This window comes from Hyla sarda, chromosome 6 (genome assembly GCF_029499605.1).
Source record: "Hyla sarda isolate aHylSar1 chromosome 6, aHylSar1.hap1, whole genome shotgun sequence".
Classification (NCBI taxonomy): domain Eukaryota; kingdom Metazoa; phylum Chordata; class Amphibia; order Anura; family Hylidae; genus Hyla; species Hyla sarda.
The window spans coordinates 137,135,357-137,196,304 of record NC_079194.1 but is presented as its reverse complement, the minus strand read 5'-3'; the positions used below and the strand labels follow the sequence as shown (position 1 = coordinate 137,196,304).

Here is a 60,948-nt window from a genome sequence, read left to right as displayed (position 1 = left end):
CATTCGTCGATCGGACACCGAGGAGGCAGGTAAGGGCCCTCCCGGTGTCCTGTAAGCTGTTTGGGACGCCACAATTTCACCGCATTTCACAATTTCCTGAATAGCCTGACTGACTTGCTGGGATAGTTTCACTTTCACTTTAGAAGCGGCGGTCAGCTTTGACCGCCGCTTCTAAAGGGTTAATACCGCACATTGCCGTGATCGGCGATGTGTGGTATTAGCCGCGGGTCCCTGCCATTGATGAGCGCCGGGACCGACGCGATGTGATGCTTCATATTGCGGGAGCCGGCGCAGGACGTAAATATACGTCCTGTGTCGTTAAGGGGTTAAAGGGGTACTCCCGTGGAAAACTTTTTTTTTTTAATCAACTGGTGCCAGAAAGTTAAACAGATTTGCAAATCACTTCTATAAAAAAATAACTTAATCCTTCCAGTACTTTTTAGGGGCTGCATACTAAAGAGAAATCCAAAAAAGAAATGCATTTTCTGTAATGTCATGACCACAGTGCTCTCTGCTGACCCCATAGCAAACATATGCTGCTCTGGACAAATCTTTTTAACTTTCTGGCACCAGTTGATTTAAAAAAAAAAAGTTTTCCACGGGAGTACCCCTTTAAGGTGAAAATGGTCTTGGTCCTTAAGGGGTTAATAACTTTTTTTTTTTTTTTTTGCAATGCTATAGCCCCCATAGGGGACTATAACATGCATTACACTGATTGCCAGCACTGATCAATGCTATTCCATAGCATTGCTCTGATCAGTGTTATCGGCGGTCCATTGCTCAAGCCTGGATCTCAAGCTTGGAGCAATCAATCACCGATCGAACATCGAGGAGGAAGGTAGGGACCCTCCTCGTGTGTCCTTAGGCACTGTATATTGCTGATAGAAAGAACTGACAGAACTTTCAATGTATTGTATTTAAGGCTTATGCAAATACATCCTGAAGAAGTTGCAAAATGTCAGGAACCAATGGAAAGGTAATGGCTCTCAAAAAGCACAGTTTAAGAACCATGGGGGACATTTATCAAAACTTGTGCAATGGAAAAGTTGCCCAGTTGCCCATAGCAACCAATCAGCTCGCTTCTTTCATTTTTAACAAGGCCTCTGCAAAATGAAAGAAGCATTCTGATTTTTAATTTACACAGGTTTGATAAATCTCCCCCCATATGTTTTAATTGTAGTGGATTCCCCTGGAAGCAATGGTATTAAAAGACCTGAAAATTCTAGGGATCTCAATTCATCAGCTACACCATCAGAGAGTCTGCTCAGATCTGGATGCTAGATCCCCTCTTCACTTATAAGGTCTGGCCTGAGAGGTAGGCTGAGATTTTTTAACCTGAAGAGTTTTAACAATTGAGGAAGCCATGCCTTCAGGATTTCAGAAGCTTTTTCTTGCTTGTTTTTCTGGAGAACTCTGGGCAGAAGAGTAACTGAAAGAAAGCGATACCAAAAGAACACCTACCATGGGATATACAGGCCATCTAGGAGTTGCGGTTGGTCTGCCCTGTTAAGAGAGTTGAAGGTGTCAAGACAAGCATTGTTCTTTGTGGCGAACACATTTATCCAAGGTTTCCCCCCTGCTGACAATCCACTCCGCTTCTCTGCTGAGGGACCATTTACAGCTTTTTGGATGAGATCCGTCGTTGTCTTGGAGATCCCCAGTATATATACTGCCAACATATCCAACTTATGATTTGTAAGCATTCCTTCGCTAACAGGTTGTGCTGTGTTCCTCCTTCATTTGCTTGTTGACACAGTATGCTGCCACCATGTTGTCTGTTTACATTTTCTGCCACTATGTTTTCATGATCTGGAGCATTCTAATTTTCTCTTGACTAATGTGGGAACCCCAGCCAGGACAATCTAGAAGGAGATCTTTCAAAGGATCTGTGAATAAAGGAGTTTTCTCATCTCTATAATCAGTTTTTAATTTGTAGGGCATGTTACGTTATACACTTTTGTAAATATATATACATTTCAAACTTATCCTTTTTTATGTTACAGCTGCTTTTCTCTGTCTCTTGTTTACGGTTTTTGCCTAACTACAGACCACTTTCCCTTGCTCTGAAGCAGTGGACCACTGCTCCTAGTCACACAATCTCAGTGCACAGAGCGGTTATCTGCCAGGAAATCCTCCCCAACGTCCCACTGCAGTGAGCAAACCTATGATGCATCACCATCTCGCCAATTGCGGATTAAGTGAGTGTAGAAACAGGGCAACAAGATATTGCGCTGCACAGGATTTTGCGCCTAGCATTGAAGAGCAAGCCACAGTCTCACAAGATCTAACATCAGAAGAAATGGCGGTAACTCAAGAACATGGGGTACAGAAAAGCCTGTGCAGACATATCAGAAGGTACATACACATACCTACAAAGCTTATGGACACAGCCATTACAGATGCATGTGGGGGAACAGCGATAAGTTAGCCACATGCATTTGAGCATGCAGAATAACATAGTCAAGTAAAGTATTGCACGTCCAATAGAAATAAAATAAAAAAACATAGTGATGCAGATTTATCAATTTGCTTGAAACCAAAATTGGCTGGTTTTGCCAACAACAACCAATCACAGCAGTTTTGCTGTCAAGCTGATTGGTAAATTTGGGCCAGTGTCTTAATGTTCTTGGTAGATTTTATAGTTGCAGGATAGGCTGGTTAATACATTATTGCTACTGATTCTGCTCTGTACAATAAGGCCGGAGTATAAACTTAACCCCCATGTGTGCTGCTTGAGGATGTGCAGAAAACATGTTTTATTGATTAAACCATTCCCCCAACCCATGACATGTACTTCAAGATGGCACAGGAGCTGAACCTACTGCATACATGCCAAATACAATAATGGGATGCTGATTGGTTGTCAGGACAGATCAAGGCCACTTCCATGGCTGCCATGTCAGATCTACTGTTACAGGCTGTACTTGTAGATTGCCACATATCTTTGCTGTACATTTAGGTTTAGATTTATCAAGCTGTCTTATATGTACTAAGTGCAGAATAATAGAGGAAAACCTGCATTTTTAACATAATACAATGTAATAAAATGTGAAAAAAAAGTGAAGGTGTCTGAAAATTTTCCAAACCAAAACATAGAATGTGTCGGCAGATACGAACCATTTGGCCCATCTAGTCTGCTCAATAATCTGAAGTCTGCCCAATACATTGTATGTGGGGACTTCAAGAATCAATTACTAGTTTCCCATAGAGTTTTGGTCTCAAGATACAATACTTATAACAATTATCTTGGAAACAGTTAGAGTTAGAGTACCTTTCATCAAAAAAAACAAAAAACTTTTTATATATTATAGAAAAATACATAATGAATAACTTTCCAATACATAATGAATAAATTTCCAAATATTTTTCTTTCTATTTATTTTTACCATTTGAAAAAGTGACCACTAGGGGTCCCCCTACCAGTCCCGGCCGCAAGCCTTTGTATAGATTTCGGACTCATGCCGGCCTGGCATGAGTACGAAATCCCAGACTGCAGCCGGGACACAGACGAGCTGCGCGCAGTTCCCTGCCTGTCAATCAGACAGGCAGGAGCGAGCACTGTGCTCGGAGCAAAGCAGGGTGCGCTCCTGACTGGGTGCGATCCTGTATTTCAGCAGCGGCACGGCAGCTCTGAGCTCCAATCTTCCTCCTCTGTGCACATGCAGTAGTAAACAGAGGAGGAGACTCAGGGCTGCCTGCCGGCCGTGCTGTGTTCGCATCATAAAGAAAGTGCAGAAGTAAGCCCAGGCAGGCTTCACATGATGTCGCGCCTGCTGGGCCACACCCCCTTTCTCCCTCACAGAAAGACAGCTAAATGAGCAGGAAAGAAAAGCAGAAATAAGGTAGAAAGGGTTTTTCAGTGAAAATGAACACAGGGCTAGTGTCAGTGAGAGTCAGGGACAGATGGGGAGGGGGATTAGGGACAGTTTAGATGATGATAGGTACTCTAAGTATCGGGCGGACAAAGGACATCAGTTGCGAGTACTGAAGAAAGTGTGATGGACCTAACCAATATTGTGCGGTCAATTCAGGTAGAGTGAAATAGCGAGGTTCAGTCGGGTGGAAGAGATGGTGAACCATGAACCCCCCTGCCTCCCCCCAACCCTGGTACAGAGGATTTTGTTGCCCCAAAGGGAATTTCGGGTGGGACCATAACGGCATATCCTTGCTGACAAGAAACGGCAGACACATAGCCTCCCTACAAGCCTTCCATGAAGCAATGTGTCTTCAAAAGTAAACTACCCTTAATCTGTCTCGGTAGAGCTGAGAATCTATTGTGAAGTAAGGCCTGCAGAGAAACAGTTTAACTTTAAGTAGCACTGTACATCATTACATTGATGTTAGTTGCAACAAATATAAGGTTCAAACTTCTCAATAAAAGTTTTGCATATGTGACTTTTTGGAGTAAATTTCTGGAGTAAATTACAGTAAATCCAGCGAGCCACATAGACCATGTCCCTCCTACTAGGCCCTGGCCACTTTGTGTGGTACAAAAGTAAAAAAAAGTCACAAATGTCTTTGTGCATACTGGTGCAACTTCTTTTAGGCAAGAAAGTTGCATACATAATTTGGTAAATCCCCCTATGAGGTAATTTTTTGCTTATGTACAAAGTTTAGTATAAATTCCATTGGTCATTCTCTGCCCATGTGTTTTATTATGTGTACACTGTTTCTGCTGATACCCAGCTTTACCAGGTTTCTGCATTGCACATCTGCCTAGCCATGTAGTGATACATTAATGGCTTTGGTTCGTATGTATAACTAAGATTGTCCATTTATAAATTTAAAAAAGGTGGTGGGAAGCTGTAATTGATGTTGTTAAGGTTGTCACCCAACATTCACAGAAGCAGAATATTTTAACCACTAGTGAGATGAATCGTGCATGGTGTCCACAGCTTCTATGTGAATCTAATGGTGTTTATTCCAGGAGGGGGGTAAGGGACGTTCCACCTAAGCTATTTATATCCTCCCAAACATTCCACTTATCCCTATAATAGGCAGGGCTCCCAGGCCTGCCTGGCATCGCACTCTATCTGCACTCCCCTCCAGCTGCATCCCTGGACCCTCATTGTGATACGACACCTACCCACCGATTCCTTATTCAGACTCCATCTTTCCAAAGTTAGTCACCAACCTAATGGCTAATATTTCGGTCTGTGCCCCTGCACCCTCCTTCACTCCTGGGGATGCTCAGGGTAATGTGTGCCTGCTGCCGGTGGACTCCATCAGTGACCTGCACAGCATACCCCTGGACACAGAGATCCCAGAAGAGGAGAAAGGTAAGTGACCCACAAACAACTGGCTTTGTACAATAGAATTCTATAATATATCTGTACATATCCAGCAGTTGCAGAACTACAATTCCCAGAAGACCAACACCAAACAGCCACATGCAGAGGAGTAGCCTCCCCACAGAGTTTACACAGGACATTATTTAAAATAGAATCCCAGACGCAGTGGGATGTTACTTTAGAGATAACACAGAATTATAAATTCCACTTAGGGTGCGTTCACACCACGTTTTTGCAATACAGTTCTGTATACATTTTCAATGTGAAAACCCTATGCATTGTCTCTCTTGTACAGTTTTGTCAGTTTTTCAGACCGTATAAGGTTTTTAACCATATACGGGTTAAAATTTGTACACACATTTTGATACAGTTTAGTCCGGTTTTTAGGAATCCGTTTTTCATCAAAAACCTTATACAGGAATTGTATTGCAGAAACGTGGTGTGAATGCCCCCTTAGCCCTGACCTAACTGGTTTCACAGCAGAAGGTTTGTTACTATTGTATCCAGTGTAGACAATCCTCTGTTAGCTAAATGGCTCAGATTTCAGGCACATTGTCAAAAAGACAAAAGAGATATTTGTGCTGCTGCTGTGTTTATTTCAGAGAAATGGCTGCAATGTTATACTGTAACAAATCCTCAGTTGGGATCTTTTTAGATTTTTTAAGCCACACTGTAATATAGAGGCAAATGGAGTTCATACAGATCAATACTAGCTCTGGCATTATGTATAATGCAGCTAATTGATACAGTCATGGCCAGAAATGTTGGCACCCCTGAAATTTTTCAAGAAAATGAAGTATTTCTCACAGAAAAAGATTGCAGTAACACATGTTTTGCTATATACATGTTTATTCCCTTTGTGTGTATTGGAACTAAACCAAAGGGAGAGAAAACAGCAAATTGGACGTAATGTCACACCAAACTCCAAAAATGGGCTGGACAAAATTATTGGCATCCTTAACTGTTGCACACCCTTTGGAAAAAACAACTCAAATCGGTGGCTTCCTATAACCATCAATAAGCTTCTTACACCTCTCAGCCAGAATGTTGGACCACTCTTCCTTTTCAAACTGCTCCAGGTCTCTCTCATTGGAAGGGTGCCTTTTCCCAACAGCAATTTTAAGATCTCTACACAGGTGTTCAATGGGATTTAGATCTGGACTCATTGCTGGCCACTTCAGAACTCTCCAGCACTTTGTTGCCATCCATTTCTGCTGGAAGACCCAAGATCTCGGACGCAAATCTAGCTTTCTAACACTGGGCTGTACAGTGCGACCCAAAATCCGTTGGTAATCCTCAGATTTCATGATGCCTTGCACACATTTAAGGCACCCAGTGCCAGAGGCAGCAAAACAACCCCACAACATCATTGAACCTCCCCCATATTTCACTGTAGGTACTGTGTTCTTTTCTTTGTAGGCCTCATTCCGTTTTCGGTAAACAGTAGAATAATGTGCTTTACCAAAAAGCTCTATCTTGGTCTCACCTGTCCACAAGACATTTTCCCAGAAGGATTTTGGTTACTCAAGTTCATTTTGGCAAAATGTAGTCTTGCTTTTTTAGGTCTCTGTGTCAGCAGTGGGGTCCTCCTGGGTCTCCTGCCATAGCGTTTAATTTCATTTAAATGTCAATGGATAGTTTGCGCTGACACTGATGCTCCCTGAGCCTGCAGGACAGCTTGAATATCTTTGGAACTTGTTTGGGGCTGCTTATCCACCATCCGCACTATCCTGTGTTGACACCTTTCATCAGTTTTTCCTCTTCCGTCCACGCACAGGGAGATTAGCTACAGGGCCATGGGTTGCAAACTTCTTGATAATGTTGCGCACTCTGGACAAAGGCAAATCTAGATCTCTGGACTTGTAACCTTGAGATTGTTTATATTTTTCCACAATTTTTGTTCTCAAGTGATTTTTATATTGCCCACACCTGTTACTTGCCCCAGTGAGTTAAAAGGAGCATCTCATACCCCCCAACTTTGCAAGAATGGCTAGCAAAGGTAGCCAGTATTTGTAGATTAGAAGATCTAGCTGGAGTATCCGCTCATACGACAAATACTTCAAAACGTGGTACCCTTGGATTCACTTCAAGGAGACAATACAGGCAAATATTGACACAGCAGGAGCTGGTAACACCTCAGTATCCCAGTGCAATCAGTAGACCCATGACATAGTCCATTGACCTACCCTTCACCCCCCCCCCCCTTTCCCTCCCCCCCTTTTCTCTCATCTCCTACTCGTTCTCCTATACCTTTCACTTTACCTCTCTTCTTTTTCTTTCCTACTCGCTAATTGTTTACCTTAGCAATTTAGATACAAATGACTTTCAATAGTTTGTTGATTTAATTCGATAAGTGAAAGATACACAGAACGTCTTTTTATTGCTGCCCTTTGACGCAGTCTGAGGTAACGCTAGACAGATTACTTCTAATTCATATTAAGAAATGTATACCTATATGACAGCACCTTTAGTTGCCTTAGATTGTGAACAGGAGCACATTGTATCTTCGAAGGTATTGACTTTTTCAATTCATGCTCAAGCAATGTTGATTTGCAGCTTTGTCAATTTATGCTTCACAACTTTGTCTTATATTGGTTGAAAAAACTAAATAAAGATTTGAAGAAAAAAAAAGAAAAAAGGAGCATCTCATGCTTGAAACAATCTTATTTTTCCACAATTTTGGAAGGGTGCCAATAATTTTGTCCAGACCATTTTTGGAGTTTGGTGTGATATTATGTCCAATTTGCTTTTTTTCTCCCTTTTTTGGTTTAGTTCCAATATACACAAAGGGAATAAATATGTATATAGCAAAACGTGTTAATACAATAATTTTCTGTGAGAAATACTTCATTTTCTTGAAAAATTTCAGGGGTGCCAACATTTACGGCAATGACTGTATCAATTAAACACTGCACCACTTTTATCTAAACTATCCAACTGAAATTTGGTTGCACATTGCACAGAATTAATGATTTGCTATCCTGTGATTGTTTTTCATGGGTAACAAGGCTGGTTTTAATATATGGAAGAAAAGGTTGTAGCAGGAGTCTGTAAAACTAAGGCTGTAGATATGGAATATTCTGGATTACCTTTTTGCTATATTTAAGGGGTACTCTTGTGGAAAAAACATTTTTTTTTTTTTTTAAATCAACTGCTGCCAGAAAGTTAAACCAATTTGTAAATTACTTCTATTTAAATATCTTAATCCTTCCAGTACTTCTCAGCTGCTGAATGCTCCAGAGGAAGTTCTTTTCTTTTTTAATGTATTTTCTGTCAAACCACAGGAACTGTCCATGACATGGACAGAGGTGTCAGCAGAGAGCACTGTGGTCAGACAGAAAAGAAATAAAAAAAAGAAAAGAATTTCCTGTGGAGCATACAGCAGCTGATAAATACTGGAAGGATTTTTAAATAGAAGTAATTTACAAATCTTGTATGAATACAAGGGATGTCAGCTCACCCGATCCGATAAAACTTCGACATGGACGTCTCAAATCACAAACGATAAAACCTCCTGGATAAGCAACATGACGCATTTCAGGTCATGTGACCCTTCATCTGACGCATCTGATGCAGGGCCACATGACCTGAAACGCGTCATGTTGCTTACCCAGGTTTTATCGTTTGTGATTTGAGACGTCCATGTCGAAGTTTTATCTTGGAATACACTAAAAGGTGAAGTTTGTCATACCGCTGGCTTCTGCACTTTTCTTCTTTATTTACAAATCTGTTTAACTTTTTGGCACCAGTTGATAAAAAAAAAATATATATATAAAATGGTTTCTACCGGAGTACCCCTTTAAGCCCACGAGTCAATTGAATTTTGGGGTCTTATCTGAAATGAGGCCAGGTCCAAATGGTGGATGGGGGACACGTTTTAATGAAAAAGTGCGCTAAGAGCTTTACATATCCATTTATAGCTAATATAGCAGTAGTGCGCGTTGGAATGTATTAATCAAGGTGCGGACTACCTTTCCTTTTTTTGCATGATTTTAACATGTAGGGCCCAGTGTATAACATTGCAGGACAAATAGGTACTTGTAGGTTGTTCCCCTAACAATGTTCACTAAGGGGTGCCAGCAACTGGAGTTGATTCCATTGTAGTTTTGTCACAAAAATACATAAATATGGAGAAATCCAAATTTGGTCTGTCTCTCTACCTCTAGCCTTAAGAGATACACTCTGTGAGAAGTCAATGTCCGCTCTTCCTGATAAACCAGAGGCATTGAGCGCTGCCCATCCTGTCGGCCGCAACAGATGTGGATCGCCCTGTACAAACGTTATCCTCGCCTTCCTCATTGTCATCTCCCTTGTCAACATAAGCCTCTTGCTCTATATTCTGCATCTGTACAGTAAGTAGTATGGACAGTTTGATTATATCTCACTTACAGCCACAGTGGTAATGCTGGTTTTCAGCTGCAGGACCTCACATCTACTGCTGGTTTTGTGCCTGTATAGTGCATACCATGGAGTGTGAGAGACGACGTGTTCACCACTGTGTAGTCATCTGATGCAAACAAAATAAGTGTAAGGCAGCAGATCTGCATGATCGGATGTTAGATAAGCCTGGGGATGTGTGTCTTTCAACACAGGAATGAGGAATTTAAAATGGCATCCATAAGAAATATGATGGCAGCTCTGGATGTGACTGGAGACATGTCGGCCCAAAATGATCAATCTGAGATAAAAATGTGTCTGCCTTTTATCTGACAGATAGCAACCAATCACAGCTCCGCTTTCATTTCTCAAATTGTTTTGATAAAATCAAAGCAGATTGGTTGCTATTAGAGATGAGTGAACTTACAGTAAATTTGATTCGTCACGAACTTCTCAGCTCGGCAGTTGCTGCTTTTCCTGCATAAATTAGTTCAGCCTTCAGGTGCTCACGTGGGCTGGAAAAGGTGGATACGGTCCTAGGAGACTCTTTCCTAGGACTGTATCCACCTTTTCCAGCCCACCGGAGCACCGGAAAGCTGAACTAATTTATGCAGGAAAAGTCAGCAACCGCCAAGCTGAGAAGTTCGTTACAAATAGAATTTACTGTAAGTTCGCTCATCTCTAGTTGCTATCTGTCTGAAACAAAATTAGACACATTTTTGTCTTATATAGATAACCAAAGTGCACGTACGTGCACTCACCGCTGGGCAGAGACGGTCGGGTCTAGAAGTCCGGTGCGGGGTCACGGCATAGGCGCTGGTGTGTGGCGCTCGGAGGCTACGCCGGCAGTTTCGCACGTAAGTGCGTGCTTCTTCCGGCCTCTAGAGGCCGGAAGAAGCACGCACTTACGTGCGAAACTGCCGACGTAGCCTCCGAGCACCACACACCAGCGCCTATGCCGTGACCCCGCACCGGACTTCTAGACCCGACCGTCTCTGCCCAGCGGTGAGTGCACGTACTTGCTCTTTGTTTTTCTATATTGGATGCTTTATACTTGTGTATGTGCACCCCGCAGGAGACACTGTTACAGGTCGCCGAGGATCGCTTCATTGTTTGTAGAAGGCGATATTGCTCCCTGAGTGCTCTCCCTGATTCCTTGCTTCATTTTGACATTTTTGTCTTAGTTTGATAAATCTCGGCCAATAGGGGAGATTCATCAAAACTTGTGCAGAGGAAAATCGACCAGTTACCCATAGCAACCAATCAGATGGCTTCTTCCATTTTTGAAACGGCTTCTGAAAAATAAAAGAAGCAATCTGATTGGTTGCTATGGGCAATTGGTCAGCTTTTCCTCAGCACTGATCTTGATCATTCTCCCCCATTGCCACTAAACAATAAATATATATGTAAATATTTGAAGAAATCTTCTCTATCTTCTTTGTTGTCTGCAGGAAATCAGGACACTTTGCTGCGCACATTCACAGAAAAGCTTTACGCACAGATGGATACTCTGCAGCAACCCTCCATGAATCATGAAATCCAGGGGCATGAGAAAAAGTGAATCGTCAGCTCCTCCCCATAGATCAGTGTGTCCCAACCAGCATGTCTTCAGCCTTTGACTGTTTGGGCATGCTGGGTGTTGTAGTTTTGCAACAACTGGAGGCACGCTGGTTGGGAAACACGGCCATAGAAGGACACAGCAAAGCTATGGACATAGAACCCGAAGGGGTCTGCCGAGTGACTACCCTTACTCACTGGACATTAGGACCTGCAATTGAAAAAAGCAAAATCCACATTTAGGGTAGGGTCACACATTGTGTATACACAGTGTATATGCGGGAAATATGCAACATATTTTTCTATGAGCAGACACACAGGGCTTTGCCGCAGCAGCCTGTGAGGTTTGGAGGCAGGATCAGCACGTGACGTGACTGACGTGTTCACATGGGCTGATTTGTTAGCAAACTTCCAGCGTGTTTCCCGTTGCGAATTGGAATGGGGCCAGGCCCTCTGCAGCAGAATTTTGGCAGTGGAGTTTCTATTTTTGAAAATGCACCGCGCATACCCTATTAATTTCAATGGGGGCTGCCACAAATTTTCCACAATGGAGGTTCCGAAGCAGAAAATTTGCCATGGACAGCCTGCTTCATTCAAACTTATTCCCACTGCGAACATATCCCTAATGTGAACACACCCATAGGCAGATTTTACACGCAGATTTTAAATGCATTATGGCTGCAAGCTCTGACCTGACCGTGGGGCTGGTGACCAGAACTGACAGCTGTCAGTTTGGGTCATCAGACCTGTGGTCAGACTATGGTCAGCCTTAGTAAAATCCGGAATGAAAGATGCTATGAGATCTCTGCTGGACCCTCTTCTGGCTACTGGGCGATTGTTCTCTTTTCCCCAGGTTCTATTCACAGTGCGTTCATATTAACCCTCCTCCAGTACAGTAAGGGACAGGAGTCTCCTAGTGGCAACAGATAAGCACAACTTTAAGGGCCCATTCATACTACGGATTTCCCGAGCAGAATTCCACTTGAAAAATACAGTGCAGCAGCCTCCTATTGTTCTCTATGGAGTTCTGCTAATATCACTACCCAAGGGCAGTGAGGGGCCCACTAATACTACTAACCAAACCCCAGGGCCGTAGCCAGGAGTGAAAAAAAAAAAAAACGTCTATACGCTACCCCTAAAACGTAACTTTTAATGTGTTACTCATAAAATGTGTAATTCCCAACAAAAATGTGTAAAAACTGATACCAGAATGGATCAAGATGTCTGAATTAAACTTATTGGGAGTTATCACTCCCTTGACAGAAATGCACAGCCCTGCAGTTGCCGCAATAATGCTTAATCACTCCAGTTATCATTTAAAATGTCGCTCTATTGCCAGTCTCTACATGTTTCGCCGTTACAACAGCGTTCTCAAGAGGCAATAGTGGCAATGGAGTTCTGCTGCACCATTTACACTACAGAATTCTAGACCCCAGACTCTTCCACAAGGATGAACATGTTTAGTCTTTTGTCGGAATCCGTTCTGAAATGCATTGCCGTCTATTGACGGTTATCTACCTGGAATATCTCTGAGCGTAAATAGGCATGCACATATACACGCGAACAGACCACTGAGGCACAAAAGAAGCTCTTTGTGTAATTATCAGGGGAGACAGTCATACTGTTGTTGTTTTTTTTTTTAAATAACTTTAATATTTCATTGATGTGAAAATTGTTTTATAATTAAAAATAAATAATATAGTCAGATTATAAGTGCCAGTCTTCATGTCACTTTGGCTGGGGGTGTCAGGGATATGTCTGACTGCCAGTTGTAAATACAACATCTACTACAACACCAAGCAGGCCCTGTGCTCACAATGAACCAGTAAGGAGCAGCAGGCCAATGTCGTCAATCGTGCAGTACAGTCCCAAATTTTTGTAGAGGGGAAGAGATTAACAAAAGTGTGGGTTTTCATTCTCATTTCAATAGTAATAAAAATTCTAATTACTCCCTTTTCCCATTTGTCCAAAAAAAATTTTTTTTTTATTTAAACCACATGGTTAACGGCGCAGACCAGAGGCCATCACACGTTGAAGGCAGCATCAACATACGATGCTTTTGTATGTCGGGGCCATCGCATAAACTGCTTCAGCTGCCACCGGATAGCCGTTTATGGTGCTCCGTGTGGTCCGCTGACGATCACTTACCTGTCCTCGGGGCTCCGGCGCGTCCTCTTTGGGATCCCCTGCATCGTCGGCGCTCTCCATCGTCGTCATCACGTCGCTGCGCACGCCGTCCCGTCATCCAATAGGAGCAACGTGATGGCGGCGACGGAGAGCGAGGATGCCGGGGAAGCCGAGGCCTTGCCGGAACGTCGGGGACACCCCGGGGACGCGGCGACAGCGATGGAAGGAGACATCCAGGGCAGCGGTGACGGTCCGGAGCGGCGGGGACACGTGAGTATAGCCTCCAATACCAGTGGTCTTCAACCTGCGGACCTCCAGATGTTGCCAAACTACAACTCCCAGCATGCCCAGACAGCCGTTGGCTGTCTGGGCATGCTGGGTGTTTTAGTTTTGCAATATCTGGAGGTCCGCAGGTTGTAGACCACTGTCCTATACTTTACATTGCACGGATCCCTCAACATACGATGGTCCATTTGGAACGGATTACCATCGTATGTTCAGGGACCACTGTATATTACTTATCCATTAGTTATAACTGATCCCGAGTGAGGGTGCATGCACGCCACCATTTGTAAGTCTGGCAGCCAGATCCAGTGAGAGACTTTCAAAACCTTGGTGGATCTGTGCCATACTTCATTCATTTCAATAGACTGAAAACCAAAGCAGACCACAATTTTCAGTCTGGGTCAAAATCTGGATATGGTTGGAAAATAAACTGACTTACTTGACTATGTTTGGCTGATTGAAATGAATCGGCTACAGGTTTTGAAATTAATTGTCCCTGGATCCACTGCACAAATCAGGGTGTGCATGCACCTTTACATCCGGCATAATACTCAAAAGCTGCACTCACTATACTGCTGGTGTAGGAACAGCGTGAACATAGGGGGCCAGAGGAGAAGGGGGCCTAGAGAGATAAGGAGAGGACCAGAGGGCTAGGGAGAGGATATGGAGTAAAGAAAAGCATATACAGTAACCCCCCGACATGCGATGGCCCGAAATATGATAAAATCGACATACAATGGCCTCTCAGAGATGTCAGTATCGACATACGATGCTTTTATATGTCGGGGCCATCGCATTAACTGCTATCCGACAGCGCAAAATGCTTAAGCTGCTGTCGGATAGCAGTTTAAGCATCCCGGACAGGTTCACTTACCCATCCCCGCTGCTCCGGGTCCACTTCGCGATCCTCCGGCGTCTTCTGTATCTTCTCCAGGGTCCGGGCCTCGCTTTCTGGCGTCATAATTACGTAACTACGCACGCCGCGCCGGCGCAGCAGCGTAATAACGTCACCAGAAAGCGAGACCCGGACCCTGCAGAAGATGCGGAAGAAGCCGGAGGATCGCGAAGAAGACACCAGGATAGCAGCGGGACAGCATCGGGAGACCCTGGGACAGCATCGGGAGCGGTGAGGACGCGGTCAGGAGCGGTGAGGACAGGTGAGTATAACATCCTATAATTTAAATTGCACGAATCCCTCAACATACGATGGATTCGACAAACGATGGGTCGTTTGCAACGAATTACCATCGTATGTTGAGGGACCACTGTACATTTGAAATAACAGCAACTATATTAAAGGGATTATCCAGCACGTTATGAAAAATAAAAATAAACTTTTACCATTTACCTCCAGCGTTTCTGCAGTGCCTCCGGTGTCCTGCTCCGGTCTCAGCTGTGACATTGTGATGTGACGCTTGGACTGGAGTGATGTCGGGACCTAGAGTCTCATACTTCCCCCTCTGTGGATGGTAAGGAAGATTTTACCATATATATTGCGTTGCCACACATTATATATGGTAAAATTTGATGACAAATAAACAGTGTCGGTAAAGGTTATATGTTAGACAGTGACCTAGTGGCACCAAGTATAGGGTAATATTTCTTGCATTACAAAATTTCAGAGCCTTTCATGCCCTGTCACGTAAGTAAAAATGGTCCTGCAAAAAACTGTAGATGGAAAAAAAAAAAATGATGTCTGTTAGAAGGCGAGGAGTTACAAACAAGCCAGAAACTGCTGTAGGAGAAAGGGGTTCAAAAAAATCTATGTATTTAAAAATCCACAGTTCCAAATTTGGCTACAGATCTACAGCGTATCTGCAGTAAAATCCACAGTGGACTTGTCACGTGTAAAAGCATCCTTGGTACAGTAAAACCTCCCCTTTAGAAAATCACCCACTTATCCGGACCAAATTTCCTGCTACCGATTTTTGGTTACATCATATATTATTGACTGTCAATAAATATCCAGTGCAAGATCTTTCTTTTATGTTAAACCATCAGATACATTTTTTCATCCAAAATATGGGGTCCCCACGAAAGTCTCGGTAAGGAGTCTGCAAGGAAAATTCAGGTATTCTCTGATGTACTGGTGAAAGAGATGGAGGCAATATTGGTGATGGTAGTGGAGGAGGTGGTGGTGGTGAAGACCAATTTCCATGAGGAGGAGTAGGTGGCAGAGGCACTGTGCAGAGGAAAGGAGGAGGAGGTACTGTGCTGAGGACAGGGGGAGGAGGAGGTGGGGGAGGCACTGTGCAGAGGACAGGAGGAGGAGGTGGGGGAGGCACTGTGCAGAGGACAGGAGGAGGAGGAGGTAGTGTGCAGAGGACAGGAGGAGAAGGTGGTGGGGGAGGCACTGAGCAGAGGACAGGAGGAGGAGGTGGGGGAGGCACTGAGCAGAGGACAGGAGGAGGAGGTGGTGGGGGAGGCACTGAGCAGAGGACAGGAGGAGGAGGTGGTGGGGGAGGCACTGAGCAGAGGACAGGAGGAGGAGGTAGTGTGCAGAGAACAGAAGGAGGAGGTTGCGGTGGTGCTGGACATACAGTTGCAGATGATGTTGAGGTAGATGTTTGAGGACATAGAGATGTGGGTGATGACACAGGATGGTTCAAGGTAGGGTTCGTCTTGGAGACCACCATCTTCTGAATCATGTCTGCAGGAAGGAGACTATTCAGACTCCCCATATTCTGGACAGGCTCTGACAAACAATATCCGAGGTGGTAGTAGAAGTCCTGCTTGTCGTGGGTAGTTAGGTACAGGTTTTGGAAGCCTTTACCTCTTGCGTACTTCTCAGTGGCCTCCATTAGCTTCCGACCGTAGCCTTTACCACGTAACTCAGTACTGACCACCACCGACTCCACAAAAAGGCTGTCCTGCAGACCAACCACCCTGCAAAGTCTGGCATGACCCAGGGCTGGGCCCTCAGGGGCCCCAATAAGCACTAGAGAAACAGGAAATTCATCTGAGGACCGTTCTAATGAGTGCATACGAGCCCCCAGACTGCGCTTCCATGTTTGGTTCAGGAGATCAGCGCAAGATGCAATGAGGTCCGGACGATGGTGAAGTGGCACAAGCACAATGCTGCATGGAGAAGGCGTCCTGTCAGTAAATAGAAAGTGGTGTGAGATCATGGATGGATGCCACATCCTTACAGCTTTTACTGTAGATAATAGGGCTATTGTATCGTGTGCGTGAGGGGGGGGGGGGGGGGGGAGTTGGGTGTTATAGCTAGAGTCACTCTCTGTGGGGGGGGGGGGGGTTACATGTATGAAGGAGATCGCTGTCTGCACATATTACGGGGGTGTCAACATATAAAGTAAAGTGCACACATTACTTGTATGAGGGGACGGGGGGTCAATTTAAGAAGGAGGTTGACCTTTACACGTTTGGGAGGGGTTGATGTATAGAAGAGGTTGATCACTGAACGTTACACATATGGGGGGGGGAGTCAATGTATGGCGGAGGTTGCTCTGTGCATGTATGAGTTGGTGGATGGGCAGAGAGCAATGTCCTCAATGCGTTATATGTATGAGGGAATCGATGTACGAAGAAGATTCCAATCTGTGCATTACACCTTTGGGTGCATTCGACGTAAGGAAGAAGGTTGCTCTCTACACCTTACACGTATGGGAAGCAATGTATGGAGGAGGTTCCTCTCTGCTCATACCGGTATGGGGGATAGATAATTGTATGCCCAAGGTTGTTATCTGCACGTTAAATGCATGCGGGGTCGATGTGCAAAGGACATCACTCTATGAAAGTTACATGTATGGGGGGGGTGATGAATACAGGAAGTCAGTTTCTGCGTGTTACATGTAAGCGCGTGGTCAACATGGAAATGGGCATTCTCTGTGCATGTTACATGTATGGTGTGTGAATGTATGTAGGAGGTTGATCTCTGCACATCTTTAGAAGGTTATGCAAGAAGGAGGTCTCACTTTGCATGTTACATGTATGGAGGAGGTCGCTTTATGCACTAGTTATATGTATGCAGGGATGTGGAATTCCTATCGCCCAACGCCCGGGACATGCAGTTTCGGGCGCCGGGCTGGTGAATTTTTCCGGCCCTTAGCTCTGCAGTCTGTATGGAGCGGGCTCTGGACTCGTGCCCGCTCCATATTCTGCAGCCCCCAGCTGTGGAAACTCGCGTCCTCCAAATGCAGAGCAGGTGGAGGGGAGATAGGACGTACACAGCTTCTATCTCCCCTGCTCTGCTTGCTTTCTTTCTCCCCGTGCAGACCTGCGTCCTCTGCCTTCGCTCCCCCCAGCTCTAGCTTCGGAGAGCTGAGGGGAGGAGCGGTCGCACGTCTGCACGGGGCGCAAGTTTCACACCTCCACTAATTGCCCGGCATGTGGCGCTTTGCAGTATGTATGCAGCGGGCTCCGGACTGCTGTCCGCTCCATACTCTGCAGCCCCCGGCTGTTATCAATAGCCGGGGGCCGTCGCTAATAAGCCAGCATGCGGCGATCGCGGCGGCTGGCTGTTAACCCTTTAGATCGCTGCTGTCAAAGCTGACAGCGGTGTCTAAAAGGGACATGTGTATGCTCCCTGGTGGGCTAGTGGGGTGGATAGCCCCCCCCCCCCCCCCGCAGCGTGATCGCGGGGGGAGATCCACTATAGAGGTAGCCGGAGGGCTTACCTCTGCTTCCTCCTGTCCCGTGGCTCTGTCATTGATAGATCCTGGCTGGACCAGGCTCTGTCAATGGATCACAGAGCACACAGATCAACGAGTTCAATAGATCTCTATTCATCTGTATGAGGAATCTAATGATTCCCCCTAAAAGTCTAATAAAGTGTATAAAAAAAAAAAAAAAATGTTTTAATACAAGTTTAACCCCTTAACGACCAAGGACGTCCTTGGTCGGCTCCCGTGATATAACGCAGGGTCACGCGGTCATATCGGGTCGGTCCCGGGGCTAATAGCTGCCGTGCGCTATTAACCCTTTAGACGCGGCATTCAAAGTTGAACGCCGCATCTAAACCGAAAGTGAAAGTTGCCCGGCTGCTCAGCGGGGCTGATCGGGACTACCACAGTGAAAATGCGGTGTCCCGATCAGCTGGGACACGAGCGGAGATCCTCTTACCTGCCTCCGGCGTGTCCCCACGGCGATTGATTGCTCCAAGCCTGAGATTCAGGCTTGAGCAATCGACCGCCGATAACCCTGATCATTGCAAAGCTATGGCTTTGCAGTGAACAGGATATAACATCAGTGTGTGCAGTGTTATAGGTCCCTATGGGATCTATAACACTGCAAAAAAAAAGTGTAAAAAGAAAGTCAATAAATGTGATTTAACCCTTTCCTTAATAAAAGTTAAAATCACCCCCCTTTTCCCATAAAAAAACCAAAAAAACACCATGTAAATAAAAATAAATAAACATATGTGGTATCGCCGTGTGCGTAAATGTCCGAACTATAAAAATATATCATTAATTAAACCACACGGTCAATGGCGTATGCGCAAAAAAATTCCAAAGTCCAAAATAACATTTTTGGTCGCTTTTTATATCATGAAAAAATGAATAAAAAGCGATCAAAAAGTCAGATCAATACAAAAATGGTACCGCTAAAAAGTTCAGATCACGGCGCAAAAAATGAGCCCTCATACCGCCCCGTATGTGGAAAAAAAAAAAAAAGTTATAGGGGTCAGAAGATGACCATTTTAAACGTATACATTTTTCTGCATGTAGTTATGATTTTTTACAGAAGTATGACAAAATCAAACCTATATAAGTAGGGTATCATTTTAACCGTATGGACCTACAGAATAAAGATCAGGTGTCATTTTTACCGAAAAATGTACTACGTAGAAACGGAAGCCCCCAAAAGATACAAAATGGCGTTTTTTCTTCAATTTCGTCGCACAATGATTTTTTTTTCCGTTTTGCCGTAGATTTTGGGGTAAAATGACTGATGTCACTGCAAAGTAGAATTGGTGGCGCAAAAAATAAGCCATCATATGGATTTTTAGGTGCAAAATTGAAAGGGTTATGATTTTTAAAAGGTGAGGAGGAAAAATCGAAAGTGAAAAACCCGTGGTCCTTAAGGGGTGAAAACACACATTAACCCCTTTCATGTTAAAAGTTCAAATCACCCTCTTTTCCTATATAAAAACATGCAAACATAATAAAAATAAACATATTTGGTATTGCTTCGTGCGTAATTGTAGGACCTATTAAAATATAATATTATGTATCCCGTACAGTAAATGATGAAAATGTAACAAAAAATACCAAACCCCAGAATTGCAATTTTTATAATATCCCAGAATTTTTTTTTAAGTGATTAAAAAGTCAGATCAATACCAAAATGGTACCAATACAAAAAACTGATTATGGCGCAAAAAATGAGCCCTCATACAGCCTGGTATGCAGAAAAAAAGCTACAGGGGTCAAAAAATGGCAATTAAAAAAATTCGAAAAAGTAAAATTTTTTTTTTTCATTAGTATTGTTTTAATCAGGTATTTACTGTAATTTACTGGTATTGTTGTAATCAGGCGCCTAAAGTATCAAAACAACATGTTATCTCAACCACAAGGTAAATGGTGCAGAAAAGAAAACCACCAAATCTGCTAAATTATCTTTTACTATTTCAATATTTCAATGTCACTTCATCTAAATTATATATATATATATATATATATATATATATATATATATATATATATATTTTTTTTTTTTGGTTCAGAGAATGTTATTGAAAAATTATAAGGTATCATTATAGTAGGTAGTTATGGCTATTATAGGGCGAGGAGGAAAAAACAAGAGCGTAATAGCGAAAATTGGCCGGGACAAGTGGATCGTCATGGGGGACAAGTAGATTTTGCTCTGTTTTAGACCCGTGGACAAGTCGTTTTTTTAATAAAATTTCCACACCCCTGTATATGGGAGGAGATGTATGAAGGACATAACTCTTTAAAAATGTTACGTATGGTTAAGGTTGTTTTCTGCATGTTACATGTATGGAGCAAATTGCTCTCTGCACATGTTACATGTATGGGAGAATGTATGGAGGAGATCGCTATCTAAACATGTTACATGTATGGAGATCTCTCTGCACATGTTACATGTATGGAAGGGGATCTATGAAGGAGATTGCTCTCTGCACAAGTTACATGTATGGGAGTGTGTATGGAGGAGATCGCTCTCTGCACATGTTACATGTATGATAGGAGATCGCTCTCTGCACATGTTACATGTATGGAAGGGGATCTATGAAGGTGATTGCTCTCTGCACAAGTTACATGTATGGGAGTGTGTATGGAGGAGATCGCTCTCTGCACATGTTACATGTATGATAGGAGATTGCTCTCTGCACATGTTACATTTATGGGAGGATCTATGGGGGAGATCGCTCTCTGCACATGTTATATGTATGGGAGGATCTATAGAGGAGATCGCTCTCTGCACATGTTACATGTATGGGAGGATCTATGAAGGAGATCGCTCTCTGCACAAGTTACATGTATGGGAGGATCTATGGAGGAGATCGCTCTCTGCACATGTTACATGTATGGGAGGATCTATGGAGGAGATCGCTCTCTGCACATGTTACATGTATGGGAGGATCTATGGGGGAGATCGCTCTCTGCACATGTTACATGTATGGGAGGATCTATGGGGGAGATCGCTCTCTGCACATGTTACATGTATGGGAGGATCTATAGAGGAGATCGCTCTCTGCACATGTTACATGTATGGGAGGATCTATGGTGGAGATTGCTCTCTGCACATGTTACATGTATGGAAGGATCTATGGGGGAGATCGCTCTCTGCACATGTTACATGTATGGAAGGGAATCTATGGGGGAGATCGCTCTCTGCACATGTTACATGTATGGGAGGATCTATGGGGGAGATCGCTCTCTGCACATGTTACATGTATGGAAGGGAATCTATGGGGGAGATCGCTCTCTGCACATGTTACATGTATGGGAGGATCTATGGGGGAGATCGCTCTCTGCACATGTTACATGTATGGGAGGATCTATGGGGGAGATCGCTCTCTGCACATGTTATATGTATGGGAGGATCTATGGAGGAGATCGCTCTCTGCACATGTTACATGTATGGGAGGATCTATGGGGGAGATCGCTCTCTGCACATGTTATATGTATGGGAGGATCTATGGAGGAGATCGCTCTCTGCACATGTTACATGTATGGGAGGATCTATGGAGGAGATCGCTCTTCTCGCTGAATACGTTAAATGTATGGAAGGAGATCCCTCTCTCTGAACACGTTACATGTATGGAAGGAGATAAAGTCGTTCTCTGCACATGTTACATGTATGGAAGGGAATCTATGGGGGAGATCGCTCTCTGCACATGTTACATGTATGGAAGGGAATCTATGGGGGATATCGCTCTCTGCACAAGTTACATGTATGATAGGGGATCACTCTCTGCACATGTTACATGTATGATAGGGGATCTATGGAGGAGATCGCTCTCTGCACATGTTACATGTATGGGAGGATCTATGGAGGAGATCGCTCTTCTCGCTGAATACGTTAAATGTATGGAAGGAGATCCCTCTCTCTGAACACGTTACATGTATGGAAGGAGATAAAGTCGTTCTCTGCACATGTTACATGTATGGAAGGGAATCTATGGGGGAGATCGCTCTCTGCACATGTTACATGTATGGAAGGGAATCTATGGGGGATATCGCTCTCTGCACAAGTTACATGTATGATAGGGGATCACTCTCTGCACATGTTACATGTATGATAGGGGATCTATGGAGGAGATCGCTCTCTGCACATGTTACATGTATGGGAGGATCTATGGAGGAGATCGCTCTCTGCACGTTACATGTATGGAGGATATATGAAGGAGATCGTTCTCTGCACATGTTACATGTATGGGAGGATCTATGGGGGAGATCGCTCTCTGCACGTTATATGTATGGGAGGATCTATAGGGGAAATCGCTCTCTGCACGTTATATGTATGGGAGGATCTATGGAGGAGATCGCTCTCTGCACATGTTACATGTATGATAGGGGATCCATGGAGGAGATCGCTCTCTGCACAAGTTACATGTATGGGGAAATGTATTATGGAGATCCTTCTCTCTGAACACGTTACATGTATGGAAGGAGATAAAGTCGTTCTCTGCACGTTACATGTATGATAGGAGATCGCTCTCTGCACATGTTACATGTATGGAAGGGAATCTATAGGAGATATCGCTCTCTGCACAAGTTACATGTATGATAGGGGATCACTCTCTGCACATGTTACATGTATGATAGGGGATCTATGGAGATCGCTCTCTGCACATGTTACATGTATGATAGGGGATCTATGGAGGAGATCGCTCTCTGCACATGTTACATGTATGGAGGATATATGAAGGAGATCGTTCTCTGCACATGTTACATGTATGATAGGAGATCGCTCTCTGCACGTTACATGTATGATAGGGGATCCATGGAGGAGATCGCTCTCTGCACAAGTTACATGTATGGGGAAATGTATTATGGAGATCCTTCTCTCTGAACACGTTACATGTATGGAAGGAGATAAAGTCGTTCTCTGCACATGTTACATGTATGATAGGAGATCGCTCTCTGCACATGTTACATGTATGGAAGGGAATCTATAGGAGATATCGCTCTCTGCACAAGTTACATGTATGATAGGGGATCACTCTCTGCACATGTTACATGTATGATAGGGGATCTATGGAGATCGCTCTCTGCACATGTTACATGTATGATAGGGGATCTATGGAGGAGATCGCTCTCTGCACATGTTACATGTATGGAGGATATATGAAGGAGATCGTTCTCTGCACATGTTACATGTATGATAGGAGATCGCTCTCTGCATATGTTACATGTATGGAGGATATATGAAGGAGATCGTTCTCTGCACATGTTACATGTATGATAGGGGATCACTCTCTGCACATGTTACATGTATGATAGGGGATCTATGGAGGAGATCGCTCTCTGCACATGTTATATGTATGGAGGATATATGAAGGAGATCGCTCTCTGCACATGTTACATGTATGATAGGAGATCGCTCTCTGCACGTTACATGTATGATAGGGGATCCATGGAGGAGATCGCTCTCTGCACAAGTTACATGTATGGGGAAATGTATTATGGAGATCCTTCTCTCTGAACACGTTACATGTATGGAAGGAGATAAAGTCGTTCTCTGCACATGTTACATGTATGATAGGAGATCGCTCTCTGCACATGTTACATGTATGGAAGGGAATCTATAGGAGATATCGCTCTCTGCACAAGTTACATGTATGATAGGGGATCACTCTCTGCACATGTTACATGTATGATAGGGGATCTATGGAGATCGCTCTCTGCACATGTTACATGTATGATAGGGGATCTATGGAGGAGATCGCTCTCTGCACATGTTACATGTATGGAGGATATATGAAGGAGATCGTTCTCTGCACATGTTACATGTATGATAGGAGATCGCTCTCTGCATATGTTACATGTATGGAGGATATATGAAGGAGATCGTTCTCTGCACATGTTACATGTATGATAGGGGATCACTCTCTGCACATGTTACATGTATGATAGGGGATCTATGGAGGAGATCGCTCTCTGCACATGTTATATGTATGGAGGATATATGAAGGAGATCGCTCTCTGCACATGTTACATGTATGATAGGAGATCGTTCTCTGCACATGTTACATGTATGATAGGGGATCTATGGAGGAGATCGCTCTCTGCATGTTACATGTATGATAGGGGATCTATGGAGGAGATCGCTCTCTGCACATGTTATATGTATGGAGGATATATGAAGGAGATCGCTCTCTGCACATGTTACATGTATGATAGGGGATCTATGGAGGAGATCGCTCTCTGCACATGTTATATGTATGGAGGATATATAAAGGAGATCGCTCTCTGCACATGTTACATGTATGATAGGGGATCTATGGAGGAGATCGCTCTCTGCACATGTTATATGTATGGAGGATATATGAAGGAGATCGCTCTCTGCACATGTTACATGTATGATAGGAGATCGTTCTCTGCACATGTTACATGTATGATAGGGGATCTATGGAGGAGATCGCTCTCTGCATGTTACATGTATGATAGGGGATCTATGGAGGAGATCGCTCTCTGCATGTTACATGTATGATAGGGGATCTATGGAGGAGATCGCTCTCTGCATGTTACATGTATGATAGGGGATCTATGAAGGAGATCGCTCTCTGCATGTTACATGTATGATAGGGGATCTATGGAGGAGATCGCTCTCTGCATGTTACATGTATGATAGGGGATCTATGAAGGAGATCGCTCTCTGCATGTTACATGTATGATAGGGGATCTATGGAGGAGATCGCTCTCTGCATGTTACATGTATGATAGGGGATCTATGAAGGAGATCGCTCTCTGCATGTTGCATGTATGATAGGGGATCTATGGAGGAGATCGCTCTCTCTGCACATGTTGAATATTTTACCCTATTTGGAGGACTGTACACTCACCCGATTACTCCACGCTCCCCCATGCGATTCTAAATTCTCTGACCAATTACGCGTAGCGACGTCACAGGATCAGCTGGGTGCAGCGCGGTGAATGCCGGGAGTTGTGGTTTCCGTCGTGATCATTCAAAACCTTTGTTGCCGCGAGAGGGCGCCAGAGCAACACATGAGTCAGTTATACTGTATTTTTAGAGGGGGATGAAGCAGCGTTGGAACATTCGGAGTATTTTATTAGAAAAAAGGAGTAGTGCCAAATCTAGTTTATGTGCAGGGCTTCCGGTGTCGCTGGGATCAGCCCCAGATCTTCCCCACACAACAGGTAGACAGTCTTCAGTAGTGTAGGCGCAGTTCACAGTTCATTTATTCCTTATAAAACTGAATAACTTTATAGACACAAACAATTGTTATGAATCTGCTGGCGCTAGGACCACATTTTAGTAAGCTGTCTCATAGACTGTTATGCATTCCGTGCGGAATCCACACAAGGAATGAAAGCGTTCATTCTTTGCGCAGACAGGAAAAAAGGAATTTCCGTCCCGGAAACATCTGGCACGGAAATTCCGCTGTGTGCACAGAGCAGCAGAATCCCATTGAATTCAAGGAGACTCCGCTGCAGCGGAAATTCTGTGCGGACATTACAAGAGGAAGTCTGCATGGAATTTCGGCTGTGTGAATGCAGGCTAAGGCTAGGTTCACACTACGGAATCTCCAGAAGGAAAAATTCCATATAGAGATTCAGAGTGCAGCCAGCGCCGACTGAATCAGTTGGCGCTAGGGCCACGGAGACATTGTTTTCCCCAATAGACGTCAATGTCTTCCGCGAGTAGATCCGCCTGAAGAATGAGTACCACCATTCTTCAGGTGGAACTTTGAAAGCACATTTCGCTATTAAATTCTGCTTCAAAAATTACGAAGTGTGAATTGGTGGACGGAAAACCTGTTGACTCACATGTACATTTTACTAAGCAGAATTTCTGTCTGCAATTTCAAAGCGGAATTTAGCCTAAGGGTATGCTCACACGGGCGGATTACCTGCAGAATTTCCCGTATTTGCTGCGGAAAATCCACAGTGGATTTTGCTACCATTGATTTCAATGGGTCTGAAGGAAAATCTTCAAATCTGCCTCTATGGATAAGTTTCCACTTGTTTTTTTTTTCTGGCAGTTTTTCGAATACTTCCACTGCAGTTTTTGAGCCAAAGTCAGAAGTGGATCCATAAGGGAGGAGAAGTATAATCCTTCCTTTATATGTCTTAATCCTTTTGAATAAACTTATGGCTTTGGCTCAAAAACTGCAGTATTCCAAAAACTGCCAGAAAAAAAACAAGTAGAAACTTAGCCTATTACGGATTTTCTGCTGACCCATTGGAATCAATGGTAGCAAAATCCACTGCGGCTTCTCTGCAGCATATACGCTATGAAAATTTAGCAGGTAATCCGCCCCTAAGGGTCTAATTACATGGTGGAATATGCCAGCGGAATTCTGCCTGAACTGAAAACCCCATACAGTTCTATGGGTTTCTGCACTCCTGTTGACACTATTCGGAATTTCCACTAGCGGAATTCCGTCAACATGTAAACTCATAGAAATGTTCATGCTTTATGCCAACATGGAAAATGGGGTTTCTGTGCCGGAAACATCTGACATAGAAATTCTGCCATGTGCACAGCGCAGCAGAATCTCTGCTGCAGGGGAATCTCCGTGCCAGATTCCAATGTGGAATCTGGCATGGAAATTCTGCGAAGTGAACATGGCCTTGGTACGTTCACACATGCATATCTTCTTCTGCAGATCTGCTTTAGCAGTACAGAAGCAGATCTGCAGCAGAAAATACACACGCGTGAACGCACCCTTAGGGTTTAATTAATTATATATTTTTATAGTTCAGACATTTACGCACGCGGCAATACCACATATGTTTATATTAATTTTTATTTACCTTTTTTTTTATGGGAAAAGGGGGGGTCATTTGAACTTTTATTAAGGAAAGGGTTAAATCACATTTACTAACTTTTTTTTTTTTTTTAACACTTTTTTTGTTTGCAGTGTTATAGCTCCCATAGGGACCTATAGCACTGCACACACTGATTGCCAGCACTGTTCACTGCAAAGGCTTAGCTTTGCAGCGATCAGTGTTATCGGCACTCGATTGCTCAAGCCTGCATCTCAGGCTTGGAGCAATCAATCGCCGAAGACACACGCCGGACCTCATTTCGTGTCCCAGCTGATAGGGACACCACATTTTCACTGCGGTGGTCCCGATCAGCCCCACTGAGCAGCCAGGAAGCTTTCACTTTCGTTTTAGATGCGGCGTTCAACTTTGAACGCCGCGTCTAAAGAGTTACTAGCGTGCGGCACCGCAATCGCTTCCGCACGCTATTAGCCCCGGGTCCCAGTTTCAGATACATGGCGGGAACGACCCGATATGACGCGGGGTCACCGCGTGACCCCGCGTTATATCGCAGGAGCCGGCCAAGGATGTAAATATACGTCCTTGATCGTTAAGGGGTTAAAGTCAGTCCCATGCAAGTTTATGGGAAATGTTTCAGCATAACTTCCAAATGGCTGGAGATATTTTGATGAAACTTAGTACACATGCTAATTTTATGTCAAATATATGATATTTTAAATGAACCCTAACCTACCCCCTTACGTGAAGGAGGTTTTTTTTTTGTACTAAGCCCCATGCAAATATATAGAACTTCCAGTACCTTACTCCAAGCTCTGCTTTGCATCTCCTGGTAAGTGCGTCAGGCTGGCCACACTCGCCCCACATGCCACACCCCATCTTGCAAAGCCACACCCACCATTTAAGCCACACCCCTTTTATTTTCTACCCTTTTTGTGCATTGGTCTGGCTTGCAAGTCATGCCGACTTCCACAAAACCATGCCTCTTTCTATTTTCAGCCTACAATCTCACAGGACAGATATGAGGACAGGATATGAGGGTGGGAGATAAGGATGGGATATGAGGTTGGCATATGAGGACGGTATATGAGGTCGGGATATGAGGTCAGGAGGTGAGGACAGGATATGAGGATGAGATATGAGAACAGGATATGAGGAGGGGATATGAGGACAGGATATGAGGGTGGGAGATAAGGATGGGATATGAGGTTGGCATATGAGGATGGGATATGAGGTCGGGAGGTGAGGACAGGATATGAGGAGGGGATATGAGGACAAGTACTTCCTCCTATGTTGCTTTTCTGCCCCACAAGAATTAGGTAGGAAAAACCAGACAACACCGGGTACTCCGCTATTTTTTTTTTTTTTTAAACACTGGATCACCCCTTTCGTTCAAATAATGTATTTAATACTGTTTTAAAGTTTATATGTGGTATGTATAAATGCCATATTAATCATGTGTGAACACTATTGGCCACACGCCTCCTCTAGACTGCCAGGAGGGATTTCCCAAATGGGCATTGCACCCTGAAAGATCGTGTGACAAACAATGTGGACAGTAAACACAGTTGCAAAAAATAAACAAGATGTCTGCTATGAATAACGTGCCAGACATCTGTCGGGATCTGTTTAAATTCCTCATAAAGAACTTAGGGGGAGATTTATCAAAACCTGTGCAAAGGAAAAGTTGCCCAGTTGCCCATAGCAACCAATCAGATTGCTCCTTTCATTATGCAGAAGGCTTGTTAAAAAATGAAAGAAGCAAGGCTTTCTATGGCAGCCATGGGCCCCAGGATTGCCAGGTGTGTCTAGGTACCTGGTGTTCTGCTGGCAGGCAGATTACACTGCCCTACAGCTAGGCACCGCTGCGAGTAGGCTTGGGGTAGCAGTGACATCAGCGTGCACCTGCCGTGCACAGAGCCTGCCTCCGGAATAACAAAGATAACAGACAAACTGGATCACAGTAGGTAAGTATCATCATCATCAGTGTCACCCGCATAATACGCCTCACGCCTGTCCCAACAGGTTAGTGCGGGTGACACTGATGACAGATTCCATTTAAGGCCTTAAAGGGGTACTCCGGTGCTTACACATCTTATCCCCTATCCAAAGGATAGGGGATAAGATGCCTGATCGCGGGAGTCCCGCAGCTGGGGACGCCCGCGATCATGCACGTGGCACCCCGTTTGTAATCAGTCCCTGGAGTGTGTTCGCTCCGGGTATGATTACGCTCGACCGCAGGGCTGGCGGCGTGTGACGTCACGCCCCCGCCCCCGTGTGACGTCACGCTCTGCCCCTCAATGCAAGCCTAAGGGAGGGGGTGTGGATAGGGGATAAGAAGTGTAAGCACCAGAGTACCCCTTTAATGGGCTTGGTCACTAAGAGGATAATGTACCAGTCCATCAGCAATGTAGGCAGTAGCCATTAATAAAAACAGATACTAATATACAGACTAATACAGATGGCCTATCCTGAGGACAGGCCATCAATTTTTAAATTGATCTTTCAGCTCTATTGCTGTTTGATTTCAGTGAGTTTTATGGTGCTCAGTTTACACATTGGAAGTTCAACAGCAGCACAAAAATTTGAATTCCCTGCAGAAGTACCCATTCAGTCTTCTGACAGAATGTGTCAGAAAAGTCCTGTTTATCAATAGGGAAAATTGCGGCAGATTCTGCAATTTTTTTTTTAGGGAGGGGAGCATTTTTTCCCCTCCCTAGAGTTTGCAGCTTCATCAGTACACCCTGCCTTCAGCTATATTTAGGTCACCAGCTACCATCGTAAAGCATTACTGTCATTAGTAAGAAAATTTGAAAACACTGCTCAAGTCAGTGTAGTAATGTGCCCTAAGACCTGTATACATAACATGCACGTTTTATATGTAAAATACATTTTGATCTATGTTTTGATCTTTTTATAACTAATGCGGCCATGTGAACCTATATGGTGCAAATACACAAGAAAGAAGTGTGCATGGAAATGCTCCTCTTCTGAAAAGACTGCAAGCTGTCTGGATCTCACAGGGGTTCAGCTCACACTGGAGAAAGCTGAATTATTCACTGCACTGAGGCACAGCATGGAGATAACCACACTTCCTCCCCTCAGACAAATGGTCCAAAATACCAAGTCGCTAGGTCCAAAAAGACTTGGTTACCAGGGTTAGTTTGCAAAATTAAAGAGACAGAGACCTGCTGTTGACTAACCTTATAGATGCTGCAGTCACTATCTCTTATCTCAGACACTGGCAGCAGGTGTTGGCTGTAATACAAAGCCCCCAGCCACCATGTATGGAGCATGCTCAGCTCCTGAGTCCACTTCATACATCTAACATTGGAAAGTGATTATTTCAGAGAAGCAGTACTAGAGTGCAAGTTTTGAGTATTACCATTTAAAAGCTAGGGATTTTCATTTGACTGCTGCTCCATATTATTTGATTGGTTGATCTAAAATCTGCATCTGATGTTATAAAAGAAGCATTATGAATGCAGCTCTGGATGTGAAGGGAGTGTAAAATATGATTTAACTTGAGATCAGTCCATCATAAAGCCTCATGGCACAACTCGTATTGAGATACCTACTTACCGAAGGCTATATCAAATGTGCTGTTGCTTTAATAAAGTTCATTTTAACCATGATGTACTACTTTACTTCTTTTGGTTATGTCTACAACAGCAGAAATGGCCCCTGATGTGTTGTACAGTGTTTGGTCCCTTGGTTAGGGCACCATCCTCTGTGAACAGTCTCCCCCCTTCCAACCTGGATAGCAGCGGCACTGGAAGTGGATAGCCATATAAAGAGTGTCCATCTTGGTGGCTTGTCCAGACAGAAGGAAGCCTCTTCCTTGTGGGTTTTTCCTAATGGTGAAGCTGCTCGGGTCTAGATGGAGATGGGTGTTAGAGGAGAGGTCGCGCCGCACACAGCGTCCATTACCAGTACATATGGCCTGGCTGCACAATATGGCACTGCTGGTCACATTGACAACATACATCCCCAGCGTATTATCTATGTAGGACTTCACAGCAAGGCAGGCTTCCTGTGATAAAAGGGGACACAAGACCTGACATTAATCATGACAACTTATGTTCTACTAAAGTGGAAAGATACAGTAGATACCATATGCAACTGACACGGATAAGGCCCATATAGTCCCTTTCCAATATTGCTAGTAAACAGCTTGATTCTGGGACAGTTACCTTGCTGGAGCTGTAGTCTGAGTTCCCCCAAAAAATGACACCAGAAGCCCCCAGTGCTGCACTCTGTCCGATTGTCTGAATCAAATCTTCCTGCAGGAAAACAAGTCAATACAGTGACCACAGGGTTAAAGAGAGAACGTAGTGTTATATGGACTGTACAATGTAACAGCATGGCAGCTGCAGGAAGAATCCTTTATATCTGATATTGATGCTTATTTTTGGTTTTACTTTACCATTTTACCCAATATTTCCGTGCTCTCCCACAATTCCCTGCTCTGCAGTACTTCCTAAATGAGAAGGATCTAGTGCTCAGTACATCCGGATCTACTTCGTTCATGTATAGAATACAACAACTAAGCAATATAAAAAGAGGAATCAATAACCTACGTAGGAGACTGAAATAAATCAGAAAGCTGGGCATTTCAGTTTTTGATTTTCTACTGTGTGCATGTTTCATAATATATTCAACACCTTTGTGTCTTTGAAATCTGACTGCAGTAATACAGTAAAAAGAAGACAGATAGGAGGGGGTGCTGCTGCAATTTCTTTTTATGTGTCTGTGAGACTGCATCTGATCAGAGGGGGGAAAGCTGAAGAATTCAAAAGACATCTCATTGGCTCAGGTTTCCGGAGCTGCAGACGCTATGTCACATCGCCGCTCCGCCAATTACTGGCCGCTGCGGTGTCTCGCCTCAGTTAGTGATTTACAGAGTGGCCATGTGACCCATCACCTGCAGCTCCAGGAAGCGAAACGTCAGCGATGACCTGGCGCTCTGATACGCGATGCTACAGGGGAGCGAGAAAAGTAAGTATGGGCACTTTTTACTTTATTAAACAGCTGGAGCACATATGTCTTTTTTTTTCATTATTATTCTGGATAACCCCTTTAATCTTACACCTTCTATATTAATGTGTCTGTGGAGGGTGGATCATAATATGTACTTACCTGCTTCAGAAAGTCCATGCTGTAGGTGTAGACAATACGGGTATAGGGCAGGACTGGGATCTCTCCCTCAGGCCCCGCAGTGGACACTCTGAATGCTTCTTCTAACCTATATCTTACATATCGGCTGACATATTGCGACTTCCTCAGGAACAGCTCCAGGTAGATGTCTGGGTACAAAGCACGACTGGACCTCCACATCCACTGCAGCTGGTTGTTTCTCTCCACCTCAACCTGAGGACATTCTCCTGTGTAATTCTGACTTGAGTTTTTGTAGCCATAATTGTAGCAGGAAGGAAAACCATAAAAGCCCCACAATCCACCAGGCCGTAATTTATGCCCCAAATCCAAGGTGCTTTCCATAAACATCTGAGCAGCTTTCTCGAATTCCTCCTTGGCAACTCTCATCACCTCTTTTTCTGACCACCGTGGATGCCTCTGCCTTACCAGGTCTTGAGAACGTTCCCTGTAGATTGACTTTTTATCCCAGTTTCGATCCCACAGAGGCCTCCAGTTCTCCCAGTCCACAACCACTACACCCTTAAAGTCTGGGGATACAATTGTAGCATTCAAGTCCGCCAATGTTTGCTTTAAATGTGCAGTAATGCTGGCATTTTGGGGTGTGCCACCATTGATAGGATTCCCATCATCATCATAGTTAGGGTAGAGGCCTAGTTGAGAACTGTAAAAGATCACCATCTCACTGCCCACAAATGACTGGTTCTCATTAACAACAATATCAAAGGCATCAAGATCCAGAGCCACCCCATACTTTTGCCAACACTGTGTGGTGGGGGCATTCCAGACTGTGACAAAAGGCCTTTCAGGAAGGAGAGAAGCTGGGCTGGCAAGAGTACAAACCAGAAGTGTGAGCAGCGTGAAAACCAGGAGCAGAGAGACACTCATCACGGAGTCTAAACAAAAGAAAATGTGACAGTAAGTTGTCATTTTTCTAGTATACATGATATATTCTTTACTCTGTCAGTTACAAAAAAAAAAAAAAAAAGTTAGTCTCTGTTCACGTGATCTTAAAAAGGTACTCCGGTGGAATTTTTTTTTTTTTTAAATCAACTGGTGCCAGAAAGTTAAACAGATTTGTAAATTACTTCTATTAAAAAATCTTAATCCTTCCAGTACTTATTAGCTGCTGAATACTACAGAGGAAATGGTTTTCTTTTTGGAACACAGAGCTCTCTGCTGACATCATGACCACAGTGCTCTCTTCTGACATCTCTGTCCATTTTCAGAACTGTCCAGAGCAGGAGAAAATCCCCATAGAAAACATATGCTGCTCTGGACAGTTCCTAAAATGGACAGAGATGTCAGCAGAGAGCACTGTGGTCATGATGTCAGCAGAGAACTCTGTGTTCCAAAAAGAAAAGAATTTCCTCTGTAGTATTCAGCAGCTGATAAGTACTGGAAGTAATAAGATTTTTTTAATAGAAATAATTTACAAATCTGTTTAACTTTCTGGCACCAGTTGAAAAAAAAAAAAAAAAGTTTTCCACTGGAGTACCCCTTTAATAATGGCAATCCTAAGATGTAGATCCATAGGGCCATGCTGAGAGGTATGAGCTATTTTATGTGTGTGTTTTCCAAATATGTGGTAAATGTTTGGGGGTTGGATAGTAGTGGATATACAAGTGATAATAGATGTCTTACTGTTTTTAACTGAATACATGATATAATATAGCTGTCTAAATGGGTATCCATTGTGGCTGTTTTCACAAGACAGACAGCAGATTTTAAACAGGAGATATGTTTGCAAAAAAAAATCTAAAACATATTACAGTATCAGCAGTGTGAAAGACATACACGGATCAGCTACAGATTTATTGTGGGTTTTTACCATTGCAGTGCGGATTTTGCTGCGGAAACCATGCAGATCCGCTGGACATCAACTGCAAATAGTAAACACGTTTACTTTCCATCCTATCAGTTAATATTTTATTAACAAATAGGTGAAGATTTTCTGATGTGAATTTACCAGTGGAAATGCTGCAGATTTTCTTCTGCAGAAAATCTACAGCTTTTCTGTCTCATGATAATGGAGCCTATGAGTAAAAATGTGATATTACATATTGTGAGTTGTTGGTTACTATTGAACACGTGACAAAGTCTATGAGTTGTCAATTCCTTGTGAACATGTGATATTTTCGGTTAGTTATCTTCGAGTAAACGTGATATTTTCAGTAAGCTGTCCATTGTTGAGAAGTCTAAATTTTAAGTTAATTCTACTTGTGCGTCGTGTTATAACTCTATAATTGGACAGGTCCCTGTATTTGTAGCTTTATTGTGGACATCTATGTTTAGACCTCCTTACCCCTTGCAGCTGCAGTCTGTGCTCTTCTAGAAATAAGTTGTGCCGCCTGATGTAGGGAGGATCACTTATGGTCACACTTCCTCTGTGGTGTCCTCCCTTATACTCTCCTCCTTCTCCTCTTCCTCTTTCAGTTCTCCATTGAAGTCCAGCTCCTCCTCCTTCCCAGCTTTAGCTTATCATCTAATGCAGACTCCTCATATGCCCACCCATAATATAGCTTCTCCCCCTTTCCTGCTATAATGTGTCATCTCATTCTCTAGAGCAGTGGTCTCCAACCTGCGGACCTCCAGATGTTGCAAAACTACAACTCCCAGCATGCCTGGACAGCCAACGGCTGTCCAGGCATGCTGGGAGCTGTAGTTTTGCAACATCTGGAGGTCCGCAGGTTGGAGACCACTGCTCTAGAGCAGTGTTTCTCAAGCGCAGTCCTCAAGACCCCCAACAGGTCATGTTTTCCTGAAAATAGAGAGACAATAACTAGACAATAATTAAACAACTTTAAAAGATTTTATTGCCAGAAATGTCTGTAATTTAAAGGGGTTAGAGCAACTTTTCACCCCTAAATCTCATGTTACAGGTTAAATCTGGAATAAATCCCCATAAGCAGTGTAACTCTATACAAACATTACATGACTTATCCTGTGGTGATTCCTTAGTTGCAGCCTGCATTATACTCCAGAGCTGCACTCACTGCTGGTGGAATCACTATGGGGGAGATTTATCAAAACCTGTGCAGAGTAAAGGTTGCCCAGTTGCCCATAGCAACCAATCAGATCGCTTCTTTCATTTTTCAAAGGTCTTGTTAAAAATGAAAGAAGCAATCTGATTGGTTGCTATGGGCAACTGCACCACTCTTCGTCTACACTGGTTTTGATGAATCTCCCCCAATGTCCATACATTCCATTATACTGTAGTGATTCCAGAAAAGGGTACTCTGCCCCTAGACATCTTGTTCCCTATCTAAAGGATAGGGGTTAAGATGTTTGATGGCAGGGGGTCCAGCCACTTGGACCCTCTACGTTCTGCGCATTATGGCAATTGGGGGGTTCTGCTTGCACAATGGTTCCATTTTCATGTTTTGTAAACAATTTTAACCCCTTAAGGACACAGCCCTTTTTCGCAATTCTGACCACCGTCGCTTTACGAATTAATAACGCGAAAGCGCTTTTACCGAATATTCTGATTCTGAGTTTGTTTTTTCGTGACATATTCTACTTTAATTTGGTGTTAAATTTTCGGCGTTACTTGCATCCTTTTTTGGTGAAAAATCCCCAAATTTCATGAAAATTTTGCATTTTTCTAACGTTGAAGCTTTCTACTTGTAAGGAAAATGGATATTCACAATAAATTTAATTTTTCTTCACAAATACAATATGTCCACTTTATGTTGGCATCATAAAATGGACATATTTTTGCTTTTTGAAAAAATTAGAGGGCTTCAAAGTAGAGCAGCAATTTTCAAAAATGTTCAAAAATTCAAATTGCTAAATCTGAAGGGACAGATGTTACAGAACTACAACTCCCAGCATGCCTGGGCAGTCCAGGCATGCTGAGAGTTGTAGTTTGGCAACATCTGGAGGGCTATCATTTGGGCACCACTTTAACAGTGGTCTCCAAACTGGGACCCTCCAGATGTTGCAAAACTACAGCTCCCAGCATGCCCAGACAGCCTTTGCTGTCTGGGCATGCTGGGAGTTGTAGTTTGGCCTTCCTAGTGGTTGCCACAGTAAAGATCACTTTACTTTCACTTTCAATTCCCCCCCCCCCCGGTCGCTTCCCTACCTGAGCCAGGATCCAGCAGTTTCCAGCGAAGATCCGGGGTCCCCAGGCATCTTCTTTGCAGGTACCCGGCCTCCATCTTCTGTCCATGTTCCCCTCGACATCCAGGGGTGGGCAGAATGGGGGGTTGCCATGGCAACCCACTGTCCTGCTCTGCCATTGGTCAGAATCAGTTCTGACCAATGGCAGGGGATAGGAGGAGATCGCAGCACTGCGACCTCACTCCTAGTCCTCAGGATGATTGGGGCTGTCTCTGACAGCTCCAATCATTTCTATTTTCCGGGTGATCGGGTCACCAGAGACCCAATCAGCCCGGAATAGCAGAAAATCGCATGTCTGAATTGAAATTCGATTTCCTGCAATCGCCGACATGGAGGGGGGGTCTCAGGACCCCCTGGGCGATGTGCCAGGGTGCCTGCTGAATGATTTCAGCAGGCATTCCGGTCCGGTCCCCAACCGGCTAGCGGTGGGGACCGGAATTCCCACGGGCGTAGGCATACGCCCCACGTCCTTAAGGACTTGGGATGCAGGGCGTATGCATATGCCCGGCGTCCTGAACAGGTTAAGGGATGCTCTAAAATTCTGTTTTATTTTTTGTAAGATCAGATCAAATCCTTCTAATCTTTAAATCCCTCTGAATAAATCAGTGAAGCAGTTAATAAAGAATATTAGATGATCAGACCACTCACTGAAGAATTAAGCCTCCTTCAAACTTTTAGTGCACTATGTTTGGGTTATCTGTTGGCATTCAGCCACAAAGACAGGCTTTCGTATACCACCACATACCTGAGCCATATCCATTTAGTTCAAGTATGCTGCCCCCCCAAATCCCCCTCAGGTTCTTGATTTGGTCCCTATATAATCTTTTGGTCCCTGCATGTTCTTTACTTAGTATCCCCACATTCTTGCCTTGATCCTTACATATCTACCCTCCGGTCCTTAAAGCGTATATATTAGATCCCACAATAAAAAAATAAAAAAACTGTATGTTACTCAGTACCTCATCCTGATCATGTACATGTAATTTTATCTATCTGTCACCTATATTTCACAAAAAATTGCATATCACAGCTGCTCAATGTCTTTTCAATTGTCTCAAAGGGAGGGGGCATGTCCTTCTCTGTGCACACACAATGATTATTGGAGATTTCCTGTACTCTACCACCAAAGACAATATGGTGAGTGTATAGCTTAGATCTTCCCATGTCATTCATGTGTGTCATCCTTAGGCAATCCTGTAATGGCGGGACTTGTAGTTTTGGAATAGTTTGGATAACACTTTTTTAAGCAGTGTTCCCTTCAACTGTGTGCCTACAGTTTTTACAAAACCACAACTCCCAGCATGCCCAGACATTCTTTCACTGTCCAGGCCTGCTTGAAATTGTAGTTTTGCAACAGCTGGAGGCACATGTTTGTAAAACTCTGTGTTACAGAGGTGTTGCTGCAGGCTGTATTTCTTCTGCAGCCTTGTCAATCAGCCAATTTGTGTCCATGACCCTTGGACACACTCATGCTGCTTTGGGACTCAACATTGTCCCAGGAGGTATGGGGAACCCTACTGGTGGGATTTTCAAAGGCAGCTTTTTTTTTTTTTAACTAAAATGTAAAAAAAAATAAAAAGTATAGAAGTATATTAGAAAAACTATTGTTTTTCCAAGATTTACAACATTTAATGTTCTTGCCTCAATCTCAATCTTGCCTTGGTTTTCCTGTCTCTCCTTCAGCACCCCATCAGTCACATCTTCTTCTTGTGCCTTCATTAATCGATTCTTTACAGGCTGTGAGCTGCATTATGGTGCCTAAGAAGTCTATATATAGGGGGAGATTTATCAAAACCTGTCCAGAGGAAAAGTTGCCCAGTTGCCCATAGCAACTAATCGGATCATTTCTTTCATTTTTCAAAGGCCTTGTTAAAAATGAAAGAAGCGATCTGATTGGTTGATATGTGCAACTGGGCAACATTTCCTTTGCACACGTTTTGATAAATATCCCCCTATATTTTTTTTCTTCAGATTAATAGATTTGTGCTGCTAAGAGTTTGCTACGGATATATTACCTACCAGGAAATCACCATCAGGGACATAACAGAGTACAAAAAGAACCATCCGGGCCACCTGCCTGTATGAGTGAAATTATAGCCAAATGTCTGCAGCTCCAAATACATAGAAGAGTCCCGGCATTCTAGATTGTTGCATCTGTCACTGCAATGTGCACCTACATCAGTTGTGGTTATAAAATGATATACTTAAAGGGGTACTCCCGTGGAAAACTTTTTAATCATCTGGTGCCAGAAAGTTAAACAGATTTGTAAATCATCAAATAAATGAAGAAGTGATAAAGGGAGGCACATAACAAAACCACGTGTGTAAGTATATGGGTGGAGGAAGCGTGAACAACCAAAATAAAGGTCCACGTCTCAGAGGTAAAAAAACAAAGCAGTCCAACCAATGTAATGAATTGTAGTCTAGTGGTGGTGCCGGGATCCAAGAAGTAGAAACAAATATACGGTAAACATGAGAAAAGATCCAGCAACTCACGGCCGAGATGACAGAGCAAGTGGAGGCACAACAAGGAAGCAGGTAGACAGATGGATGTAACGGGAGGCTCAGAGGCGACTAACCGGTTTGTTTCGTACAGGTGTACTTCATCCAGCCTCAGGATGAAGTACACCTGTACGAAACAAACCGGTTAGTCGCCTCTGAGCCTCCTGTTACATCCATCTGTGCCTCCACTTGCTCGGTCATCTCGGCGGTGAGTTGCTGGATCTTTTCTCTTGTTTACCGTAGAATCACTTCTATTAAAAAATCTTAATCCTTCCAGTACTTTTTAGGGGCTGTATACTAAAGAGAAATCCAAAAAAAGAAATGCATTTCCTCTGATGTCATGACCACAGTGCTCTCTGCTGACCTCTGCTGTCCATTTTAGGAACTGTCCAGAGCAGGAGAAAATCCCCATAGCAAACATATGCTGCTCTGGACAGTTGGGAGTTGCAGTTTTGAAACAGCTGGAGGCACCCTGGCTGGGAAACAGTGCTCTTTATAACCTGTCAGTATCTGAAACCGGGGGGGGGGGGGGGGGGGGGGCTGGGGATGGGGATGAGCCCTTACCAACTTTCCTGGTTTCCGATGCCCGCTTCTCAGGATGCTGCTGATGTATGTGCGCGCTCTCGGCTCCTGGTGGCCACGCGCTCACACAGGCAGTGAGAGGGCCGGGAGCGAGCAATGGGGGGCGGGACCTACTGGCAACCAAGGAAAACGTCCCTGACGTAGGAGACATTTCTGACTGGTATGTGTCTCAGAAGGCAGGAGGAACCCCCTAGTGGCCAGTTTTTTGACTGGCTTTTTCTATTTGAAATCCTAAAAATTTTCTGATGCAAGCAATTGCAAAACATATTGGCCCTCATTTGCTTAGAAAATCGGGTTGTAAGTCTATCTTGCTTAGTTGTCGGGAAAAAATCCACAACAATTCAACAAATTCGGGTTGGAAACCTTTATAAATACGTGGGAAAGCTCAGAAATGTCGGGTTACGCCCCTTTTTCGGGTTTGGGAGAATCCACATCGGGTCTGTCTGGGAAAAATGTCGCATCATGTCGCAGACTGGCGCACGATGTCTGCGACATGGCGCAGACAAAGATGCGCCAAAAAAACCCGACAAAAGAAGTCGGGTTTAGAATAGTAAATGAGGGCCATTGTTTTGCAATGCTTTATAACATATCAAAAGTTTTTATATCTGACAGTGCCCATTTAAGGGGTTAAATAGTGTGACCTATAAAGATCACAGCATTAAGGGTATGTTCACTCTGAGTAATTGGGGCGGAAATCACGCTGAAGATTTCCACCCCAAAATACTTTTTTTTTTCCACTCAGAATTAGCAGCGATTTCACGCGGAAATGCAGGTTTCATGTGGATCAATACTCCTCTTTCAAATACTCCTCTTTTTTTTTTTCATGCAGAAATTCCGCGCGAATTCCGCGTGGAAATGCTTCTGACTGAAAAAAAAAAATAACATTGATCTCAATGGGAGAACGACGCTGATTCCGCCTGAAAGAAAGAACATGTTCTTTCTTCATGTGGAACAGACTTCCTCGTCAGAATTCTGCTTGAAGAAATTCCTCAGTGTGAACTGAGGGGCAGAAATTCTGCACAGCTCTATGGGGGTTTTCACTGCTGAATGAATTGGAGAGGAAAAAGTGAGCAGAATTACTCGTGGAAATTCCTCTCCAATTCCTCAGTGTGAACATACCCTTAAACATTAAATGCTGCTATTCCCTGGTGTCTAGTGGTCCCATAGACCCGCCCTCTCTTTTGTACTTGATAGTCCATTTGCCTACTGGTATTCATTGTTGTACTATGTTTGTCCTGTTTTATTGTAAAAAATGTTGTATGTTGTAAAAATATGTATAAAAAAATAAAAATAAACAGATGCTTCCCCCAGAGTATTAAAGGGGTTGTCCAGTAAAACGCTGCTTGTTTTTATGCAAAAACTGCACCAGTTCTGTCCACAGGTGGTATTACAGATCACCTCCATTGAAGTGAATGGGACTGAGCTGCAGTACAAAACAGCCTGCGGTGCTGATTTGAAAAAAGAAAAAAAACTGCATTTTTCTAATACTGGACAATCCCTTTAACAATAAAGAATAACTCCAGAATGTGAACTGAGCTGAGTAATCTACCCCCGAGGAAAAGTGACTGCCTGCAGACAAGAGTGTTCAGCCAAAGCCATGAAACTGGACTGGTATGTAAAACACTGTGACACAAAACTGCAGATCATAGCAGGTATAAAGTACTAGACTACACTACTATAATCTACCGTCACATTTTTAGCCATTTTAGGTCTATGAAAGGCTGAATGAAGGACAAGTAATATGGTCTATTGCTCTCTGGTGAGGCTGTATGAGGACTGGATTTATTATTGTCCATTATATCATTTTTTAAATGGTAGTTTTCACCAACTTTCTGCTATGCAGGTTTTATCTGTAACTTTCAGTTGTCCCTGAGCTGGAGGACCAGCTGCTATGATGTCTACCATACACTGCACACACAGAAGAAATCCTCCTCCCCTATATTTTTAAAACAGACAAAGCACACCCTCAGCCGTAGCCACCACATGAAGGACGTATATTGTGCAGTACTAAGTAGTTGAATTCATGAATCAAGGTTGCGGTCTAATATTCACTTTAAACTGTAGTCTCTATGCCAGTGTTTCCCAACTGGTGTGCCTCCAGCTGTTGCAAAACTACAACTCCTAGCATGCCCGGACAGCTTTCAGCTGTCCGGGCATGCTGGGAGTTGTAGTTTTGCAACAGCTGGAGGCACACTGGTTGGGAAACACTGCTCTATGCAGATTCTCAGTCTGCCGGTGTCTACTGGCTGCATGTACTCTCATACCTCAGAGAGCAGATAGTCTGTCTTGTCTTTCAAAACTGCCTTGAGCTGTTTTTGGAATGAATGATGAGTTTAGAATGGAGGCGGGAGGGGGAAGGAAAAAGCCTGATAAGAGGTGAAAGATGCATTTTTCTCAGAGGTTCTTATACACTCAAAGGTTCTTATACATTGCTCAAAAAAAAATAAAATAAAGGGAACGCCAAGATAACATATCCTAGATCTGAATGAATGAACTAATTGTATGAAATACTTTCGTCTTTACATAGTTGAATGTGCTGACAACAAAATCACACAAAAATTATCAATGGAAATCAAATGTATCAACCCATGGAGGTCTGGATATGGAGTCACACTCAAAATCTAAGTGGAAAACCATATAACAGGCTGATCCAACTTTGATGTAATGTCCTTAAAACAAGTCAAAATGAGGCTCAGTAGTGTGTGTGGCCTCCACGTGTGTGGCCATATGACCTCCCTACAATGCCTGGGCATGCTCCTGATGAGGTGGTGGATGGTCTCCTGAGGGATGTCCTCCCAGACCTGGACTAAAGCATCTGCCAACTCCTGGACTGTCTGTGGTGCAACGTGGCGTTGGTGGATGAAGCGAGACATGATGTCCCAAATGTGCTCAATCAGATTCAGGTCTGAGGAACGGGCAGCCAGTCCATAGCATCAATGCCTTCCTCTTGCAGGAACTGCTGACACACTCCAGCCACATGCGGTCTAGCATTGTCTTGCATTAGGAGGAACCCGGACCAACTGCACCAGCATATGGTCTCGTAAGGGGTTTGAGGATCTCATCTCAGTAACTAATGACAGTCAGGATACCTCTGGCAAGCACATGGAGGGTTGTGTGGCCCCCCAAAGAAATGCCACCCCACACCATTACTGACCCACTGCCAAACCGGTCATGCTGGAGGATGTTGCAGGCAGCAGAACGTTCTCCACGGTGTCTCCAGACTCTGTCACTTCTGTCACATGTGCTCAGTGTGAACCTGCTTTCATCTGTGAAGAGCACAGGGTGCCAGTGGCGAATTTGCCAATCTTGGTGTTCTCTGGCAAATGCAAGTAACAGAGAACAATACAAAATGGAGGCACCTAACTAACACACCTTTGGAATAAAGACTAGCGCATGCAGATGAAGCTCCATGGTAAATATCGGTTCATTAATAAAGCTGAATACAGCAGTGGTGCAAGGAAGTCCATAGAGTAAAAATGCAGGTAAAGGAGAAAAGATGAGGCCGGAAGAAGTGCACCTCTGAGCTTCCCGCACCATCCCAGTCATCCATGGCGGCTTCAAGACGCTAATGGATGCACAAAGGCAGAGGTAGCGGTTCTGCTGCTGGGTTGTTGCCCTCCTACGGCCTCCTCCATGTCTCCTGATATAATGGCCTGTCTCCTGGTAGCGCCTCCATGCTCTGGACACTACGCTGACAGACACAGCAAACCTTCTTGCCACAGCTCGCATTGATGTGCCATCCTGGATGAGCTGCACTACCTGAGCCACTTGTGTGGGTTGTAGACTCCGTCTCATGCTACCACTAGAGTGAAAGCACCACCAGCATTTAAAAGTGACCAAAACATCAGCCAGGAAGTATAGAAAGTGAGAAGTGGTCTGTGGTCACCACCTGCAGAACCACTCCTTTATTGGGAGTGTCCTGCTAATTGCCTATCATTTCCACCTGTTGTCTGTTCCATTTGCACAACAGCATGTGAAATTGATTGTCAATCAGTGTTGCTTCCTGAGTGGACAGTGTGATTTCACAGAAGTGTGATTGACTTGGAGATACATTGTGTTGTTTAAGTGTTCCCTTTATTTGAGCAGTGTATTTGCAAGGCTTATTGAAATGACAATGTCAATATAATGTCACAAATCTTCAGACATTTACTTCCATATGTGTAACCGATATCAGACGCTTTTCTTATAATACAGTTGTTGTTTTCTAAGTTTGACTGTAAATGGTACTGCTCCTTACAGATTGTTGTTGCTACTTTAGTCCTGGGAGGGACTCAGGACTTTACTATATACTGTATCTATAGGATCAATAATTGCATTCAGGTTTTTTTTTCAATATCATATTTTATTTTTCAGAACATTTATGTCTTTTAAATAATGAAAGATGTCTAAAATTAAACAACTGAAACAAAAAAGTAAAACAGTGCTACATTACATTTTATGCATTTTTTTCCCTTTCACATCCCTTCACCCTTGTTTTCTGCACCCAGAGCTTGGTTCATACAGCGTTAGTGCACCTGTTAATCGAAACCATTAGCATCCCGCCAAAAGCAGGGTTGCGACGTATACTCTAGTCTAGTGACTCTTTTCAGGATGATGTGCTAATTTGAGAAGACTCAAAAGCACAGCAGCCCACCTAAAATGATGCATACGTTGCAAACGGATGCACTAGGTGACTCTGTTCGGTCATTTAAATTAGTGGGGTCTGCTGCTCCCATTTACAGTATACGTCAGCATAATTTAGTGGGGTCTGCTGCTCCCATTTACAGTATACGTCAGCATAATTTAGTGGGGTCTGCTGCTCCCATTTACAGTATACGTCAGCATAATTTAGTGGGGTCTGCTGCTCCCATTTACAGTATACGTCAGCATAATTTAGTGGGGTCTGCTGCTCCCATTTACAGTATACGTCAGCATAATTTAGTGGGGTCTGCTGCTCCCATTTACAGTATACATCAGCTTCCTGTTTTCAGCAGGATGCCGGTGGATACAACTAGCCTTATGGGATATGAAAGTACATATAAACAAAAACATTATTATTATCTTATAAGAAACAAGCAACCACACATATTAATAGCCCCCAGGCACAACTCTACTGGGGTCAGACACCATAACTGCCACTGCTTGTATAGGAAATCACAGACTTATCTCCCCGATAAGGTGTCTTTCCTGTAGCCAAAGTGACAGGTACATTCTGAGACTTTCTACACTGTAGCATCTCATGGCTCCAGGATAACCCGCAGCCTATGATATGTCTCCTTATTGACATGGACAGCAACTATCTTGTGCTCAAAGGTAAAAAAAAACTCTAGTAAAGATTTATAACTATAGATAGAAATGATGCATCATGAGACATTATTGACATATATATTTCCAAGTTACAATCTCTCAGGTCGGATGATCATTGTTCTTCCTGTTGGTGGTCAAGACAGTAACATTATGGAATGACTGTAGGGGGTTATTAATGGTCACCTTCTGTGAACAGTCACTTCCTTGCCATCCACTGTAGCAGCGACAAAGGAACTGTAACCATGTGGCATCCATCTTCTTTCTGGGATGCTTTCTGTGTATCATGTAGCCTTTTCCATGTGGATTCTGCTCAATGCTGAAGAATTGGGAATCCAAGTGCAGATGGTCATCAGAATCAGAGTGTTTACGCACACAGCGGCCATTCCCCGAGCACTGGGCTCTGCTGCACATTGATATGGCTGTGGTGATGTTCTTTAGGTACTTACCCAGGGTGTCATCTACATAGGATTGTACAGCCAGGCAGGAATTCTGCGAACAGCAACACAGTGAATCACTTACCACCCCCATCACATGGCTCTTTAGAGCTGTGTTTCCAACCCAGTGTGCAAAACTACAACTCCCAGCCTATGGCTGTCCGGGCATGCTAGGAGTTGTAGTTTTGCACCAGTTAGAAGCATACGTGTTAGGAAACACTGCTCTAGAGTCTGGGACAGGCATTTGCAGACTAGAAAACCTACAAGTCTTTAACATAAACCACTGCAATTATGTTCTGAAATGTATTCGCAAAATTACGTATACAAGGAAAGAAATCTCTCTCCTGTCCTAAAAGTTTGTTACAATGTGTCAGTGTAGGTAGCATATATCAGTCAGGGGTACAGGCTCCTCGGAAAACATTGTCTAGACTGGACACAGTTGTACCAAACCCTCAGCTGTTTGAGCAGGATATGTTATTAGTCTGTGAATGTTACTCTTATTGCCGCTTTAAAAAAGGTGCAAAAGGAGGGACAAATTTAAAATAATTTTAGCGCAGATATGATGTGTATCAACATTTGTGAATTGTAAAATACCGACAAAAAGCTATAGATAAAGTCCCCCATTGTTTATTAGAAATATGTAGAACATTTAGTTTAACAATCTTGAATCTTTATGGACAGAACATTGTATCAGATCTTTAATTAGTATTACCTTACTGGAGCTGTAGTCTGAGTTCCCCCATAAAATGACACCAGATGCCCCCAGCACTGCACTTTGTCCAATTGTTTGGATCAAATCTTCCTATAGAAAAAGTCAGAACATTGTGGCATCCGTGCTCCCAATATAATAAAGACACTAAATGAAGCAACGGATTACAGGTACCATAGAATACCAAATAATAGCATTTGAATACCAAATTTAGCTCAGCAGACAGCATCACACATGGTAGGATTAGATATACAATTTAGCAGACAGTATTAAACATAATAGGATTAGATACACAGCTCAGCAAACAGTATGAAAGATCATAGGCTTAGATACAGGAAATCAGCAGACAGTATCACACAGAATATTTAGATATAGCAGCTCAGTAGCACAGTATCATTACCTTAGTGAGGAAGTCCATGCCATAGGTATACACTATGCGGGCATATGGGAGAACAGGTAGGTCAGTCCCCCTTCGTAGTTTTGACACTCTGATGGCTTCTTCAAGTCGGTGCCTCACAAATGGCCGCACATACTCAGAGCCTTTTAGGTCCTTGTCTAAGTAGATGTGAGGGTACAGGGCTTGGCTAATGTTCCACAGCCAGCTAATGTCACTGTTCCTCTGCACTTCTTCCTCTGGACATCTCCCACTGTAGTTCTGGCTACTGTTTTTGTACTCAAAATTATAACATTCTGGGAATCCATAGAACCCCCAGATGCCTTGCGGTCTCTGTTTGCGGCCCAGCTTAAGAGTGGCTGTCATGAATCTTTGGGCAGCTGCCTGAAATTGTCTTTTGGCCACTCTCCTTATCTTCCTAAATGACCAATATGGATGCATCTGACTGACCAATTCTAGTGACCGTTGCTGGTAGAGTAGCATTCTTTCCCAGTTACGATCCCACAGGGGTCTCCACTGTTCCCAGTCTACCACTGCCACTCCCCTAAAATTATCATCAGTCATGATGGCTCCTAAGTCTTGGTGAGCTTTCTCCAGATGTTCCTCCAGGCTGCCATTCTGCGGAAGACCACCATTGACTGGTTTGTTGTCTTTGTCATAGAATGGGTAAAGGCCCAGCTGGGTGTTATAAAAGATCACCATCTCAGGGCCCAGAAACGAGTGGTTCTGGTTGATGATAATGTCATAATTGGGTAGGTCAATCGCTACCCCATATTTTTCCAGGCATGGTCGGGTCGGTGCATTCCAGAGAATGACAAATGGCCGCTCTAAGATGTCTATATAAGAATAGGCCAGGATATACAAGTGGGAGAGAGGGAGAAGTGTGTAGAAGGCTGAGAAGTGGAGAAGGCAGCAGGACATCATATCACTATTACTCAGGAGTCCCATCTGAGGAGAGAGAAATTATTATAACAATTCAGCTGACAACATATACACACGTCATAACAAACATAGAATGTGTCGGCAGATAAGAACCATTTGGCCCATCTAGTCTGCCCAATAATCTGAATACTATGAATAGTCCCTGGCCCTATCTTATATGAAGGATAGCCTTATGCCCATGCATGTTTAAACTCCTTCACTGTATTTGCAGCGACCACTTCTGCAGGAAGGCTATTCCATGCATCCACTACTCTCTCAGTAAAGTAATACTTCCTGATATTACTGCAGAAACCTTTGCCCTGCTAATATAAAACTATGCCCACAGTGCTCTCTGTCAATCCAAAATGTTAATACACATAAATGTGAATATTTAAGAAAGTAAAAGGGAAGTTATGGCTTTCTTCAGAAAATATCTGTGTGTGCACAATTATTATGCAGCTAAATTAAAAAAAAAAGCTTCTTCCTATCTCACTTATGTATTTTCATCTGTTAAAGTGAGAATAAACAAACAACTCAAAATTTACTAATAAACGTACATGACATTAATAAAATAATAATCAGTGACCAATATTGCATACATATATATAAATATATATATCTCTATACAAAAGAAGAAGGTCCGGCACGTTAGGTGGTGGATAAAATAAGCTTTCCTTTATTCACAAATCTTGACACGATTCACGATGTGAATCGTGTCAAGATTTGTGAATAAAGGAAAGCTTATTTTATCCACCACCTAACGTGCCGGACCTTCTTCTTTTGTTGATTGGACTTTTGGCCGAGGGCGGTACAGGTGAGCAATCTGGATGTTCAGTGAGAGCGGACTCCACAGTCTCCATTGCATATATATATATATATATATATATATATATATATATATATTCATACAAGCAAAGAAGGTGACTGCAGCACACGGACATATTCAAAGCAGTGAGGTAGCTTTATTCTAGCAAAACAGGTACAACAACGTTTCTGTGGTCTCACACCACCATTTTCCACCATTTTTTGTGGTGTGAGACCACATAAACAGAAACAATGTTCCTGAGACTGCCTGCACCCACAGCATCTGTTTTGTTACTCTGGTTGTGCTGCTCTTTTCTTTTTTCTGCTATATATATATATATATATATATATATATATATATATATATATATAGTCACTTTTAGTAAAAACAATACCAATGTGGTGAGCATACCAAGCTGAGTTCATTTCTTGAGGTCATACTGGATGTGGCATCTCTGTAGAAGGAGTATATAATCCTGGTGACATCACAGTGGCCGCTCCATCCATCTCTGCATAATGTGATGATCTGCAGAGATAATAATAAGGGATCTCAGTGATTGATTCCGTTTTAGATGTAAGAGAAGGACACATAAGTGCACTGAAGACTGTATCTTCCAATGTCATCCAGCTTTCTTGGAGTCCTGAACAGAGCAGATTACAAAGCTGTACAAGATCAGTAGATGAATCACTAATACCCAGGAAGACAGAGACACAACCTGAGACTTTGCTGCATCCACTCTGGATCAATCATTTCTTTTGAGACAGAAAGAAGCAGCAGAGTCCAGGGCACAAAAGGCATTTGCGTCACCCATTGACTCCTCCTCTCTGTGTAGCTGGAGGGGACTTAGATGCAGAGTTGAAAGGTGGAGGAAGCACCATTTAATATTATGTGACATGAGAATTTGTGCTGATCGTATGGGGTGACTATTGGCCACCATTAGATTTTTTATTTAAGCATCTCCAGGCTATGGCGTACTGCCCATAGAGCAACTGCTATGGGACATGTGGGACAGGGGTGCCCTACTGTGGCTGTGTGGCCTGCTTCTACAGTGCCCCCCTACTCTTAAAGGGGTACTCTGCCCCTAGACATCTTATCCCCTTTGCTCCGTGCACCAGATGATAGGGGTGCTGCAGGAAAGACTGTGGGGGTCCCCAGCGGCAGGACCCCCACAATCAGACATCTTATCCCCTATCCAAAGGATAGGGGATAAGATGTCTAGGGGCAGAATACCTCTTTAATCATATAATGTCCTTGCATTCAGGACAGCAGATTTAAGCATGACCATATTAATTGTTACTCACTTTTCTGAAAATAATTTGGCTTTACCAGATGGTGCTTGATTTTAGAAAAAATGCTTTAAAGCTTATACTTATAATTTATTGGTACAGTGTTTACAGATCATCTTCTACATACATTTTATCTGGAACCAGTTACACCCAACTAGAGAGAACTTACAGCCTGCTGTTCGTGCATGCTGGGGTTTGTAGTTTTGCAACTGTTTAAGAGCCACAGGTTGGGGACCACTATTGGTTGCTGCAGCTAGACAACTTTTTATCATGTCTGTCTATGCAGGGGATTTTTATCTCTGTATAAGAAAAATTAAAAATTTTAAAAAGGGGAGGCCACAGCAAGTGGCAAGTGAAATGTCACTCTAAAATGGGGAGTAAACGCTGACGTGTTTCGAGCAGTTGCTCTAGTCAGTAGCTCATAATGATAGATGATGACATTCTGCACTTTTTAGCCCTTTACAGCCACAGATCACAACATAGTTTCTTAAAATACCAGAAATATTCACTGTTGACCTCTGCTGCCCCAGAGCACCACTTACATTACCATTAACCACCTTCTCCACCCTAAAGCACCAAAGCTATTAAAGTTTTTTTTCCTCTAAACATGCATGATGTTGTACTATACAGTGACACTGCAGGCGATCACTTTTCCTGTGTGTACAGCAGGTGACAACAGAGGTAAGTGATTGGCTGCATGATGTATGGGATGTCATTGTAGCCCTTCTAATGGGGACACCAGAGAGGTGGACACCAGAGTGGTACTGGAATGGTGGTGGGTCCAAGGAAGAGTGAAAGGGTCGGGTGGTGTGTAGAGAGGGTTTAAAAAGTGATCAGGCAGAGTTGAGGAAACAGTAGCTATCTGACTGTACATGATGAATGTAGTTGTACATTAACCCCTTAAGGACCAATACAAATAAACCTGTACGGCCCTGAAAGACCAGGCCTGTTTTTTCAAATCAGGGATGTCTGTCTTTATTAGAGAATAACTCTGGTAACGTTTTGCCAATCACGATAATTCTGACATTGTTTTTTTTGTCACAAGTTGTCCTTCATGTACATAGTTAAAGTAAGCCGATATCATTTGTAGTTTTTTTTTTACAATTTAATTAACATTTTAAATTAGTTAGAAGCCTAACAATTTAACTTGAAATTTTGAAAATTTGAAAAGTACATCTTTTTTTGTGTGCTATGCAAGGTTTGCAGAAATTAAAAGGTAGTAGAACATAGGAACACCCCCCAAATGACCCCATTTTAAAAACAAGACCCCTCAAGGTATTCGCTAGGGGGTACAGCGAGTATTTTAACACCATAGTTTTTGGGCAGGAATTATTACAAAGTCAGTGTTAAAAATTCGAAATTTGCAATTTTTCACAAATGCATCATTTGGGGGGCATATTTTTGGTACATCACTTCTGATATTGAAAGAAATGCACCCTATATTTTATTTAGCTGCTTGTCCCATGTTCGGAAATACCCCCGCTTAGGCCATATATGGTTCCTTGGCCGCGTGGTAGGACTCAGAAGGAGAGGAGCGCCATTTGGCTTTCAGGGCAGAACAGTACCCCCACCCCCACAAGTGACCCCATTTATATACTGCACCCCTACAAGTTATTGGCTGCACCAGTGTTACGCCGAGTGCTCCGGGTCCCCGCTCCTCCCCGGAGCGCTCGCAACATCCTCGCAATTGCAGCGCCCCGGTCAGACCTGCTGACCGGGTGCGCTGCGATACCTCTCCCAGCCGGGATGCGATTCGCGATGCGGGTGGCGCCCGCTCGCGATGCGCACCCCGGCTCCCGTACCTGACTCGCTCTCCGTCGGTCCTGTCCTGGCGCGCGCGGCCCCGCTCCTTAGGGCGCGCGCGCGCCGGGTCTCTGCGATTTAAAGGGCCACTGCGCCACTGATTGGCGCAGTTGGCTTAATTATTGTGTTCACCTGCGCACTCCCTATTTATACCTCACTTCCCCTGCACTCCCTCGCCGGATCTTGTTGCGATTGTGCCAGTGAAAGCGTTTCCTTGTGTGTTCCTAGCCTGTGTTCCAGACCTCCTGCCGTTGCCCCTGACTACGATCCTTGCTGCCTGCCCCGACCTTCTGCTACGTCCGACCTTGCTCTTGTCTACTCCCTTGTACCGCGCCTATCTTCAGCAGTCAGAGAGGTTGAGCCGTTGCTAGTGGATACGACCTGGTTGCTACCGCCGCTGCAAGACCATCCCGCTTTGCGGCGGGCTCTGGTGAATACCAGTAGCAACTTAGAACCGGTCCACCAGCACGGTCCACGCCAATCCCTCTCTGGCACAGAGGATCCACCTCCTGCCAGCCGAATCGTGACAGTAGATCCGGCCATGGATCCCGCTGAAGTTCCACTGCCAGTTGTCGCCGACCTCACCACGGTGGTCGCCCAGCAGTCGCAACAGATAGCGCAACAAGGCCACCAGCTGTCTCAACTGACCGTGATGCTACAGCAGCTACTACCACAGTTTCAGCAATCATCTCCTCCGCCAGCTCCTGCACCTCCTCCGCAGCGAGTGGCCGCTTCCGGCCTACGACTATCCTTGCCGGATAAATTTGATGGGGACTCTAAGTTTTGCCGTGGCTTTCTTTCACAATGTTCCCTGCACTTGGAGATGATGTCGGACCAGTTTCCTACTGAAAGGTCTAAGGTGGCTTTCGTAGTCAGCCTTCTGTCTGGGAAAGCTCTGTCATGGGCCACACCGCTCTGGGACCGCAATGACCCCGTCACTGCCTCTGTACACTCCTTCTTCACGGAGATTCGAAGTGTCTTTGAGGAACCTGCCCGAGCCTCTTCTGCTGAGACTGCCCTGCTGAACCTGGTCCAGGGTAATTCTTCCGTTGGCGAGTATGCCATCCAATTCCGTACTCTTGCCTCCGAATTATCCTGGAATAATGAGGCCCTCTGCGCGACCTTTAAAAAAGGCCTATCCAGCAACATTAAAGATGTTCTGGCCACACGAGAAATTCCTGCTAACCTGCATGAACTTATTCATCTAGCCACTCGCATTGACATGCGTTTTTCCGAAAGGCGTCAGGAGCTCCGCCAGGATATGGACTTTGTTCGCACAAGGCGTTTTTTCTCCCCGGCTCCTCTCTCCTCTGGTCCTCTGCAATCCATTCCTGTGCCTCCCGCCGTGGAGGCTATGCAAGTTGACCGGTCTCGCTTGACACCTCAAGAGAGGACACGACGCCGCATGGAGAATCTGTGCCTGTACTGTGCCGGTACCGAACACTTCCTGAAGGATTGTCCTATCCGTCCTCCCCGCCTGGAAAGACGTACGCTGACTCCGCACAAAGGTGAGACAGTTCTTGATGTCAACTCTGCTTCTCCACGCCTTACTGTGCCTGTGCGGATATCTTCCTCTACCTTCTCCTTCTCTACTATGGCCTTCTTGGATTCCGGATCTGCAGGAAATTTTATTTTGGCCTCTCTCATCAACAGGTTCAACATCCCGGTGACCAGTCTCGCCAGACCCCTCTACATCAATTGTGTTAACAATGAAAGATTGGACTGTCTTAAACCGGTTCCCAGTACTCCCTGCCGTGACCCTGTGGTTCCCCCTGTAACCGGTCTCCCTAAGGCTTATATGGACTATGCTGACGTGTTTTGCAAAAAGCAAGCTGAGACTTTACCTCCTCACAGGCCTTATGACTGTCCTATTGACCTCCTCCCGGGCACTACTCCACCCCGGGGCAGAATTTATACTCTGTCCGCTCCAGAGACTCTTGCTATGTCTGAATACATCCAGGAAAATTTAAAAAAGGGGTTTATCCGCAAATCCTCCTCTCCTGCCGGAGCTGGATTTTTTTTTGTGTCCAAAAAAGATGGCTCCCTACGTCCTTGCATTGATTACCGCGGACTTAATAAAATCACGGTAAAGAACCGCTACCCCCTACCTCTTATCTCAGAACTCTTTGATCGCCTTCAAGGTGCCCACATCTTTACCAAACTGGACTTAAGAGGTGCTTATAATCTCATCCGCATCAGGGAGGGGGACGAATGGAAGACTGCATTTAACACCAGAGATGGACACTTTGAGTATCTGGTCATGCCCTTTAGCCTGTGCAACGCCCCTGCCGTCTTCCAAGACTTTGTTAATGAAATTTTTCGTGATCTCTTATATTCCTGTGTTGTTGTGTATCTGGACGATATTCAGATTTTTTCTGCCAACTTAGAAGAACACCGCCAGCATGTCCGCATGGTTCTTCAGAGACTTCGAGACAATCAACTTTTTGCCAAAATGGAGAAATGTCTGTTTGAATGTCAATCTCTTCCTTTCCTAGGATGCTTGGTCTCTGGCCAGGGATTACAAATGGACCCGGATAAACTCTCTGCCGTCTTAGATTGGCCACGCCCCTCCGGACTCCGTGCTATCCAACGTTTTTTGGGGTTCGCCAATTATTACAGACAATTTATTCCACACTTTTCCACTATTGTGGCTCCTATCGTGGCTTTAACCAAGAAAAATGCCAATCCCAAGTCCTGGTCTCCCCAAGCGGAAGACGCATTTAAACGGCTCAAGTCTGCCTTTTCTTCTGCTCCCGTGCTCTCCAGACCTGACCCATCTAAACCCTTCCTATTGGAGGTAGATGCCTCCTCAGTGGGAGCTGGAGCGGTCCTTCTACAAAAAAATTCTTCCGGGCATGCTGTTACTTGTGTTTTTTTTTCTAGGACCTTCTCTCCGGCGGAGAGAAACTACTCCATCGGGGATCGAGAACTACTGGCCATTAAATTGGCACTTGAGGAATGGAGGCATCTGCTGGAGGGATCAAAATTTCCAGTTATCATTTACACCGATCACAAGAATCTCTCCTATCTCCAGTCTGCCCAACGGCTGAACCCTCGCCAGGCCAGGTGGTCGTTGTTCTTTGCCCGTTTTAACTTTGAAATTCATTTTCGCCCTGCCGACAAGAACATTAGGGCCGATGCCCTCTCTCGTTCCTCGGATGCCTCGGAAGTAGAGGTCTCTCCGCAACACATCATTCCTCCTGACTGTCTGATCTCCACTTCTCCAGCCTCCATCAGGCAAACTCCTCCAGGGAGGACCTTCGTTTCTCCACGCCAACGTCTCGGGATTCTCAAATGGGGTCACTCCTCCCACCTCGCAGGCCATGCGGGCATCAAAAAGTCCTTGCAACTCATCTCTCGTTTCTATTGGTGGCCGACTCTGGAGACGGATGTTGTTGATTTTGTGCGGGCCTGTACTGTCTGTGCCCGGGATAAGACTCCTCGCCAGAAGCCTGCTGGTCTCCTTCATCATCTGCCTGTCCCCGAACAGCCTTGGTCACTGATTGGTATGGACTTTATTACAGACTTACCCCCATTCCGTGGCAACACTGTTGTTTGGGTGGTCGTTGATCGATTTTCCAAGATGGCACATTTTATTCCTCTTCCTGGTCTCCCTTCAGTGCCTCAGTTGGCAAAACAATTTTTTGTACACATTTTTCGTCTTCACGGTTTGCCCACGCAGATCGTCTCGGATAGAGGCGTCCAATTCGTGTCTAAATTCTGGAGGGCCCTCTGTAAACAGCTCAAGATTAAATTAAACTTCTCTTCTTCTTATCATCCCCAATCCAATGGGCAAGTAGAAAGAATTAACCAGGTCCTGGGTGACTATTTACGGCATTTTGTTTCCTCCCGCCAGGATGACTGGGCAGATCTTCTACCATGGGCCGAATTCTCATACAACTTCAGAGTCTCTGAATCTTCTGCTAAGTCCCCATTTTTCGTGGTGTACGGCGTCACCCTCTTCCCCCCCTCCCTACTCCCTTGCCCTCTGGTTTGCCCGCTGTGGATGAAGTGACTCGTGATCTTTCCACCATATGGAAAGAGACCCAAAATTCTCTTTTACAGGCTTCATCCCGCATGAAAAGGTTTGCCGATAAGAAAAGAAGAACTCCCCCCATTTTTGCTCCCGGAGACAAGGTATGGCTCTCCGCTAAATATGTCCGCTTTCGTGTCCCCAATTACAAACTGGGACCACGCTATCTTGGTCCTTTCAAAGTCTTGTGCCAGATTAATCCTGTCTCTTACAAACTCCTTCTTCCTCCTTCTCTTCGTATTCCCAATGCCTTCCATGTCTCTCTCCTTAAACCACTCATCATCAACCGTTTCTCTCCCAAACTTGTTTCTCCCACTCCTGTTTCCGGTTCTTCTGACATCTTCTCCGTGAAGGAGATACTGGCCTCCAAGACGGTCAGAGGAAAAAGATTTTTCTTGGTAGATTGGGAGGGCTGTGGTCCAGAAGAGAGATCCTGGGAACCTGAGGACAACATCCTAGACAAAAGTCTGGTCCTCAGGTTCTCAGGCTCCAAGAAGAGGGGGAGACCCAAGGGGGGGGGTACTGTTACGCCGAGCGCTCCGGGTCCCCGCTCCTCCCCGGAGCGCTCGCAACATCCTCGCAATTGCAGCGCCCCGGTCAGACCTGCTGACCGGGTGCGCTGCGATACCTCTCCCAGCCGGGATGCGATTCGCGATGCGGGTGGCGCCCGCTCGCGATGCGCACCCCGGCTCCCGTACCTGACTCGCTCTCCGTCGGTCCTGTCCCGGCGCGCGCGGCCCCGCTCCTTAGGGCGCGCGCGCGCCGGGTCTCTGCGATTTAAAGGGCCACTGCGCCACTGATTGGCGCAGTTGGCTTAATTAGTGTGTTCACCTGTGCACTCCCTATTTATACCTCACTTCCCCTGCACTCCCTCGCCGGATCTTGTTGCCATTGTGCCAGTGAAAGCGTTTCCTTGTGTGTTCCTAGCCTGTGTTCCAGACCTCCTGCCGTTGCCCCTGACTACGATCCTTGCTGCCTGCCCCGACCTTCTGCTACGTCCGACCTTGCTCTTGTCTACTCCCTTGTACCGCGCCTATCTTCAGCAGTCAGAGAGGTTGAGCCGTTGCTAGTGGATACGACCTGGTTGCTACCGCCGCTGCAAGACCATCCCGCTTTGCTGCGGGCTCTGGTGAATACCAGTAGCAACTTAGAACCGGTCCACCAGCACGGTCCACGCCAATCCCTCTCTGGCACAGAGGATCCACCTCCTGCCAGACGAATCGTGACAACCAGGGACCACTCTGATTGGTCCTTGGTCGGCTGGCAGTATAACGCATCTGTCTGTGACATTTAAGGCTCCTGATGGATATATCCGCCATGTTGTGGGAATAAGCACCCGCTCATGGCGAATATATCCATTACTGCTGCGGCTGGGTAGCTCAGTGTGTCCGCTCATGACTGCTGGCGGGAAATCCGCCGCTATGAGTGGACACACAAAGCTACCCAGCCGCAGCAAGGAGCTCATTACCGTGACTGCTGCATAATGTGTAGGATCACATGGTGGACATCCGCAGCATATTACATGCTGCGGATGTCCGCCAATGCGAACCTACACATTATGCATTTTTTTTATTAGATTAATTTAATAAATGTATTTTTAATATTTTTTTTTTACACTTTTATTAAATTTTTATTTATTTTTACACTTTTATTTTATTTATTTATTTTTACACTTTTTAATGCTTTGGAATACTTAGTATTCCAAAGCAATGCAGTTATATGCTGCCTGCCAGTTTTCACTAGCAGCCAGGGCAGACCTGGGGGTCTTTGTAGGACCCCCGGCTGCCCAGGTATGCAGCAGCACGCCGCGATGCTCCGGGGTGCTGCAGGAGAGACAGAGGGAGCCCCCTCCCTCTGTCAGAACTCCTTACAGCGCGCGGTCACTTCTGACCGCGGCTGTAAGGGTTAAACTGTTGGGAATGAAGTGAACTTCACTCCCGGCAGTGCGGCCATACACAGCACCCTGCGATCGCGCTGCGGGGTGCTGCAGAGGAGACAGAGGGAGCCCCCTCCCTCTGTCAGAACTCCTTACAGCGCGCAGTCACTTCTGACTGCGGCTGTAAGGGTTAAACTGTCGGGAGTGAAGTGAACTTCACTCCCGGCAGTGCGGCAGGTCCCGGCCAGCCGTGGCCACACACAGCACCCCGCGATCGCGATGTGGGGTGCTGCAGAGGAGACAGAGGGAGCCCCCTCCCTCTTTCATAACACTTACAGCCCGCGGCTGTAAGGGTTAAAACTGCCGGGACCGAAGTTTACTTCGGTCCTGGCAGTGCAGTAGGGTCCCGGCTGTGTGATACAGCCGAGTCCCTGCCGCGATCTCGTGGGTGCACTGGGCAGCACCCACGAGAATAATGGACGAGTATAGACGTCCAGGTGCCGGAACGCCCGCCAACCTGGATGTCTATCGGGTTAAAGGGGCACTCCAGTGGAAACACCACAGTGCTCTCTGCTGACACTCTTTTTATTATAAATATATAAAACTTAACAAAACAGAAAAACAAGCTTAACTAGCAATAACAAAACCAAACTTTTCTCATTTTTAAACACAACAAAACCTGCCTAACCGGCCAGTCCAACATATATATATATATATATATATTTTTTTTTTATCAAAAAGCTAACACATAACATTATACCTACATATAAGTTATCAAAAATACTATCACACACACACACATACCCACGCATTCTTTACATAAACATAAAAATAGCTTTACTTAGCTTCACTTAGCCTAAACTAAAAACAACCAGACTTGGTAAAAACTCAACCGCACATTACATTCACAACTAACACCATTCCTTTATATATGATATATTTTTTTTTAAAAATCTCCTCTCTACACTACCATAATATAACCAATATTAACCCCTACAGGACCCATGACGTAACGGTACGTCCCGACACCCTGGGTCTTAAGGACCAGGGACGTACATTTACGTCATGGGCAGTTCTAGTCCCCGCCGTGCGCCGGGCGGGGATCGGAGCGGGATGCCTGCTGAAATCATTCAGCAGGCATCCCGTGCAAATGCCCAGGGGGGTCATCAGACCCCCCCATGTCGGCGATCGCGGCAAATCGCAAGTGAATTCACACTTGCGATTTGCGCGATTCTGGGTCATTACGGGTCTATAGTGACCCGGAATGTAAGGGGGATTGCGGGTGTCTAAGACACCCAGGATCCCCCTGAAGCGATAGGAGTGAGGTGGCACGGTTGCCACCCCTCCTATCCCTGCTATTGGTGGTCTAGACGCGACCACCAATAGCAGATCGGGGGCGGGAGGGCTTACTTTCGTTTTCCCGGTCCTGCCCTCCCACAATAGGCAGGACAGGACGGGGAAACAACGGGGACCGGCGCCGAAGTTCCACTTACCGATCCGGGCGAGCGACGGAGGCTGCGGGCGACGGAGATCGGCGGGCGGCGATGACGTGCGGCTGGATCCGACGGAAGCCGGTGAGTTGCCTAGCAACATCTGGAGGGTACAGTTTGAGACCATTATACAGTGGTCTCTAACTGTAGCCCTCCAGATGTTGCAAAACTACAACTCCCAGCCTGCCCAGAAAGCTGTTTGGGCATGCTGGAATATGTAGTTTTGCAACAGCTGGAGGGCTACAGTTCGAGACAACTATATAGTGGTCCCTAAACTGTAGCCCTCCAGATCTTGCAAAACTACAACTCCTAGCATGCCCAAACAACTGTTTGCTGTCAGGGCATGCTGGGAATTGTAGTTTTGCAACAGCTGGAGGACCACAGTTTGGAGATCACTTTGCAGTGTTCTCTAAAACTGTAGCCCTCCAGATGTTGCAAAACTGCAAATCCCAACATGTCCAAACAACAATCAGCTGTCTCGGGATGCTGGGAGTTGTAGTTGCGTACCTCCAGCTATTGCATAACTACATCTCCCAGCATGCCCTTTGGCGATCAGTACATGCTGGGAGTTGTAGTTTTGCAACAGCTGGAGGCACACTGGTTAGAAAATACTGAGTTAGGTAACAGAACCTAACTGAAGGTTTTCCAACCAGTGTGTCTCCAGCTGTTGCAAAAGTACAACTCCCAGCATGCACGGTCTGTCAGTACATGCTGGGAGTTGTAGTTTTGAAACAGCTGGAGGTTTGCCCTCCCATGTGAATGTACAGGGTACATTCACACGGGCAGGCTTACAGTAAGTTTCTTGCTTCAAGTTTGGGCTGCGGCAAATTTTTTGCCGCAGCTCAAACTCCTAGCGAGAAACTGACCGTAACACGTCAGTCCGAATGTACCCTAAAAACACTACACTACACTAACACATAATAAAGGGTAAAACACTACATATACACCCCCTTACACTGTCCCCCCCCAATAAAAATGAAAAACGTATTGTACGGCAGTGTTTCCAAAACGGAGCCTCCAGCTGTTGCAAAACAACAACTCCCAGCATTTCCGGACAGCCACTGACTGTCCAGGCATGCTGGGAATTTAGCAACAGCTGGAGGCACCCTGTTTGGGAATCACTGGCATAGAATACCCCTATGTCCACCCCTATGCAATCCCTAATTTAGTCCTCAAATGCGCATGGCGCTCTCTCACTTCGGAGCCCTGTCGTATTTCAAGGAAACAGTTTAGGGCCACATATGGGGTATCTCCGTACTCGGGAGAAATTGCACTACAAATTTTGGGGGCTTTTTCTCCTTTTACCCTTTATGAAAAGGAAAAGTTGGGGCTACACCAGCTTGTTAGTGTAAAAAAATAAAAAATTTACACTAACATGCTGGTGTTGCCCTTTACTTTTTATTTTCACAAGCGTTAAAAGGAAAAAAAGACCCCCAAAATTTGTTGAGTACAGAAATACCCCATATGTGGGCGTAAAATGCTCTGCGGGTGCACAACAAGGCTCAGGAGTGAGAGCGCACCATGTACATTTGAGGCCTAAATTGGTAATTTGCACAGGGGTGGCTTATTTTACAGTGGTTCTGACATAAACGCAAAAAAATAAATACCCACATGTGATCCCATTTTGGAAACTACACCCCTCACGTAATGTAATAAGGGGTACAGTGAGCATTTACGCCCCACAGGTGTCTGACAGATTTTTGGAACAGTGGTCCGTGAAAATTAAAATTTTTATTTTCCATTTGCACAGCCCACTGTTCCAAAGATCTTTCAAACGCCAGTGGGGTGTAAATACTCACTACACCCCTTATTAAATTCTGTGAGGGGTGTAGTTTCCAAAATAGGGTCACATGTGGGGGGTTCCACTGTTCTGGCACCACGGGGGGCTTTGTAAACGCACATGGCCCCTGACTTCCATTCCAAAATGTTTTTTCCCAAAAGCTCAATGGCGCTCCTTCTCTTCTGAGCATTGTAGTGCGCCAGCAGAGCACTTGACGTGCACACATGGGGTATTTCCATACTCAGAAGAGATAGGTTACACATTTTGGGGGGTCTTTTCTGCTATTAACCCTTGCAAAAATGTGAAATTTGGGGGAAAACACACATTTTTGTGAAAAAAATTTTTTTTTTTTTACATATGCAAAAGTCGTGAAACCCCTGTGGGGTATTAAGGCTCGCTTTATTCCTTGTTACGTTCCTCAAGAGGTCTAGTTTCCAAAATGGTATGCCATGTTTTTTTTTTGCTCTTCTGGCACAATAGGGGCTTCCTAAATGCGACATGCCCCCCGAGCAAAATTTGTTCTCAAAAAGCCAAATATGACTCCTTCTCTTCTGAGCATTGTAGTTCGCCCGTAGTGCACTTCAGGTCAACTTATGGGGTACCTCCATACTCAGAAGAGATGGGGTTACAAATTTTGTGGGGTCTTTTCTGCTATTAACCCTTGCAAAAATGTGAAATTTGGGGGGAAACACACATTTTAGTGAATTTTTTTTTTTTTTTTTACTTTTGCA

At 44.5% G+C, this 60,948-nt stretch overlaps 3 protein-coding genes across 7 annotated transcripts; all 3 read right to left on the bottom strand.

The window, feature by feature from the left end:
* Positions 1-1,195: 1,195 nt before the first annotated feature.
* NAA80 (N-alpha-acetyltransferase 80, NatH catalytic subunit) lies at positions 1,196-25,401 on the bottom strand. Of its 5 annotated transcripts, XM_056525188.1 has the most exons (4): positions 25,132-25,394; positions 16,178-16,733; positions 14,986-15,723; positions 1,196-1,886 (listed from the first exon to the last, which is right to left on the bottom strand). In XM_056525188.1, the coding sequence occupies exons 1-3, from the start codon at positions 25,152-25,154 to the stop codon at positions 15,649-15,651; spliced, it is 654 nt and encodes a 217-aa protein (XP_056381163.1). In that variant the 5' UTR covers positions 25,155-25,394; the 3' UTR covers positions 1,196-1,886; positions 14,986-15,648. The 5 variants fall into 5 exon arrangements, with proteins under 5 accessions (XP_056381163.1, XP_056381160.1, XP_056381159.1 ...); XM_056525185.1 differs by having other exon boundaries at positions 14,979-16,733; positions 25,132-25,401; XM_056525184.1 differs by having other exon boundaries at positions 14,986-16,733; positions 25,132-25,401.
* A 2,991-nt stretch (positions 25,402-28,392) lies between these two features.
* On the bottom strand, positions 28,393-34,771 carry LOC130277629 (hyaluronidase-1-like). The gene is made up of 4 exons (XM_056528350.1): positions 34,497-34,771; positions 32,177-33,087; positions 31,231-31,320; positions 28,393-31,070 (listed from the first exon to the last, which is right to left on the bottom strand). The coding sequence occupies exons 2-4, from the start codon at positions 33,077-33,079 to the stop codon at positions 30,753-30,755; spliced, it is 1,311 nt and encodes a 436-aa protein (XP_056384325.1). The 5' UTR covers positions 33,080-33,087; positions 34,497-34,771; the 3' UTR covers positions 28,393-30,752.
* Positions 34,772-43,767: 8,996 nt separating this feature from the next.
* Positions 43,768-48,669, bottom strand: LOC130277628 (hyaluronidase-1-like). The gene is made up of 4 exons (XM_056528349.1): positions 48,361-48,669; positions 46,230-47,171; positions 45,833-45,922; positions 43,768-45,175 (listed from the first exon to the last, which is right to left on the bottom strand). Exons 1-4 carry the CDS (start codon positions 48,385-48,387, stop codon positions 44,786-44,788), a joined length of 1,449 nt encoding a protein of 482 aa, XP_056384324.1. The 5' UTR covers positions 48,388-48,669; the 3' UTR covers positions 43,768-44,785.
* Positions 48,670-60,948: the final 12,279 nt, after the last annotated feature.

Bases quoted from the DNA above. Each gene is read 5' to 3' on its own strand.
- NAA80 (XM_056525185.1), bottom strand. From the start codon at position 25,154: ATGGGGGAGCGTGGAGTAATCGG. The intron at 16,734-25,131 runs GTGAGTGTACAG...ATTTACTGACAG, and splicing joins GGGGAGCGTGGAGTAATCGG to GACGCCTTCTCCATGCAGCA.
- LOC130277629 (XM_056528350.1), bottom strand. From the start codon at position 33,079: ATGAGTGTCTCTCTGCTCCTGGTTTTCACGCTGCTCACACTTCTGGTT. The intron at 31,321-32,176 runs GTAAGTACATAT...GTTTTCCTGCAG, and splicing joins GCATGGACTTTCTGAAGCAG to GAAGATTTGATTCAGACAAT. The intron at 31,071-31,230 runs GTAACTGTCCCA...CTTTTATCACAG, and splicing joins CAGACTACAGCTCCAGCAAG to GAAGCCTGCCTTGCTGTGAA.
- LOC130277628 (XM_056528349.1), bottom strand. From the start codon at position 48,387: ATGACCTCAAGAAATGAACTCAGCTTG. The intron at 47,172-48,360 runs GTATGCTCACCA...CTCTCTCCTCAG, and splicing joins CAAGAAATGAACTCAGCTTG to ATGGGACTCCTGAGTAATAG. The intron at 45,176-45,832 runs GTAATACTAATT...TGCTGTTCGCAG, and splicing joins CAGACTACAGCTCCAGTAAG to AATTCCTGCCTGGCTGTACA.